Raw genomic sequence first — 72,089 nt, forward strand, 5'->3', positions numbered from 1 at the left:
TATACTCCTGCATATAGATCTGCTGATTGTAGGCTCCTTGGGACAGAGACTATATTTTTATGATGTGTTTATACAATGTCTAGCACAATGAGCCTGGGGCTTCTAGGTGCTACTATAATACAAATAAAATATACAGTATTGTAAGAAATCTGTTGCCACCTCTGCTGCTCCATTTGTCATTATGTTGCAAACCATAGCCACTCAGAACTTTAAGCAAAGGGTAGGGATCCTACTCTTCAAGAGCACACATTGCCACCAGTTGAGTCCACAGCAAAATTTTTGGGGAAGAAAACAAATATAGGCCAGACCATGAAATGAGAGCAGGATTAGAATGGGAAAGGAACTCAGGGAGGAAAAGCTGGTTGCTTTTGCCATTTGGCATTGGGGCCACACAAAAAACCAGGTGCGGCTGTAAAGACAGAGTTGGCTTGAATGTTATAACTATGCCATATGAGAAAGGGATATCTGCTTTATGAGCTGTGCAAAATCTTTCATCAAGACTTGGTTGTGAAACTAGAATTTGGGGTTAATTGTTTTTACCAATTTATTTGAGCTTGGATTTCTCACAAACAGTTCAGAGCAATTATTGAGTCAGTGATTCAGTAACTGGAATTCATACATCCCAATGTCATATAGTCTTGTTTCTGTTCCGTGATTGGATGACCTATACCTTATAATAAACATCTGCCTCAAACATTATTTATTCATTCATTCAACTAATCTTGACTGTGAAATTGAAATTAACTTTTTGAAAATGTTAGTATAAAAAAGTTTGGTTGCTAGGGAACAGCAAATAATAAAGAGGTAAGAGTAGATGGAATCAAAATCCAGTGAACTGTTTGCACTACGTTTTTTTGTTTTGCTTTACCCTCTTTATTCAGATGTATCCATAAGAAATGTGGTGCATGGGCTGTAGTGAACCTACCTTGACTCTCTATATGATTCATAGATCAGCATACTCTTTAATAGATATAAAAGTATTTTGCATTAAAATATGTGTGGTGCTTTAGATATTCCAGCAATCTGACTTCTGAATCCTAAAAAACCCTTCAGAAATGGGAAATTGAGCTTCTGGATTTTTTTGTTTTGCATTTTAACAAGTGCTGATTTTACATATTTTGAAAGATTCTTTTCTGAACTTCCTGGTTCATATGTAAGTATACTCTGTTGTATGGTATATAACTACATGATCACATTTAATATTCTGATGGTTTTATTAACAAGTATAATACATATTGTATACTGTATATAGTATGAGGACTGTACAGTACAAATTTATGTTCACAGTTTGACATGACAAAATGTCATTACTGAATTCCCATTGGACTACCAAAGTAGAAACAGTGAAAGTACATTAAACATTCACATCTTTAGTAAGAAAGATTACCAAAATGTTTCAGTATTTGCAAGTTATAGTAATGCATGCTAGAAACCTTTAATTACCCAGTCTTATTAGCTTATAAAATATATTACATTTTATTAAAAAAATTTCTGTATAGTTTATACAAGTATTAAAGTAAATGTAATATCCCTGCTACATTTGCAGGTAATGTTTTAAGAAATGCTAAGCAGAAAGATTATTTTGACCCTCTAACATTTAAAGTACATAAATAGCAGAAAAGTGCTAATATCTGTAAGACAATGAACATTTTTGTAACCCTCTTAATACATGTAAAATGTTTTTTGTTTTGTTTAAGAAACGATTTGCATTCATTTACAGTTTGCTAACCTTGACAGAGACAAAACACAGACAACATATTCAGACGCTTGTGGCGTTAGATCACTACAGAACTACAGTGTATATTTAAATAAAACCATATTACTGTCATACCTGTTTAACTCCGAAGGATTGTCTCGGAAATATGTAATCCATTTTAATGTTGAATGGTACATACAGGTACAATATCAGTATAATGGTATTCCAAGTTACATACTATACAGTGCAATACTGCTAGTGCACAGGTTTTTCTTTTAAATACACAAAGCAAATCCTGCAGCAGAGTTGTGTGTGTGTCTTTAGACCCAGTCCTGCTTCCATTCAGGTCAACAAGAGGAGGAGTGAGCTCTCTAGACTGGAGCTGATACTTGTTTAGTATTTCCTTAGTTATATTTTTTTTTTGGGATGCACTCCCCAAACTAAAGTTAGAGTTAATGCCCCATTTAAAATGCAGATTCACATTTTAAACTAAAAAGATAAAATTTACTTTGTAATCACTTTTCTGACTTCCCAGAAGATATGACGCCACATATATAAAGTGAAAAATCCTATAACAAAACATTTACATGAAACTATCTTTTTTAGTTACCAGTAATTAAGATTCTATTTAATGTTTAAATTTAAACCTGCTGTCAATGTCCTATATCATAAAGCATATGGCCAAGGGCATTTTATAATTATATTGCATCTTAACAGTATTTCTCCCTACAACTCATTATAAATATCTTTAACAGAGGCAAACAGGTTAACAGCTGATTTAATAGCCTGCATGTCAGGGATTTAATGCTCTGCTGGAGTAACTTCATTAACTTCAGTGGAGTTATGCCAGAAGACCACGCAGCCCCAGATTATAGTGAGCAAAAGATGCAAACACTTAAAACTGTTTTATGGAAGACCAAAAAAAAAAAAAATAAAAATTAGCAGCACAGGAAATTTAGTCACAAAAAATACCAAATTTGATGCGAATAAATTAGTTAGAAATAGAAATGGAATTAGAATGTCTGACACTGCCTTTCTTTATAGGATCCTATCTGCTTGTTTCCAGGTTTTAATTGAGTTGTTTTCATCCACAGCATGCCAAACACCTATCCTCCTGTGATATGTTTAAAAGTTCAAATTCAGGAATTGAGCCTGTGGCAGCTCATTGTGTGAAGCCCCTATTAAAGTCAATAGAGTTCTTCAGGTATGGAACAGCTAGCTGTAAATAACTAGAGCTTAATTTTGATATCAATTTTGATTCTGTGATGTTACAGGCACTTGGAAAAAAAAATTGGTCTAGTCTACGCTAGTTCTCTTTCCAGGAAGTTTTTTTCGTACGTGACAGAGCCACGTATCAACAGAAGGCTGAGAGAATTTACCTGGTAATTACATTTCTATCCAGTTACACAACTATAAATCTGGCATAGCTTCAATTCCAGGATTCCATAGATTCCAGGAAAGTTACTCCAGACTTACAGTGGTGCAGGAGAGCAGAATGTGGCTCAGATCCCTTACACCAGCATTCACACAAAACTTCCAAGTGCTGGGAGATATGGTATGAAAATTCTCATTCCTCACTGTATGTTTTGACTGTGTAACACCACAGCACTGCAAAAGGGTAAGAGATTCCTTAGATCAGAGGCTCTCAACCTCTTTCTTTCTGAGGCCCCACCAAGATGCTATAAAAACTCCACAGCCCACCTGTGGCAGAACAACTAGTTTTCTGCATATAAAAGCCAGGGCCTGCATTAGGGGGTAGCAAGCAGGGCAATTGCCTGGGACCTTTGGCTTCAGCCCTGGGTGGTGGGTCTCAAGGCCTCTGCCTTCAGCCCCATGTGGTGGGGCTTCAGCTTTCTGACTTGGGCCCCAGCGAGTCTAATGCCCTGCTTGGTGGAACCCCTGAAACCTGCTCACGGCCCCCCAGGGGGCCCCAGGCCCCTGGTTGAGAACTGCTGCCTTAGATAAATGGATGTCCAGTTCCATACTTTAGTATACGTTAATTTTAGAGCCGGGGAAATATTTCATATTTTACGTCAGAAGCACCCTTTGCACTTTTCTGTACAATAAGTGAAAATATCCCTAATTACTCTGACACTCAGCATTAAAGTTCAGATAGCTGTAAGGGATCATTTTATTCTTTACCCTCCCAAACATCTATACATTGGCCTATATTTATACTATTGGAGACAAGCACCTTCCTGCCAGTTTTGCTGACAGAGGGGAGCAGCTGTCGATGTCGGGTAAATGTGAACCACACTGCCAAGAGAGTAAACTGGCACAACTCTTGGATCTGCAGGATTTTCCAGGTGTCCACAGTGTTTAGGGTCATGAACACTTCCTGCGCCACCGGGTCTCAAATTCTTTCGCATAGAGGGCAGCATGCAGATATTTTCTTTTCCAGTGGGTTTTTCCATGAAGTGAAAATTTGACTGACATTCTCATATTGCAGGAACTATGCCTGATTTGCATAATGAACTGAACAAAAAACTTTGTGGTGCATAACAGTCTAGACAAATACATCTTGTTTCCATGCAGTGCCACAAAAGCAGCCAACTAATAAATGCAGGAACCTCCCTTTTAATGCAGTTAACACCTCCAAAGTTCTGGAACATATTTAGCACCAAACTTTAGGTTATTTATTTTATTTTGTTAACTGAAACTGGGAGTTGAACCTTTCTGACTCAATTTGTTAATACAACAAGCACATCCATGGGATCTCTTGGTCCACCTAGCATCAAGAAACCAACAGAGCCACAAATCAAATCACAGAGTCATTAAATGGCTTATCAAGCCTACTCTCGTCATTTGAGACATTTACACAACTCAATTTCTCACAGGAAGTGCTTCCTATTGGATGCCATTTAGCTTTTTGCCATCAAAAAAATCTTGTGAACTAAAATTTAAATACTGTAGTGTATCAAATTGGCACTCACTTCCACCAATGGTACAGTTTGGAGCATTCTGATATAACAATTGCTGCTTTTGAGGTACGATGAAGTTTTTAAAAGAACAGGAAACACAGGGGAGTGATTATCAAGGGATACATCTTTACCCCTGAAATGAGGTATGGTAGGTCTCTATGAATGTCATTTCATGTCATGTCATAGGAGTACCGTGTGTGTTCCATCTATACGGCTGCACACAAAACAGAGATAGTGTCACACAGGAATCACACACTTAAGGAATCTACCAAAGCATCATGCAATAAACACAAGCTCACGTACTGCAGTATAATACAAAAGATAGGTGACGTTGGTTTAGAGGCACAATCATGTGTACACATCAATTTCTGCTGATGATTCTTCAAATAATATTATTAATTTAGCCCAAATCAGTTATCACTTAATTTTTCATGATGTAAAGAGAGTACTTTGCTTAGGTTAGCTATTACAGTGTCATTCACTGTCTTGGCAGAGGGGATTTCTACAGTGAGAAGTGTCTTTCTAAAAGTGTTGCTTTAAACACGTTGCTGTAACCAGCAATGTTGGAAAGTCCATTCATTGCACTGTTGAGCATAAAAGGAGAGCGTATCCTTTGCAGGGCTCATAAATAAAGTCTCTGGCAAGGACTGGATATTCAATAACATTTACTAGTTGATCAATATATGCTGGCTATATTATATGGCAAAACCAACAAAGTTGCTAGTTTACAAATTCCCTTATTCACAAAGGAATACATAACATATACTGTCTGCAGGAAGGGTTTGCTTAGCATCCCTCGGAAAAAAAAAATGTTCACATTCTTTAGGTCTGACCCGTGGCAAGGACATAGCAGGGTTAGATAACATCTATTACTGACCATATGGAAGCTTTTAATTGTGTAAGATCAGAGATTCAGACCAGCTGAATTCAAATTAAAATGCACATGTAAAAAAGAAAGTGTGATGGGAGTTGAGGGACAAGAGACATTCAGACTAGCATATGGCGTTTCCTGTGGAGAGCAAGATGGTCCGAGCGTGAGAAACTACGGTCACAGTCCGGGCACTGGAAGGGTTTGATTCCGGTATGTTTACGGAAATGTCGTGTTAGTTCATCAGAACGAGCAAACTTCCACGTGCATCCCTCCCAGGTGCACTTGTATGGCTTTTCACCTGGGAAAGGGAACAGAAAATGAGGGATTTAAAGTGGGGAAAAAAGGGTGGGGCTTCTCCAGGGTGTTTCTGAATGTTAACACACAAACATGTGAACTGCTTTATACCATATGATTCATCCTCTCTCTCCCAGCTAATTCTCTTCTACTCACCCAAACTGACCTATCTAGCTAGCATAGTTTGTGAAGTTCTTGGTTTGCTTATGAATTTCTAAATGTGCATGAAGGGTTGTGTGTTACATCTTGTTTGTATTGCTCTGTCAACACATCCCTCCCTTTCTTACCCCTACATGTTTGTACAGCATCTAACACTACAGGGTCCCAATTTGGTTGCAGTCGCTATGAGTTACTGTAATGTAAATAATGATGTTGTCATAAGAGGTATAGTCAAAGGTGGATCCGCTTAACTAATTTCCTTTCTATGAGCCTGATTCTCATTTCCACTAAGCTCCATTACATTGCTAGGGAGTAAATGGCCATAGTGTAACTAGGAATCAGGCCTTGTATCTTCTCTGAACAGGTCTTACTGTCACAAACTTCCAGCGTATGTCCAAACAATGTGTCAAGGCATGCCTGGAACATGGTGATTGAGAATAGGTATGGGGACATCTTTATTTGAAAGGAGCTCTTAGAAAAGAGCATTCAGAAGGAACCTGACCAGTATTTAAGAGTGGCTGGATGCAATGCCGAAACCTTAACAGACACTTTACATTTGGCACCCAGTTCAGGCCTGTGTAAATGAGTGCTACTCCTATGGAATTCTCAAAGCCAAATGTAGCAGTGATGTAAGCTGTGAGGTAGTGCAGTGATTGGCATTTGGTGGGTGTGCAAATGAGTACCTTGCATGCCATGTGGGCAGAAGTGGGTATAGCAGAAAGAAAAGAAAAAAGCAACTGATATGAGCATATAAGAGATACTAGGAGGAGCTTACTTTGACTTACAACCTCCTGCTAGCTGCTTTTCCTGCTCCATCCCCCTTCTACTCCATTGCCTGTAAGGGCATATTTAAGCTTGGAGTGAGGGGGGTTATTCCCAGCTCCAGGAGATATACACTAGCTCTGACTGACCTAGAGTGCTAAGAACAGATTGTTGCCGGAGCAGCACAGCAGGCAGGAGGTACCCAACTGAGTAGAGTACGTACCCAACTGAGACCACAGGCAGGCACGCAGGGTGGCTACACTGCTCATGTCATTGTGGCTACACTCTGTTTGCAGTGTGCTAGTTCAATCAGAGCTAGTGTGAATATTTCTCCTTGAGCTTTCACACCCCTAGCTCCAATTGTAGACATACCCCATGTTACACACACTTTAACATAAGAACGGCCATGCCGGGTCAGACCAAAGGTCCAGCTAGCCCAGTATCCTGTCTTCCGACAGTGGCCAATGCCAGGTGCCCCAGAGGGAATGAACAGATAATCATCAAGTGATCCATTCCCTGTCGCTCATTTTGCAAACCCAAATGAATGTCAAACCTGTCTAGCCTGCCTGACTTCACCATTTATACCTGACATGTAACCTACCATTACCACTGAATTTTAATCTTGGGTTTCCATAGCCAACCCGGACTAAAGGGAAGATTTTACCACTACACAATGGGACTTCCTGGGACATGTGACTAGGACTCAGTGAGCTGGCAGAAGGAGATACGGTTAGATTGCTTTACCCCTTCTTTCTTTAAAATGTTGTCTTGGTGGTCTGTACATTAAACAGAACTCAGATAAATTTATGTTAGCCCATATATTTCCTTTAGTTTGAAAAAGCCTGAAGCACCTGTTAGATATCTAGAGCTGGAACTTCTGCAGAAACCAGAAGTCTGGCCTGGACTGATCCAGACCAATATGGATGAAAGGAAAGTGTACCAAGACTCATACCTGTATGCGTTCTTCTGTGAGCTTTTAGGTGGGAGCTTTTAGTATAGACCTTATTGCAACCTTCATAATCACATCTGTGTATTCTGCGTTTCCTTTGTGTGTCTGGAGATTCCACAGGTAAAGGTCTCTTTCCTGGCTGAACTATAACTGAAGGGTGATTCCTATGAAAGTGAAGATATAGGTTATGACTGATGAAAAGTATTTGACAAAGTAAACCTCATTCAGTGATCCACAATAAAGCCCCTTTATTCACTACCACTCTGTCTCTTGGCAGTGTGAACTACATTACATGTATGTAAAAGAATTTAAGACGACTTAGCAAATTTCATAGATTTTAGCAATAATATTTTGATTCTTTCCTCTTTTGAGTTTATTCACTTTGTGGCATGAGCAAACCCAAAGATATTCTTCTCAGCATGCTTGGATTTTAATTTATTTTTACTTATAAAGAAATGAAAGTCAGACTCTTGTTTCTCAGGCAAGTATGCTCAGGATTTCCAAACTCTCTCACTGAGTTTCCAGTTAACTTTCATTGCTTTTGTTTACATTTTTTATTCTTCCTTAGAAGACAGCTAATTTGTTTTTAATTTAAAACAGCTTTTCCATATTATTAAAGACATCATATCTTTAGTCTTAAAGCAGAACTCAGAGTTTTTATTGTTCCAGCCACTCCTTTAGAGAGTAATTAAGAATTTCCTGTTTGGTGCTGGCAGAAGGGTGCGGCCTCCCTTTACGACTGACGTCAATTCCTAAAAGTAGAGTTTAGACTGCATGTCACACCCACAGGATGTCTGAAATTGGCACTCCACCTTCATAAACATGATTTTCTTGCCTTTAACCCCACAGGTACTATTCAGGTAAGACATATACATATTTTTATATATACACACACACAATTATGTGTATATTGAATAAACACACCTTTCTAAGGATATTATCAGCTGCATATATAAAATCACTGGGACAGTCATGAACCTGCCTTCTATGCCAATGTTAGAGGAAGGAAAAGAGCAAAATATATATTTTTAAACAGATAGGCCTTTTAAATCACACAGCTTCACCGGACGCATTTTTCAACTGATTAATGAATACATATTACAGAGTCTTATATATTTTCTAGCTTTTAAGTGAAACTTAATATGCCACTTTCCACAGCTCACATTGGCCAGGAACAGCAAACCGCAGCCACTGGAAGCTGGGGGCGGCCGTGCCTGCGGACAGTCAGCGTAAACAAACTGTCTCGCGGCCCGCCAGCAGATTACCCTGATGGGCCACATGCGGCCCGCAGGTTGCTCACCACAGCTATGAGTCCTGAGTCACTTGGTGACTTCTTTGTGAGCCTAAGGTGCCATGAGTAACTCAAAAAAGCATATCTAGCGATGGAAAGATTTGTTGTTCAACATCATATTAATTGTAGTTAAAATATTATGATGGGCTCACCAGATAATGCTGTTATACAGTCCTACATGTTCCTAGAATGTGAGCAAGATTTTAATCTTAGAAGAAATGTTCTATTATTGTTAGTTTTGTTATGCAGTAGTCCTTTGACAGATGTTGTGGCAGACAGAAGAGAGTAAATTCTCTGCTTTATTCTCTGTATTTGGAGGCAATTCTTGAGACACCAGCTTCTTGAGAAGTAGGCATTGGTGTGCAAGCTGACATTGGTGGAAGAGGAGGTTGCCTGCATGCAGTTTGTGATGGCCTTTGTTCCAGACTGGTATAGGTGTGTAAATAAAGCAAGTTACACTTAGAGTACACGCAGACTCTCTCTTTCTTATTTCTCTTCCATTGGGAAGCCAACCTGCAATACTACAAAATTCTGCAAGTGATTTCCAGAGTGGGACACTGGTTTAAGAAATGAGACAATGGTATCAGAAGAAGGGCCAACATTATTAAATAACTGCTGAAATAAAAGATCATCTGTAATTCCATAAGGTCTTGTCTCTGCTTACACAAGCATATCTGAATTCATTTGAGCCTTGCGCATGTGGGTGTTTTTCTCAAACAGCTAACAATGTCTTCCAAAAATCATGTTATCACAGTTTATTTAAGCACGGCCTTGTCCCCACACCCACAGCCCACGTGATGAGGGTAGCATGAGTCAAACTTTGATTTCACACAAACAAGAAAACACAAAATTAAGGCTTCATATTACGTTTCATCCATGTCTGTGTATGGCAATAGTCTGAGAACAATACATGAACTTTGATTTAAAGGGAGAACTCGGATATTTCTTTAATTCCTACACAACAGATATTGACTTTGGGTTAAGATAGCTAGATTGTACAACCCACCAATGCTCATTGTAAGACGTCAATGGCTTTTATATATTTTACATACAGCCCCCCTCCCCTTTCAATATTTAGATAGCAAATTCAAGCACTCAAGAGTTAGAAAATGCCAGATTTATGGTTGCTTGTGCCAACTTCATTCAGTCCCCTTATATGTACATCCCATGCACTGAAAAGGCAAGGGTCCTGTAGAAAAATAGCATGTTATTATATAAATATAATAATGCACGTTCAGAAGCGGACCAAATTAAGGTTGCATGCGAAACTCAAAATCTGACTCTAACTTTCAAGTGCTTGATCTTGCGACTAAAATAATGTTAGTTTAGTGCAATATTTTGTATATGATGTCCTAGGGTTTTTTGAAAGGACAAAGTTAAAAACTATTATGTACAAATGGCCTCCCTATCATGCATCAACAGTAGGATCTGAACCATGAGCCTTCAGCACTACAGCTCAGATTGCAGCCATTACAGGACTAACAACACTACATGGCAGTAGGAGAAGGCTGACATGCCAGAGTGGAGGAAGGGCTGCTGGTGCCCTATCCTGGGTCCAGGGGGTGATCCAGGGGAGTCCAGCCCAGCTCATTCTCTCTGCTGCACCCTAGGCTACTAGATCCAGGGGTTTATTGCTTGGCTTTCTCTCCCTGCACCCCTGGGAGGTAGGGGACTCCTGTCCCATATGATGCTTCTGGTAGGGATGAGACTTTGGGGCCATGTGCCAGGCTGTCGAGGATGGAGGGATTATTGGGGGAAGCCCAGCCCAGCTCTCCCCAACTACTGCTATAACTGATCTGGCATTCCCAGGCATTCCCAGCATAGTGTCGTCTGCTTTGGCAGAAGCATGGGCCAGGCTCTCTAGAACGTTCAGTGATTGTGGCGGCTGCCAGAATTTCCCTGAGGAAATGGTGATTTTTAACACTACAACTGAGGTAGATCTGAATTGAGTTACATGGGACAAAAACGGTATTTCTGTAGCCTGAGGAGTTTCTCCCTGGAAATATCAAAGGCCTGCTACCACCAGGACGTGTTGCTGCTTCTCTAAGAAAAGGTCACAAAAATTCACCCCATCCCCAATGTAACATTTTTCCAGGTTACCACAATTTAATAGCTGTTTAAATATGGGCCTGATTCTGCGAGACTATTACAGGAAGAACTACTATTGACTGTACTGGAAGCTCCTTTTGTAGTGGTTTGCAGGACTGGGCCCTATATCACTTTAGGAACACATTATACAATTATAGAAGATCTATGCAGTTCACATGTACATAGCATGCATACTAACCATTACACTGCTGAAAACAAAGTTGAGGCTGAAGGGAAGAGGAGGAAAAAACTAAGCACAAACTCCAATTCATTTACAGTCTGCAACCCTTATTTATGATATTTTACTACATGCTTCAAAGCACAGTAGCTTTCCCCTCAAAGAACTTTTGTTGCCCCCGTATATGGAACCCAATGTATAGCAGGCAGTATGCTTCATTGTTCAACTGAAGATAGATACTTTAGGACTAATTACTTACTCTTGCAACATTACTTGCTGAGGAGACAAGGAGGTCATCATTGGAGGAGACATTTGTTCAGGATAGAACTCGGTTCTTGGTGGTTCGATTCCTGGTTCTACTTTGATCGTTTTCTTTAATGTGGGCTTCTCATAAGATTCAATTACAGGCACTAGAGGAAAAAAAAATCAAATATATATATATAAAAGAATCAAATATATAAAGAGTTATAAAGAGTTATGTGAGTTATTGATATCAATAGATTTATATGGGTATCAATAGAGCAGAATTTGATCGAGTAAAACTAGGGGAAAATATTCACACAGTAAAGTCTGGGTATTGTATGTTTTAGAAGAAAACAAAAGAATATTTGTCTCTCTTTTTCATTTCCCTTCAAAATATTCTGACTTACCCTAAAAAACTCAGGGATACACAGTTATTTTTCCAGATCTGACTAGCAAAAAAGGAGTAGTGGCACTAATTGTTTTGCTGGCCAGGGAAGAAAATGTGTCATGCCCCTTTTCCACAGCAACAGAGCAAAACAAAAAAACCAAACCACACCAAAGCAAACTAAAAAAAACAAAACTCCTCCTCCCCTTATAGCCAGCTGAATGGAGTGGAGGAACACCTCCTCTCCTCCCCAAAACAAAAACAACCCCAAACCATTGAATGGCACAGCAGTACAGCAAGCCCCTGGAAGTTGGTGCCCAGGGCAACTTGCTGCATAAAAGAGCACTGGTCCCGCATAAAAGAGAAACGTAGCACAACAGCACCCACCTGGCATGCTACTTGGATTTTCCAACTCTTCTGCAAGAACAGTGGACACCATTATAGGTTGATGGAGATGTGGAGCATACATAAAAGGAACAGGCTGGACCACAAGTGGCTGTATAACTGGAAGTATTCCAGGGCTCCTAAGTCCAGGGCGTGAAAGAGCAGCCATTACTGGAGGGATTGTTAATGGCATGGAAAAAGGCTGAACTCCTGGGGGAGGTGGTGGGGTGAATTTTTTCATAGGCGGGCTGGGAGAGGACAAAGTTAATCCAGGTGAGGCTCTTCTATGTACAGTCTGAAATTTCAGAGGAGAAGGAGAACTTCCAGCTGAACATGGTGAGCTTCGTTTATTCACTGTAAGGTCAACTGGCTCCATTTGGATTCCATTAGCTAGTCCTTCTGGGGTTGGATAGAATTTATTGTGCAACATATTTGGGGTAGGATAAATGACACTGTATTTGTTTGGCTTCATTTGGTCCATGTAATTGGACTGGTATGACTGTGAGAGGGAAAAAAAAAAAAGAAGATGAGAATTGATACAGAAGCCATAACAGGGGAAAAAATAAAAATCTAGTGCTAAGTTACTAATGACTGATCAAGTGAAGGAAAACAAAAAAGATGCAGACATGACATTTTCATGTACTCCTTTCTCTGAGAGAATGTACAAGATTTCTCACAGGGGAAATTATTTAATTCCTGATTCACTAATCATTTGGAAGCAATACACAATACATGATGAAACAGAGAAAATAACCAGACAACTCAAGACGTATTCAAAGTGCTTTACAAACATTTATTAAGCTTCATGTCCATCCTTCATGGTCGGCACATTAGGTACTATCCCCATTTAGAGATGGATAAACTCAGGCACTATGGAGACTAAGCAAGACAGTGGTGAAGCTGGAAATAGAACCCAGGCATCCTAAATCCCCCGACTGTTCTAATAACTGGAAAACACTGTGCCTCAATCTTCATTAAAGCAGAAATCTAAACACAAACCCCCCCTCCCAAACCAAAACGTATGCAACTGAGCTCTGCAAACAGTATCACAGACAGTAAATATGAAAAAGCAAATTGGGAAGGGAGTACATTCTAAACCATTTTTTCAGTGTTTTTTCTTGGAAGGGGGTTGGGGAGAATGCAGCTAACTTAGCTGTTTTAAACTTGGAAAACAGCTATCCGGAAGGGGGGGCCAAGTCTGATTATCTGAGGTGCTGAGTCAGAATTTCCTGTAAGTCAAGGAGAGCAAGTTGATGATGCTTATGCCCATTCAAGATTAGGCCCATAACTGACCCTTTCATACCTAAGCAATAACATTTTCCAGTAAAACACTGAGAATCACCATAGCATTGCATAATATGTATCACCACTGAGATACTCTACTGAACAGTTTCTCGTATTAAAAGTGTTTAAAACAATGTTATTTTTAATGAAGATAACTAGTTATATGAACTGATGAGATGTGCCAAAATATGAACTATACAAAGTGTAGACTATCCATTCTACTAATTTTTGATATCAGCAGTTTTATTAACTGAATTTCCACTTGTGGTTCTTGGATAAGTCAATCCTTTCTCTGTAGCTATGCTGTTTCCTGACAGGAATAAAACACAGTTTAGATTTTTGGAAGCACATTGGACCAGAAAGGGTGTGTGGGGTAAATTTTTAAAAATGGTAAGGATAGAGATAATTTATGAGCATAAAGCTAATGGACTCTAGTATACAATCACTCCCACAGTATTTTTAAATGCATTTTGTTAGGGCTAAAAATTCTAGCTAGGTCTTGCCTTGCTCTTACATCTGTATTCTCCTCCTCCTCCCAGGTATATTTTAACTGTTATTCATTTGAAGCTTAGCCAAAAACATTACTGTAAAATGTTTTGGAGTTATTGCCTTTGTTTTGATTATTGCAAGAAACAATTCTATGACACTTTAGAAAATGGGAAGTTCTTCTGCAGCACTCCTAAGATTGTAGGTAGATACAGCAACAAAGCTGAGTAGCTTATTCTGTACTCTATGCATACACATAACTAGCATTAACTTTTTTAAAAAAGTTACATACACATAGGGAAATTAGAAGAGAACTGCCACCTATGTGGTTGATAATAACATTTTTCATTTCTAGAACTTACTTAAAATTATATAATGGATTAAATGTAAGAATCTTTGTAGCAATTATATTCAATTGATCTTAAAGGATTATTTTTCATATAAAATAGAACTTATGCTTATACCTATAGTAAATTAATAATTTAGCTAACATATTAGTATCTGTTTTTGATAATAAAGTTCACAGAAATTAATGTTTTAAATCTTAACTATTTTAGCATGTGTGCATCTCAGAGCAAGATATATACAGAACTCACAGAGCACTGTTAGATAAGGAAATAATTATATTTATTAGAATTCTGAGTGATCAAGGCCACAGACTACTGATGGAGTTTAATATTTAACAGTATTTAGCATCTGCTGAATCTGATTAAGGCGTGGATGTAGATAGAAATTCAAACACTTAATACGTAAGCTGTATTAAGTGCTTGTGTTAAAACTTATGTTATTGGCCTACAGTACAAAGTCCACTTGACTTCACTATGCTGTAGAAACATTTAGTGGTACAGCTAGACATCAGTGGAACCCTGGAAGAATTATCACATCATCACTATGTGTACATTAATTTTTTGAACTGCGTTCCAACATCAGTGAACAATAGTAGAATTCCTAGAATATTTTTCATTCAAGTAAAGTAATCTTATATTCAGCCAATATAAGGTCTTGAACCTACAGACATTTGTGTATGTGACTGCCTTCATACACAAGAGTAGGCCCATTGTGTCACAGTCTGCAAAAGTTTCTGCAGAACTGGGGCCTAACAAGTCTTTCTGTTTTTAAAACCATGCTGTATTGAGACGGCCTAGGAGGATTGTAACAGAGTACTGGAAAGGCAAAATGAAGAAAGACTATCCAATTAAAATCTTAGTTTAGAGGAGAGAATTTTTTCAGTAAAGTAGGAATCTGCAGAAGAATGAAACACCTTTGGGCTATAACCTAGTTCATTAAAACATTTTTCTTTCTTTCAAGACTCCAGGTCAAATGAAACACATTGGAAAAATGCCAATCTATTAAAACAGTAGTGCAGAAAAATACTGCAATGATTCTGAGCTGTTTGGGGAACTTCTTAGTATTAGTTTGGAAAAGTTAGAGCTTAAATTCAAAGTAATAAAGACTTCAAAAATTATGATGATGACAATTATATTTTTAAAACACTTGATTTGTTGGGGATTCAAACCTGCTCTTGAATTGCTTTGAATGAAAGGTTTTCATTGTTGTAACTAAACTGGCACAGATTTGACTTAAGTCAGCTATTCTTTTGTGCCAGACTGGAGAGGTTGTCTCATTTTTTAAGCTTTCCTTCACTCTGAGATTTTACTTGCCATGTTCCTATTTGAACTGCAGAAAACGTTAGTGATAAAAAAAAGTAGGAGACAATGTTTTTCCTTACAGAATTTTTTCCTACTTAGTTTTGTAATCTCACAAAATAAAAGAAGAAATGCTAGGTATAGAAAACCTTAGAAGTCAATGCAGGTATAAAGAAAACAGAAAAAAGTTTAACAAACTTCTCAGTTCAGATTATACATATAAAAATCATCCAAAACGTAGTCAACCATTTTCTACATTATATTAAGCACATAAAAAACTGAAACAAAAGGGCAGGCTATGACATTACAGATCAATGTAAAGTAAGAGTATTCTGGCAATCAAACAGACTCAAATAGCATATCTGAGCAGTAAAGAAGAATCTCTTACTACAAGAACTCCCAACAGTAATCAAGAGAAGTGGTCTGTGATCTTGCTCCCCACTAGGAGTGACTACCTGGCCTTCCAGAACCTCCAGTCACAGCAGCCAGTGTCCCTGAAGCCTGCAGTTTCAGGGGGTGAAGAAAGGTCTCCCATAAGAGATCTTTTCCTACTGGTAGATCCCGTTCTTCTACGTAGGAACTCAGTTAACAGTGATGGTTTGTGTGAAAGATGTACCTAAAGATGGCTCCAAATCAGCAAACAACTTAATAACGTGGTGAGCCTTCCACTGAAGCCAATAGCACTACTCACATGCTCAGAGTTAAGCATGGGGTTAAGATCTGTACTGCAGTGAGGGTTGTTAAAGAATCCCACCATTGTCCTGTGACTGCAGAGGTGGTAATGGGCCACTATACCCTGATTGGTCCCTTACACTATCTGCTAACTATTTATGCTAAAAAATGCGTTCCACCTTGCATTTAGCTGTGATACTGGGAGTACCTTTCTTAGACCTGAAGAAGAGCTCTGTGTGGCTGAAATCCTGTCTCTCTCACCAACAGAAGTTGGTCCAACAAAATATATTACCTCACCCACCTTGTCTCTCTAATGTCCTTGGACTGACACGGCTACAACAATACTGCATACCCATCAAACACACACCTCTTAACTTTACAGTGACAATATAAAAATGTTTTCTGTTTTGTAATGCTAAAAATAGAGGATCTCCTGCCAATATACAAGGAACATTTTACAAGTAAGAGAATAACGCAAAATACCTCAGAATATAATTAACTCCAATTTAGAGTCAATTGTAGATTGCTGAAATACTACAGGATACTATATCACCACAGAAGATTAAATATTAATTGCTACATTTCATAAAAAAAGTTTGTGGTGAAACAACTCGACTACTTGACAGGCTTAGTTGTCCAGTTGAAGTCACATGAGAAGGGTGACCAGGATTTAACCTGAAATACTATATAATTTCCCCCAAAACATTTTTATTATTCATGCTTACAAGATGAGATTTATTTACAAGTGCACTAATTACAAAATACCTCAAGGTATCATGCAGCTAGGGCACTTTATCTTAAAAAGTTGCAAACCAAATAGTTTTGGAGACTGCTTTGGGACACAAAGGTTGTTCACTTCAATTCCAGAAGAAAGTAGGCACCGCAGAAAAAAAAGCAACTTGGCAAGTAAATTGTCACTGTCTTTGCCCAAGCATTTAACAAATGCTTGTAACAAATATTCACTTTATTTTAGGTGGAACTGAGATAACACTGTAACTAGATCTATTATATACCATCATTTAAATGTTTTCTTCATATAATAAAATGTTCACAATAATTCAATGCCTCTGAGCGTATGGGCCAATAGTAGGATGACAAAATACTTTGGGTGCGTGCTTTAACCATCTGAGAGGTGTAGCTAATTCTTTAAACCACATACCTTGAAACAAGCTTTGGTGTTAAAACTTTGTAATTTGTTTCCTTCCCCCACCCCAAACTTGTCATAATGTCATAAGCTAGCGGTGTTTTTGACATAATTTTGCATATACAATACATGGTGCATTCTGACATATTTTAATCTGGTTTTGCTATTAAAATAACTAATGATTTTTAATAGTTTCATTTTGTTTGATTTCTTACAATGCTATCAAAGCAGCAGATACAACACATATAAGGCCTGATTTTAAAGGCTCTGAGCACTATTGGCTCCCAGTGAAATTAATGGAATGCTCATCTCCTCTGAGAATATGGACAATAGCTCTTCCGCTACCAATCCCATGGGAGATGGTTAAGAAAGATAGCTTGCTTAGGCCTGGTCTACACTTAAAAATTAGATCAACCTAGCTACAGGGCTAGGCCCTGAGTGCAGTAGTTAAACTTGACCTAACCCCTGTTGTAGATATAGCTAGGTCAATGAAAGAATTCTTCCATCAATCTAGCTACTGTCTCTTGGAGAGGTGGATGAACTACATAGATGGAAAACCCTCTTCTGTTGATGTAGGAAGCACCTATGCTACAGCAACACAGCTGGAGGATAGACAGTCCCTTAGCCACTATGCTACTTTTCTTGCCATGCTCTCTTCACATTGAGATCCCCACACTCTTTAAAGGGGGCTACAAGCCAGCTGTCTGTTAAGGCCATGTCTACACTTCAGCATAGTTATGGAACTGTAGCTATGCTGCTGTAATCCTGCAGTGTAGATGCAGACTACAGAGATGGAAAGGGTTTTTCCATCACTGAGCAATCGTTGCATTATTCCATCAACCTAGCTATGTCGACTCTGGAGGCTAGGTTAGCATAGTGATGGTACTCAGGGATATGGATTTTTAACATCCCCAAGCACTGCAGCTATGTTGACCTATATTTTAAGTGTAGGCCAGGCCTAAGTAGTTCCTGATGGCCTAGCTCCATGGGAGCTGCACTACCAGGGACAGCTGGGAAGACCAGGCTCTCAAGGGTTTGGGGGACTAAATTGCCAGTTTGCCCATAGAGGTAGACTCAAAAATTTCTACTCTCCTGAGGAGGAACTGAGGAATCTCTGAGAGGGGAACTTCACTGAATTTTCATTCCTCCTTTGTACCTTCTTATGAGAGAACCTACAATCAGGCCCAACATTATTTCCTTTTCCTAGCTACACTCATTTAATGCAGTAAGTAAAAGGACAACATGCATATTTAATAAAATAGCTCTGTGATGGGTGGCCAGAATGGTGGCAGAAAGTAATCTGCAGGACAGTTTGAAGTCCCAGCACAGGGAAAGTACAATTTATCTTCAAATGGCACATGGAAGAGCAACATCCCACTCTTGGGCTGGATTACTTAACTAAAGAAACACTCAAAGGGTATGTCTACACTAGAAATGTATGTGGACCTATTAGATTGACTTACAGCCACTGTGGTGGTGCATGTCCACACCACCCTCATTGGGTCAGTGGTACACGCCCTCACCAGGAGTGCTTCCACCAACCTAAGAAAGGCAGTTTGGGGAGCTGAGAACCCAGTCTCCCCTCTTCCCCCACCACCATCCCCACACCGGGAGCCAGGCAGCCATGTCAATTTCAGGCTCACGCCACCAGGGCTCCTCCCCCTGGCTCCCAGCCAGGAGTGGGGTCCATTCTCCACCCCAACCCAGAAGCGGGTGGCAGATGGGCTCTATCTGCCTGGCAGGAACGCAGTGTCTACATAGACACTGCGTTGCCCTAATGACACCAACATAAGCCTTACATCTCTTGTGGAGGTGAAGTTATTATGTTGGTGTAGTAGGGTACTTGCATCGGCGGGAGGAAGGCTGTAGTGTTGACATGGACATAATCAGGGCAACATAAGCTTCCTTGACCTAACTGTGTAGTGTAGACCAGCCCATAGTACTTGTCCGTTGACTAACTCCCTATTCCTCGCTGTTCGAACAGGCATTTCCCTGCCTCTGCTCAGAAGACTGCAATGTAAACAACACAGCAAAAAAGTAAATTGTGTTTCTAAAATTCAAGTAGTTTAAATAATCTAAAGGTATTTTAGGAACCAACATAAATAAATGTATTTAAAATTGGATTTAAATTGATAGTGTCCCTTTTACATTTTTTAATTGGTAAAGGCTGCAAACTTTTCGCTGAAAGCTGCTTTTCAAAGGCTTTCTACCAAATATTACAAACAACAATATCCATGACAACTTTGTTTCTAGGGCCTCAAACTGACCCTTAAGTCTTGTATAACCACTGTTGGCAGGAACAGCAACAGCCAAAACAGAGATGATCTAATTTTATAAGCTTCTCATTACCAGCTTTCACATAAAATACACAGTCCAAATTTTTCCCTTTGCAACTATTTTCCAAGTACACGGAAGCAGAGGCCTATGGCACCAGACTCACCCAAAACAGCCTAGCCGAACCTTAGTTCCTTGCCTAGGGCCCAGATGTCCCTGCAAGGTGTTTATTCTTTTCCCCTCCCTCCCTCTGCATAGCTCTCATGATAAGTCTCAAATATCACCATGAAAAGTAAACATGGCATTGGCATCCTGACCAATGTAAGCAACACTAATGGCACTGTCTCCAGAAAGAGAAAATAATGCTACTAATGTGCAAATTTAGCTATTGCTGTTACTCAGGTATTCCATTTCACAGCAGTTCTCCGAGGAGGCCATGGCTCTGAGAAGTTCACAGGAGTTTTGCTACTGATTTCATTGGCAGCAGAAGCAATCCCTACATGGCAATCAGGGTGATAACATGTTTGAAGACTTACCACTGAAATAGGTTCCATGGCTTCTTGCTTGATAGGGACTGGGTCAAACATTAGCATCTTTTCAGTGAAATCTTCTGATGTCTGTGTAGTCCTGCGTTACAGGGAGGGGAAAAAAACCCACCAAGTTAAGTTGTAGGAATGGCTAGAATCAAGTCTCTGAAATTTTTTTTGAACTCATTAGTCCATAAGATTAGATGTATTTGATTTAGTTCTTCCAAATCTAGAGATAAGCTTTATGTTTTCAAATATTCTATTACAATAAAACTGTTTTGTGGTAGCATATAAAAGTTACTTTGTAATTTCAGTAAAACCCTGTGATCAGAATATATTTAGACATAGTCCAGTGGATGATCGATCAAAAAGTATCAAACAGGGGTTGGGCTGAGGACTACGGCTGGGGGTGCAGGACTACGGCTGGGGTTGCAGGCTCTGGGGTGGGGCTAGAGATGAGGGGGCTCGAGGATGGGGCAAGGGGGTTCAGGTGTTGAGGGTGGTGTGGGCTCTGGGAGGGGACTCTAGGCTGGAGCAGGGGGTTGGGGTGCAGGGGGGGTATGGGGTCCCAGTGATGCTTACCACAGCTCCCGGGAAGCAGCCACCGGGTCCCTACAGCCCCTAGTCACATGGGTGGCCAGGGAGGCTCTGTGCACTGCGCTTACACCCACAGAGACTTCCCCAGCAGCTCCCATTAGTCGCGGTTCCCAGCCAATTGGAGCTGCGGAGCCGCCCCACGGGGCAGGGGCAGTGCGTGAAACCTCCATGGCCACCCATGCGTCTAAGGGCTGCAGGAACCTGGTGACCACTTCTGGGAGCCACGCCGAGCTAGGGCAGACAGGGAGCCTACCTTAGCCATGGGCCCCTGTTGCACTGCCAACTGGACTTTTAACAGCCCGGTCGGCAGTGCCAACTGGAGCCGCCAGAGTCCCTTTTCAGCTGGGCGTTCCAGTCAAAAACCGGACACCTGGCAAACCTAGATTAATTTTTTGTTTAGCCGAAGAGACAGTGAACACAAACGGATCTGAATCGGATTCAGGAAGGATGGCAGCCCAATACTTGCTAGTCTCCAGTCAGTAAGCCTGATGACAATATTGGTAACACTCTGGTGCTTTGACACCTACTTCCACACAAGGAAGAAATTAAAAACAAAGCTAATTTGGAGAGGTACAATAGACAGACTCCCAATCAGACATCACAACTGATAATTCAACTATTTCACCAAAAGGAACTATGACAACTCAACCACTATTTTGAAACAACTGTACATTTCCAAGAGTTTCCTTATTAAAAACAAGATTTCAGAATTTAGATTGTGTTCTGTGTATCCCAGATTGCTTTAAAAAGGGAGCCATCTACTTTGTTAGCTTGTTCAAGCCTATTTTCAAGTCTCATTTATAGTAACTTAACTATCGCAGGTAATAACCATATTTACACATTTACCAAGGATGACAATTGTGGAGGAAGGATGGGAAGATTTCAGGGAGGACCAGGAGCCTTTGGAGAGGGACAGAGAAATACTAGAGAGGATACACGGTAAAGCCAAATATTTTAGACACGTGAAGGAAGTTAATACTCAAAGATATTAAAAAGTTCCAGTTGACAAGTTTTTATAAAAAACATTTAATATCATTTTTGAGAATGCACATATCCTATATGAGAAGGCAGAGCCACTTCCAGAGTACAGCCTGGAGGACTGACAGAGTATTCCAGTTAACAAGGAGAGTATGGGATACAATTGGTCTGGGATGGTGAAGTTGTATGTCCTGTACAGTATATGCAGTTTTCAGAGTAGCAGCCGTGTTAGTCTGTATCCGCAAAAAGAACAGGAGTACTTGTGGCACCTTAGAAACTAACAAATTTATTTGAGCATAAGCTTTAGTGAGCTACAGCTCACTTCATCGGATACATGCAGTGGAAAATACAGTGGGGCGATTTTATATACACAGAGAACATGAAACAATGGGTGTTACCATACACACTGTAACAAGAGTGATCAAGTAAGCTGAGCTATTACCAGCAGGAGAGAAACAAACAAATAAACAAAAAAACAACCCTTTTGTAGTGATAATAGTATATGCAGTGTTGTAGCTGTATTGGTCCCACAATAAAAAAAAAAGAGAAGCAAGGTGGGTGAGGTAATATCTTTTATTGGACCAACTTCTGTTGGTGAGAGAGACAAGCTTTCAAGCTCTTCAAGAGCTCTGTGTAAGCTCAAAAGTGTCTCTCTCACCAACAGAAGGTGGTCCAATAAAAGATATTACCTCACTCACCTTGTCTCTGCACCGTATATATAAAGACTGATGTTAAGTACTAAATAAATTCAACTGCATCCAGTAGGTGGCACTAGAAATCTGTAACAAATAAAATGTTACTCTCCTCCATCAAGACAATTCCACTGGGTATAAGCTTGCTAATATATTAAAAGGTTTAATTGTGTCTGGAATTTTTTTCTTATGAATCAAACAGTTTAAATGGGACACAAGAATATATATGCCCCAAATTAGACCAATTCCAACAGTTCTACATTAATGAGCAATCATGCAATAGTCAGCGTGTATGCATTGGAGAAAACAATCTGAGATACGTGAGAGAAAGAAAGAGAATGAATTGTTTCAAGCCTACCAGGGATTTATTTTATACATCAAGGGCAAAGCTTAGCCATTTATGGAAAATACTACAACAGTATACTTTCTAAGTACTTGAAATGAACAAAGCTTGATTTCTAAAGAACAAACTAAAGCATCACTGAATATAAACATGAATATAATCATCCTGATAAATGGGAAGGGCCTGATTAAACCAAGTTGAGAAAAAGAGAAACAGATACAGTAGTTCAAAGAAACTGCCAATTGTGTCTAAATTAGAAGTAATAGCTTTGAAAGATAGGAAATTTTATAATTTGGATGTGTCTATGTACATTTGTCAATAATGCCTGTGAGAAAGTTGAAAAAACAATTATGCAATGTTTCCTGCAACTTCAGGGAATTACTTAAATTAGATATTTTTCTGATTTTAAGCATTTCATATAATTTTCTGACAATTTACATTTTTCTAGTCACTTTCATGTGAAGAAACATTGTCTATACATGACTTCCCAAAGACACAGATATATGCATTTAACAATACATGAATGGATAAAGGATATCCCACAATGCAAAAACAACCGAAGCCTACACTGCATCCCAGTCTTTATATGTAAGAGAATTAGTAAATATTGACTTTCAGGTTTCCATTTTTTAATTTAAATGTGTTTTGATGAAGTGACACCATCAATTTGTAATCTAGTCACTTGAACGGGAAAAAAAGTTTAGTAGTCTCAGATAAATACACCTTTCCTTGCCCCCCAACCTGTTCCTTCTGCCATTTTTTGTAGTTTTGAAAATCACATTTTTCTATTTTTAAGGTTTGTTTTATTCTCTACTGCTGCTATATGAGAGACCCACACAGAAAATCACAGGAAGTGACTAAGACCCATATCCTGTAAACACTTAGCATATGCCTAAATTTACATATGTAAAAGTTACATACATGTATTTGCAGAATTAGGGGCTAACTGACTGTACAAAGGTTACAATGAAAGTGACAATAGAAAGTGTCTTGCAGAGAGTAAAAGTGAAAAATTCTTTGTCTTTCATAGTCATCTAAAGTAGTAGTTAAAATTTTTACTTTTATTGCTGTATCATAGTATGTAAGTTGAGTGTCCCTTTAATGTGTTATACTGTTCTTTTACTGTACTATTTCTACCTAAATAGTAAGAGAGGCTGATTTTGGACAGAGGGCACATGATCTTTTGGTCCTGCAAGGCTGCGTTATATGTCTGTATTTTCAGCTGGTGTAATATGGTGTAGCTCCACTGGAATCAGTTTACTCCAGCTGAAGGTCTGACACTTATGAAATTGTCATTCTGGGATAAACTCTAAGGGTGAAAATAAACGCATGGAACAATGGTCTTTGTATTTAAAAGAACAATGCTTGAATGGAAGAAAGACACACTGGTTACGAAGCCTGAATTTATTTCAAGTAAACAAAAAAATTGGATTTTGTTATTTATGATAATATTTTATAGTAAAGTTTTTGTAGTATACTTGTAAAAATCATACATATGTAGGTATATGAGATCTCACTATACTCCCCTGCTATTAAATGTTTGAGAAGCAGTGGGAGACTGCCTTATTTGTTTCAAACATAAGGTGTGAAGAATAGTAGGGATCTGCCTACACACTGATTTCATAACATACTTGTTTCACAGCCCACAGCTTGTTTAGTAAATAAGAATAATTTATAGAAAACTAAAGTATCCTCTCAAGTACCTGCAGCACCCTCCAGACAGCAAAGCAAGGAGAAAGCATAAAATTCACACAAACCATATTAAAAATAAATAAATAAATAAAAATCAGAAGAGTAGTCTTTATCTTTCTCAAATTAGATGAGCTATTTTGCATTGAAGTGCTTTTATGTGGGTAAAAGAATTTATGCTGTATGTAATCTGAAACTAAATAATTAACTGCAATGCAGTAGGCAAACATTCCACCCTCTCTCTCTCTCTTTGCTAACAAGCCACCCAGTTTTACTTTCCTGCCTCCTCCCATTCACTCCACCCTATGGATCTTTGCCAAGGCAGTCCAACTTGTCCAAACAGGACACGGCTTTTGATAAGATTCTGCTCACACCCTGTATTTCTAAAAGACAAGCCAAGCAATTCATTTTTGTATGTAAATAAGGACAGGTGCAAAGATAAAGTCCAAGCAAAGTCCCTCAACAATTTCACAGCTAAAGCCAAGCGAAAAGACAGCAGGTAAGAAAAAGACAACCCCCTGCCCTTTGCTAAAGGAAAACACTATGTTTAAATCCTATCCAATATTCAGTGCTCCATCTCTTCTGAAAGAAATTTTTATGATCAAAATAGTTAATTTTCTTGTCAACATCAGAGACTTCTCCGTTTTAACTTCTTGACATGTATGGTTTAATGCGAATAAGAGTACTTAACATGTGTTCCAGCAATAAGGATTTGTACAGTCTGTTTACTCTGGATGAGATTCGCCCATGGGCATAGCAGCCACAGCATTATACCACTTGAACACAAGTGGAGGTGGAGGGCAGCCACAAAACACAGAGGGGCTCTGCATACCCACACATTGGTCCACAAGCACCATATAGCTTTCTGTGAGGGGAGGTGGTTTTGGGTTGGGGGCTGGTCTTAGCCACACAGATCCAGCAGTTACAAACCCCCAAGAGAGATGCACAAGGGCTTTGGCCCATGTTCTAGTTAAATATCTGGAATAGTGGTGATCAATGATCTGATCCGCACAATGACTAGGGGTGGTGAGAACAGATTCCGCCCCTCCCATCCTCTGCACAGTACCCCGCACAAAGCTTGTTTTTTCAGTTTTTGTGTCAGGGGGCAACAGTAGATGCCATCCTATTGCTGTGTGAGGATCAATAATTGTTTAGAAACTGCTAAGTATTATTGGTATAATTACAAAGTAACTTAATGATTGCCACGAAATCAACACTGCATTAGTGCCCACCACTGCAGCTTTTGCAGTAATGTATCTACAAGGCAACTTGAATCAAGTGCCCACGGTTTTGCAGTCATGGCTCTTTAGAACCAATTCTCATGATCTGAAACTACCTCTTCTTTCACGAATCTCACGCTAAACTTCCCCTCCAATATTAAGGAGAAGTGATAATATTGAAAGAACTATACTGATGATATCCAAAGGCCAGGGAAGCTTTCTGAGACCGAACGAGAAATAATCTTCAATGGAGCCTTAAAAGATAGCAGAAACTGGTTCTCCTCTGTTGAACTTACAGGATTTCTTGGAAGGGGTAAAGGAAATCCCCTCCACAGCTGGCACCAAGATTTCTTTGTACTCATAGTAGTAGTAGTTGCTCCTCAAGGCCTTGGATCAGCAAAATACACAAGAACGTACTCGGACATCCATGGGAAGTAAGCATGTGCTTTAAATGCTTTCCCTCATCAAGCTCCAAAATAGCACCAGCCACAGAAAATCTCAAATTTAGATTAGCCAGTAGATTCAGTCAGAGAGAATAAGAGTGAGAAGAGTGAAAATCCAGGGTGTGTCTGCACTACAGAGGCTATACTGGCGTAGCTACATGTCCATAGCTATGCCTGTGTAAACCCGTAGCATAGATACAGCCTACACGGATGGAAGGGGTTTTTCAGCCAGTGTGGGAACATCATCCCCACCCCCAACGATGGTGGCTACATCAATGGAAGCATTCTTCCAGCAACACAGCTGTGTCTACAGTGGGGTTTAAGTCAGCATACCTATGTCGGTCATGGGTGTGGTTTTTTCACATCCCTGACTTATGTAGCTATGTCGACCAAACTTTTAAGTGGCGACTGAGATCCAGAGACAGCACTGCTGGGGAAAGGATTAAAGGAGTTTGGCCCACAAAGAGCCATGCTGGGGAAAGTTATAAGGAATTGGCTGTGCAACAAGAGAATTTCTGCTAATGGGTAGCCTTTTTTTAAAAAAAAATAAAAAACCCAGTGGATTTCTAATGGGAATTGGAATAACTCCTGAAACATGCTAGTACAGTACTGAGATACAGAAAATGCACAACACAACCTTCCCATTATTAGAAATCACTTTGTTTGATCTAGAACTACTTTAACATATTAATTTGTCAGAAGCTATGTAGCTAGGGTGACCAGACAGCAAGTGTGAAAAATCGGGACAGGAGGTGGAGGGTAATAGGAGCCGATTTAAGAAAAAGACCCAAAAATCAGGACTGTCCCTATAAAATTGGGACATCTGGTCACTCCACATGTAGCAGACTAGTCCGTATTTCACTGAAATATACAGCTATGCTGTTATGCACACTCCACAGCACTATGGGTGAAAAACGCATTTTCCCCATATTAAAAAAAAAATCTTAGAAAACAGTTTCTAAGGGTATTCATAAAAGGTATTTGTTTTTTGAGTTTGAAGTTTCCACTGAGGAAAACAAACTTTGCATCCATACAACCTTATGCAATTCCTATTTTATATCTATTGGCCCTAAAGAAGAAAGATACAGAAAAGATCTTTAGCCACCTCCTTAGACAATACTGCATACAATACTCTCCCTTATCAGGGCAGACTGCTGTCTGGTTTCCTGTCTCAAGCTACTGCTTACAAGGAGAAATAGTTTAGTAAAGAGAACAGATCAGGCCTCTGAAAACAAGTGAAGTATGCAGAATGGTATGACAATCTTTCCCTTCCAAACTGAACCTTTTTTAAAAAATAAAAATAAAAAGTTAATTTTAAAGAGAATTTGAAAGGAAGACTAAAAGTAGCCTTTGTTCTATTCGGGAAGACTGGATGGGAAAGAGAGAGACAGAAAGAGCGTGACAGACCTCAAAGCTAATTTTACATGCATAGAAATCAGGACCTGAAAATCAGGCTGAGTGTCTAAAAAAAAAATAAAGTCAACATCAGGATACAAAATATCATCCTCTAATATTAAGGTACAAGTCTGCTCTGTTACTTTCTCAAACATATTCCAGACAGATTTTTACACCTTTGACCACATGGGGCAGAGCTAAAAATCTCTAACTATTAAGTGATGAAAAGTACATTAACAAATAATAGTTTATACTCTTAATTTCAATGAAGATTTGAAAATAGGAAAGAAATGTCCATGAGCGTGTGTGTGTGTGTATCTAGGGAAATGAAAAGAGAGAAAGTGGATGGTGGCAATGGAAGAATGATTAAATAAACTTGCAAAGAGAAAAGGAGTACTTGTGGCACCTTAGAGACTAACAAATTTATTTGAGCATAAGCTTTCGTGAGCTACAGCTCACTTCATCGGACGCATGTGTTAATCTCTAAGGTGCCACAAGTACTCCTTTTCTTTTTGCGAATACAGACTAACACAGCTGCTACTCTGAAACCTAAATAAACTTGGACTCTAAGTGCGGAGGTTTTGTCAGTCTTTCGTGTACCAAAGTTTGTTAGCAACCTCTCCACCCCCGCCCCCCATCTCTTTCCATGATGGCTTACTTTAGTATTTTAAATCTGTTAGAGCTTTATCTTTCTATTTAGCTAATACACACTTATACTAGTTTCCCTTGGGACAGATCAACAATGGCTATTAAATCCCTAAAAGGAAACCTTGGCATTAGATAAAACGTTAAAAGTGAAGGGTTAAATCTGTTCCTAAACTAGCTCTGCCAAACTTCACATTGTGGATTGGAAGCAACTAGCCTTGGAATGAAAACACAAAGCTTCAATACTGGCTGCACAGAAGAGTTTTATTTTTGAAAGGACCTCCTGCTAGCTATGTTAGTTAATTTAAAAAACTTGTTCTACAAAATGCAGAATTTTGTTGTAATATGAAGCTCAGTTTCAGATTTTATAGAAACTTGACTACAGAAAGTTGTGACTAGCAAAATTTACTATACTTACACACTGGTTCCCAGTACTAAACTACTAGTTCAACACCTTTTGCTGATCCAGGGAGAAAAGATGAAATATGACAGAGGCTCAAATCCTGTACAGTTTAACTAGTAGCTAAATTACAATATTTATTCACTGTGCAATGATAACATACTGTACATAATTTTCTAATAGCAGTAAAAGAACAAAAGTAAAAATCCCTGAAATAGAGGAAATAAAATTAAAAATACAACTTACCAAAATTATTAGCTTATGTGTTCACCTGAAATACTTTTCCTACAATTTGTATTTCTGAAGAGACAAAAAGCAAAATAATGTAAGTATCCATATATAGTATACGTGCATTTCAGCGTGTTGCTACTTATAATTTAGATATAGTTAAAATTTAGTTATCCGTGTTCACTGCAAGTGTCTCTAAGTCCTATTATGCTTTTTGAAAAAAATATTGCAAGTGTGTTCAATATAAACTTCCCCCCTTTTAAAGTTTAACATCTAAAAGCCAGCAGCAGCAGAAGAAAAATTTGAAAAACAAATTGAATAAAAAGGACATATTTAAAGATGGAAACATTTCTGTGTGCGTGCAAGAAAACGTGTATTTTTTCAAACATAAGTGAGAGAGAAAGACAGTCCATCTCCTATTTTCATGTAATTTCTCATTCATTTAGGGCCTGATCCAAAGCCCTTTGAAGTCAATGGGAATCTTTCTATCAATTTCAATGAGCTTTGGCTCAGGTCCTTAGTTCTTCTACAGTCAGATGGAGAGTAACAGAAAGATTTCTTATGTCCTCTTTTTGAATTTCCTCTTGATTTTTCTCTCTGTCGGTCCACAGCAGACAAAAGAAAAAAAAAATCTGATATCAAAGTAGAAAAAAAAACATGTACTTTACTCCTTCAAAAAGTGCTCAGAGTTTAGCAAAATATAGGACTGCCATACCCATTTAATCCAAAGAAAGTTGTTAGTGTCTCATTTTCCTGCATTAAATCTGGAAGAGTATGGATCCTTGAATTCAGGTAATAGTACGATATTTCCTCCCTTCAGGAAAATGGTACAATTCTAATCTTGATCAAAACTGGAACAGAAAATGATCACGGTGGTATCTTCAGAACAGATATGGAAAGAAGCCAATAGTTTTTCACAGAAATTAATATATAGGGCTGGATTCTCTTCTTACTTGCAGTGCTATTATACCACTGCAACTCCATTGAGTTTAATGGAATTATTCCAGACTTACATTGGCACAGGTGAGAGGAGAAATCAGACTCAATTTTTTGAGAGTCAAACATAGGTTTTTAGAAAAGGGAATGAAACTCATTCACCCATGTAAATATACTGGAGTAGAGGGTGTGTGTTAAAAGGTTAACTCAGACTTCTCATGCTGACATAACACAGGCATCTTAAGCAATCACGAGTGTGTAGAGACATGATAACTCACTGGGTGGGGACTGGGAGTTGCAGGGCAGTGACAAGGGGCCTGGACCGGGCTACTGGTCTACTAAAAAAACAGCCTGCAACAGGAAAGAGCACACATATGCCACTTGGAATGTATGACGCAAACCCCAGCCTTGAAACAAAGAACAGGAAACAGCTCTGCTGGCTGTGCTGGAGAGAAAGCACAGAGAAACATTTAGACGGCCCTCTCTGACCCTATATTCATGAGCAGCTGGAGTTTTTTAAACAACAACAGTGGGTGGAGGTGTTTGTTCATTGGGTGTGAATACAAACACTGTCTTTATACAGGAGACCTGCCCTACAAACAAGCAAATATCTACACTTAACGGAGGAAGACATGTGATTTTAGACACCACAGGTCATGATAATTAACCTCAGCCTTCCCTTGGATTTCTTTTTGCCTCTAAACTGCTAATATTTAACTACAGGCTGAATTTTATATAACACCATACAGCTAACTCTTAGCCTAAAATTATCTTCTTCAAAGAGAAAAACTGAGTGATCGAGTCGTTACAAGAATTAATTTTTGAAGTACAGCCTATTTTAAAAATTAGCTATTTTCCAACTGCAAAAATTCAGGATGGTTTGACAGCTGAAGACTGACATAATTTAATGCATGCAGTGTTGCTGTATCTGTTGGTCCCAGGATATTAGAGACACAAGATGTGTGAGGTACTATCTTTTATTGGACCAACTTCTGTTGGTGAGATAGACAAGCTTTCAAGTGTACACAGAGCTCTTCTTAGTGCACTGATGACAGAACTTAAATTTCAAGAGTTATTAAAGACTCACTCTACTAAAACACATACTAATAACAAACCACACTAATTTTCACTTTTCTGTACTTTGGCTTTGGTTACACTTATAGAATGAGATTTTAACTGTAGAACCAGTTAACCACAATTTTTTTTTTATTTTTGACAAATCACTAATACACATCACACTAAAACCATCAAGCTGTTTAAAGAAGAAAACATACTGAGAATGAGCTATGCAGGTGAGAAAGCATACCTCATCTACATGAAATGTATCAGAATAAGTTTATACTTGGTTTCATTCAAAACAACTACTTCGCTATTCTTCCTTTTACAACATGCTTTGAACTAGTTCCGGACGGTGGGTCGGACAGCTGCTGTACCAGATATTATCAGACATGGGAATGTGTTACTGCAAGTTATGTGGATTAGCATCCTAGTAATGACAGCAACCACTGCACATTTCATTTTAGTAACTGCAGTTTCAGAAGTACATGAGATTACAACTAGTTACAGAAGAATCTACACAACAGTGTATGGTTGTACATTCTATAGTTATATTACCAGTTTCTTACTTTTTATACTTACTTTTCCAAATGTTAAGTATGAAGAAAATATCTAGGTACTTGCTTAGCCCCTCATCACTGTAGTATCTGAGCACTTTCAACTGACTTAATTCACTTTTACAACTTTACTTACCTGAACACTTTTGTTTTGTAGTGCTGTAGTCATGTTGGTCCCAGGATATTAGAGAGGCAAGGTGGGTAATATGGTTCTCACCCACCTTGTCTCACTTGTGGTTTTGGCTGATACTATAGCTGTTGTGTAGGTGTAGTGTATTTTCATAATATTGTAGGGCACTCTCATAACTGTTATATCCTGACAACATTTCAGTTTCCTCATAAAAGGAAAGGACCATTTTATATCTTCTTTCTCCACCCACCTCCCAACTCCAGGCTTTACCTACTATTATACATTAACCACTGTAGGCAAAACATATTTACCTGCTTGGATAAAAGGAAAGTATGCCACTCAACTAAACTCTGCTGCAGACTCTTGTATTTGAAAATATTAGTGCTATCAAACTAAATCATACATTTTAAAGCACAAGGGATAAAGTTAGTTTGAAGTAAGTGTCCCCAGGGTCAGACAGGATTATCAAATCCAGATGTGGTTCCTCTCATAAAAGAAGTTCCTTATACAACAACCAAGAGAGCACATCTTAAAACTATTCTATGGAAAAAATACATGCGTGAGCAGCAACTGTATTCTTTGTTTTCAATACAGATTAAAGAACATTTATGGACATAAATTTCAATAAAACCAAAACCACAAAGTCCCTCATTCAAAGATGAGCCCTGTGAATTGTGACACTTCCTGAGTTTTCAAAGGGCCACTATAGAGGCAGAGCACAAGCAAACAATGCAGGTACAGTAAAACTGAATCAGGATGGATAAAGAAATTGATTTCATCAAAGAATTTCTGAATTAAAAAGAATGACAACTTGAACAATTCTAAACTGGTTATTCCAGTACTCCTGATTTTGTGCTACTTTTGTAGGATTTCAACATGGGGTCTTAAAGAACTTCTTTCTCTAGTCCATCCCCTCGCCTTCCCCTCCTCTTCACTCTCCCACCCGCTATAACACTTCTGTTTGAAATCTTTCATCTGACAAAGATTGAAGATAAATATTCCTATTCCCATTTAAGTGTAGTAAAAACAACATTCATATAGGCAGGGAGTCAATTATGGATGTCAATTCCAATTCCCTATAAAAGTTACTTTATATTTTAAGTGTCAGAGCTATCATAAATATTAGAGATTTTAACTCTTTCCTAGAAAAGTGTTAAATAAGACTAGATATGTTAATTTTTTTAAAAAACATTTGAGGACTAATTTTATCCCTGGTGTAACTCCACCACAATCAGTCGAGTTATACCAGGGTTAAATTTGGCCATTAAACTATTCCACAGTGCTATGACCCTAACCATAATGTACTAGTGATAGCGTACTATTTAAAAAACCCAAACAAAAAACCCCAAACCTCTTCACTGTTTTTACTCCCCACAGAAGACAAACGTTTATAATCCAACAGAAGTGAATGAACCCATTACACTGTCCAACTCAATTTTGTACTTTAATAGCATTAGCAAGCTTTGCTGACATTTTAAATTGTAGACTTGTCTATTGTACTGCAATCCCCCATCTGCCAAAAGATGCTCTGCGGGTGAAACAACTGCTACTGAGTAGTAGGAGCCCAAGAGAACTTCTCATATTGCCCAAGTCAAGAGTCGGAAAGAAAGGGACTCCCTTTCCTATTGAGACAATGGAGCAAACATACACGCCTTGGGATCAGCACCAGAGAGCCGAGCCAAGGCCACACCAGGTGTGTGATTTTTCTTACCCAATCTCTGTAAAAGCCAGTAAGACAGAGGAAAGCACACACACCAGAGCAGACCCCTCTATTTTGTCCCACCCTCTCTTGCAAGCTTTGCAGCAATCACAGAAGCTGGGGATGGAAACATCTGCAGAAAACAACCCTACTCGCCCCCCTGCACACACACACGTGACCTTCTGTCCCCTCTTCCCAGAAAGAGACAAAGTATCATCGGAGTTGGTAACCCCTCCTTCCGCCCTGTGCAGAAACGCATAATAAAGCGCCACAGGAGCTGGAGATAGAAACATACGTTCTCCCCCGAACAACTTTCGCAGAAGTTAGGGCGCATCAGGCCGCCGGGACAGTCCGCGGGCGCAGCCCTGGCCCCCAGAGCAGCCCGCTCCCTCCGGAGCCTCAGCGCGCTCGCAGCTTTGCATGCCCCCAGGTCACCCCAACGCTGAATCCCCCCCCCGGACTTCTTCCAGCAGCTGGAAACTTTGGCACGTTGCAGTCAGACGCGAGGAATAACCCCACTCCGCTCCCCGCGCTCACCCTCAGCAAGCAGGGGGCCTCCGCCGCCGCCCGAAGCCCTGCGATGGGGGCTGTGAAACAGAGCAAAGCACCCGGCCCGCCTCCCGGCTCCCTGCGGCTGAGGCTGTGCGCTCCGCGGTGGCCGTGCGTCTCTGGGCGAGGGGAGGGCGCTCGCTCGGCTCGCCCGGGCTCCTGGCACTAGTCTCCGCTGTCACATGACGCCGGCGCCGCTCGCTCTGCCAGGCTCCCTTGGCCGGCGGGGTAAGGGGAGGGTCAGGGAGGGGAGCGCGGCCAGGGCGGCTCCCAGCCCGCTGGGTGGAGGCTGCGCTGGAGGGGCCGGGACGAGTCACCGGCTCGCACACACCCAGCCAGGCACGCACTGCCTCCCCCGCCCTGCCCCCCGGAGGCAGACAGACTCACAGACACTAATTATCCCCAGCACCACCGCGGAGCCGCCGCCCGACCGGCCCTTCCAGCTGCTCCTCCGCCTCTCCCTCGCTGCGTGTCAGGCAGAGGCGTGCGCCTGGCACCCGGCGCCAACTACACCCCCTGGCCGCCCGAGCAGCAAAGCTGCGGCAGCAGCCAAACAACCGCGCGGCGCAGCGCCCCCGGGGCAGCAGGAAGGGAGGCGCTCAGGGGCGGGCTGCCGCGGAGCTGGCTTCACAAACACGGGCTGGGCAAAGGGACCGGCACCCAGCCGCCCACGGACCCCGACTCTGCCGCCCTTTGCAAGGCGCCTGGCGCTGCGGCGGGGGACGGGACCGCTCGGCTGGGGCACGGGTGGCGGAGCTGCAGCCGGCGTGGGGCAGGGCGGGCAGGGCTCCTCTGGCCGGGCTGCTTGTGCTGCTGCCTGGGGGCGGACCCTTCCCTTAGCTGCCATTGGCTTGGGGACTCATATTCCATGTAACGTGGGTGCACCCACAGGCCCTGTGTGGGGCTGTTTTTAGGACTGCTCCTCTGTGGCTCCGAGTTAGAGGACAGGGGCATCGCATGCATGAAACAGACACGAAGTGTAGACTCATTGCTATTAAATAAAAAGGGGAAACAAAGAAAACAGTTCCTTCAAATACCATTAGGGCTGAGTTCTGCTCTCTGATACACCAGTGTTATGTGCTCAACAACTGAGCCAACTTCTTATAAGTGTCTAACTTTAGGTACTTAATGGGTTTGGTCAAAGTGACCAGGTCAAGGCAACACAAGAAGTCCTGAATTATGCTCTTGGGCACACCAATGTAAATCTTAAAGTCAAAGGAGTGACTCTGGATTTAGACTGCTGTCAGCATATACTCTGACCCTTAAATGGGAAACAGTGTGAGAAATAAAACTCACATCTCCTGACTTCTAGTACCGTCCTTTAACAACAAGACTGTTATTGTTATTTATTTAGGGCCAAGTTCTGAAACTCTTAGGCCACAAACAGTCCCATTAAGGTCAGTGGAACAATGTGTGGCCTCACATGCTACCCAGCCTTAATAAGGGTGTCAGAATCTGGCCCTTAGTAACACTGGTGGGCTCAGCACAGTTCAGACTATAGAAGAGGATACTGTCCTTGCCCCAAGGAGATTACAATCAAATACAGTACAATCCAAAAGTGATATACAAGTTGAAGGTCCAAGGATATTCAAATTTTAGAGTAACATAAATAATGGGACAAATTTTGCTCTCTCACACACGCAACCACAGCGTGAAAGTGGTATTTGCCCCATGTCTTCAATTTATCTGCATTTACTTAGGACAGAAGTTTCAGTGGAATCTGCTGAGTGCTCAGGACTTTTGAAAATCAGGTCACTTGTTTAGATGCCCAAATATGGATTTTAGAGCCTAACTTTAGGAGCCCCTTTTCGAAAATATTGGACTAAAGTTCCCAGCTTCATGGTTTAGATTATGATTCTGCCATTGAGGTGACACATTATGGCTAGGAATTGTAACTCTTTCAGTATGGTGTGTGAAATCATGCATTCCCCTGAGACACCTATAATACCTAAAAATAAGACCAGGCAAGAGACAAATCCTGCCTTTACAAAGGCTCTGATGCTGCAGAAAGAGCTGTGTGGACAGATGAGCATTGGAGCATTCTGTGAATACAGTGGTTCTACGTGTAGTTTTCTTATTGCAAGATCAGGGCCTTATTTTGTAAGTCAATGAGAGTTGCTGGGTACTCAGTACTTTTGAAAATCAGACCATGTTTTTCAGTACCTAAATAAGGACTTTAGGCATCTGTTTTTCAGAAGGTTGATTGTAAGGTATTCCATTCCCTTTGATTTTTTATAATAATATTATAAAAGCAACACAAAGACCTAAAGGCAAAAAAGCCTAGTTGTTTAAGCAATCTACTGTTTGCTTTGTTTACAGACACATTACAATCTATGCTTTTTAAGTTCAAGGATATTTTAATGTATTCTTTGGCTCATCTTAGCACATTCTCTAGGCAAATATGATATTTTAAAAACTGAACTAGGCACCAGTCTGAAACCCTGAAGAATATTACACTGACACAACAATAAATTGAAATCTCTCCTGCTGAGTGATTATGATACATCATGTCACTATGCAGTATTGTTGAAATATTATCATGCAACTCTTAAAATGTGGAATTTTATGTTGTATAAAATATATCAAAAATAAACACACACTTATTGTGTCAGTACACACCAAATGGTCACAGTGCATCTCAGTGTAATGAAGAGGAGCTGCTGCAATGCTCCTACATGCTCAAGTATAAGGTAAGAGAAAAGTAATACTACTAATTATGTCCCAATTCTACCTTAATTTATTCAGCAAAATAGAACAGGAGTACTTGTTGCACCTTAGAGACTAACAAATTTATTTGAGCATAAGCTTTTGTAGGCTGCAGCCCACTTCATCAGATGCATAGAATGGAACATATAGTAAGAAGATATATATATATACAAACAGAGAACATGAAAAGATGGAAGTTGCCATACCAACTCTAAGAGGTTAATTAATTAAGATGAGCTATTATCAGCAGGAGAAAAAAAACTTTTGTAGTGATAATCAAGATGGCCCATTTCAGACAGTTGACAAGAAGGTATGAGGATACTTAACATGGGGAAATTTATTCGTCCCTAAGGTGCCACAAGTACTCCTGTTCTTTTTGCGAATACAGACTAACATGGCTGCTACTCTGAAACCTGTAATTTATTCAGGTGGAGTTACATTGGCTGCATCAGTAATTAAATGTGTGAAATCTAGAATAGAATTGACTCAATCACAGTGTAAATTGTTGGAAGTATCAAAACATCTAACATATATCCACTGGGTCCCTCTGCTGTCCCCCACCCTGATTCAAAGGGAGTTTTGCCTGTTATAGTCTGATTCTATTCCACCAGTGTAACTCTGTTGACTTCAGTGGAGCTACTCTGGATGTACAGCAACGCAAGTGAGAGGCAAATCAGAACTGTGAGTCATTTTTGGCTGAGTGAAGGATGGCCCTACACTCGACTCGATGACATTTATCTGTTTGTAATGCAGTAACTTTTGAATGCTGCAACCTATCAATTTTTAAATTTCACAGCGTGTTCTAGGCATCAATGGGCACAACCTTATGGATTTGGGTGAAAATGGAAAAACTGGAAAGGGGAAATGAAAGACATGCAAAGCCCTTGGCACCTGGTTAGCACACACATTAGCTTCAACCAGATCTGAATCTGTCTCTAGATCAAATAACTGGTCGATAGCAGTCATTAATACTCTCTATCTCTGTCCATCCTTCTAACAGAGTTTAAAATGTAGGGGAGAATGGAGGACCATACTGTGGGGGAGGGGAAATAGGTTCACACAAAGGAGGAAATGGGTGACACACAGAACCTCTGGCATAGGAGAGGAGAACATATGGGACTCTGACATAGGGGGAGGTGGAATGAGGTGCATCACTGGGTGGGAAGGTGAGAGAGTTGCAAGAAGTCACTGAAATAGAGAGGTGTGGAAGGGAGCTAGTGACAGAAGGGGTGCATAGAAGGATTCAAGGTGCTCCTGTGGTGCGCAATGAGCTCAGACTACAGCAGCAATGAAGTGGACCCCTAGTTAAAATGCTTAATGGGCCAGTCCAAATTCATGGTAGAGGACCTAATTCTCCCTGGTGAAACTTATCCCTGCGGAAGTCAGTTGAATTACCAGGATGAATTTGGCCCAAAGTACCTATAAAATTATGTGTATTAAAAGTAAGCTACTTTTTTAATTTTGCTTCTAAGACAAAATTAATTTAAATGAAAAGTCATAGAATCCAGAGCTGAGAACTCTGCTGCCACAAGCTGTAGAGGCTGCTATAATATTTTTAATCATTTCACTAATCTTTTAGTGCCCTGCTGCCTACTGGAATTCACAGCCCCAAGTTAGGTTACCAGGCTGCCTATATGAGGAATGGGGAGAGTTAGACTCTAAAAAAGGAATTCACAAAATGCTGAGGCAAGGGGTGAGGCCTCAGCCCTGTCCCTTAAAAGGATTTGGCTGTCTAACTTGGGGCTGGAAGGAAGCATCTGTCTCTACTGAGGATTCACAGCCATTGGAGATAAGCTCTCAAGCCAGGTTAGTTGTCTTTCACAAAAACCCAAGGAGAAGCCTGTGATAGCCTGGTGGTCAGAGCACTCAAGCAGGAAGTAGGAGACCCAGGTTCAAAATTCCGCTTCTACCTCATATAAAGCAGAGCCTGGCGTGTAGGTCTTGCACCTCCCAGGTGACTGCCCTGTTTGACTCAGCCCTATTGTTCCACAATCATTTCTCACTCAGTTCTGGATGCTGGCTGGGGCTGGAATCAATTTGCTGCTTGCAGTGAAAGCCTCTTGTATGGCCTGTTGTAGAAGCTCTACAGTCAGGAAACACTTTATTAATAACAAATGGAAACTTCCCCTATTAAAAAGTCAAGCCCTGATCCTGCAAACGCACACGAGTAACTTTATGCATATGAGTGGTCCTTTTTAAGTCAACCTGCATAATTGTTTGCATAATTGGGCCCCTATTGTTTAGGTGGAGGAAGGGTGGGGGTGAGAAGTAGCAAGGTAGAGCTCCAGACTGTCTGTGTCTGTAGTGCAGGTGCAAGGGGGAGGAACAATTAGAGACATTTAGGTAGGAGCAGATTTCAACCAACACAACGTGGGGTTGTCACCATTGCAATTAGTCAGTATGGTGCTGGCTGGCTGCTCTTTGTCAGCCCAAGCCTTAAACCTGCTACCACCATCATTACTTTCCTAGCACTTTATTAATTTATTTATTATTATTTGTTATTTATCATTATTTTTATTATTATTATTATTTATTATTATAAGAAATCTAACTCACAGCAGCAGCAGCAGCAATCAAAAATATATTGAAAAGGCTCAGGCCAGAGCTTAGCGTCTGTGTATGCCTGTGTCTGTGCGCTTTTGGGAGCCAACATGTTTCTGCTGCACTTGTAATTGGTACTGCCTGCTGGGCTTGAATTTCATTACTGAAGGTCCACAGGGACCATTGTTATTATTTATAACATAGATTTGATCCAGGGACACCTAAAATTTTCATATTCTAAAGTGCAGCACCAATCTCAATAGCAAATAGTAGAGATTCATGTGTAACTACTCTAGACACCAGAGACCTGATTCTGATCTCAGTTACAGTGGTGTAAATCCAGAGTAATTCCATCTATATTGACATAACTAAGATCTCCATCCGGCCATGTGTTCTTTTGAGAGCCAGTGTGCAGCTGCTTGATTTCTTACTTCTGCTGGCTGGGCTTGAATTTCATTACTTGAGGTCCACAGCAACTACTTTAGATTTTGGTACACAGTGGTGCTGAAATTCCTACCCATTGGGCAAAATGAGGCACAGAAAGATGATGTGAGTTATATAAATAGGCATATGGACTCAGAGTTGGGAAATAGAGTCCTGTTGACTACAGATCCCTGATCTCTATCTACTATACCACTCCCAGAGAAGCTGACTGGAAGCAAAGTGGATAAGCAGTTCAGAAGAGGTGGAACACTCCTTTGAGCTCAGATTTTTTGTAGCATAGTTATGTAAACCAGTCTTCTGAAATCTTCTTTATGTTGCTGATGACTCCTACTGAATAAATGCTGGGTCCTTCTTTGTCCTGCTCCCTGAAATGAGCTACAAAAGTCCTGAATGAATGATACTGTGCTTATTGATGTGACATATGCTGCATTCAAAGAAACCTCACTATCTCTGCTGCTACCCTCACAAATTCTTTCTTCAAGATCCAGTTCTACCAACTATGGTCTAAATATCTTTCTGTGTTATGGTCCATTTAGACATAAAGGACTAGAATCTCAGAAGTTGTAATTTGGCATAGCTACATTGACTTCAATGAAGCTATGCCAATTTACAACTGCTGAGGATCTGCTCCATCCCATAGAGGCTGCTTTGATTTTGCTCAGTCAAGCAGTTCAATGCTTGCAATGCTGAGTTCCTTCTTACAGGCAATGATATCCTGGATCTAGCTTCTGGTAATTAGCCTAAACTACTGTATTTGCAGTGCTAGCTGGTAGTTATTTGTCTTGACTTAGTGCTAAAATACTTAGGTTAGGCTCAAATCAAGATCTTTTTGTTTCTTTTTAAGATCTGCTTTGGGTTGATTTTTTTCCCATTTCCAGAGCTTTAGGCATTTTTATTGGCACATGGCTTCTGTTTATCATAATTTTCTTTTGAACTATATAGATGTGAGCACCACAGAAACCTTGGGCGTGGGGCATCCAAAAATTACAATCTGTTATATTTAGTATGTATCCTAGTACCAGGAGGGCATAGTGTGTCGGGGGCAGGGAAGGGATTTGGGTTTTCTGTTCTTGGGGGAGCATTTTTGGGTATAGTTTGGGTGACTTTTTTTTCTGTTCCTAGTCTGTATTTTTATTGGAGGAAATTACTTTTTGCACATAATTAACATTTTTATATATAGGGTGAGTTTACTTCTATGTATAGATTAGAAGGGGCCATCAGAAACTCAGTCAAATTCAGGTCTGACATAACTCTGTTGATTTTAGTGGAATTTCCACATTGATGAATGACTCATAATGCCCAATATTCAAAAAGAGCATCTAAAGGCATTCAATTTGAAGTGACAACGTTGTGTGTATCCCAAAATCTGGATTTTCATGAAAATCTGTAAATACAATGTGAAAAGCTGCAGCTGTTGTAAGACCATAAGTTTGATTCTATTTCATTTTAATATCATTGAATATTTATTAAAAGTGAGCAAATTGCTCAGCTACTTTGTGAAGTCCTAAATAACAAATTTCATTTCAGACAGAATCAATTCTTCCATATCAGCAGGTGTTATGAACTCAGCATGATACAGGTCAATGTCTTCTTTCTGTTTGAAATAACCATGCAGAATCTGTTTAACTTCTGACTGGAGTTAACCGTTGGTACATTCAAACCACCATCTCATTCCAGTTCCTCCTGTGTTTCGGTAACTAATTTGCAGCAGAGACTATGACATCTGAAAGCACATTGGCAAAATAATCTGATCCATAGCAGTACATTAAGAGCCCGTTTAAAGAGGGCGATAAATGTATCCGGTTCAAAACAGGCCTGGCCTTGGAAGGCTCCATTTCTAATTTTAAATTAGTATAGTTATCCAAGATGGAACATAAATAAAAACAAATCTGAACACGAAACTCATATTTACAGTCACTTTAACTTCACATAATAATCGAAACAGTAAAGTAATAACCACCGGTTCCTTTTATCTCTCCTACCATTATGTAGTATTGTATGCATTACCAAGAGTTATTCAGTTCTACATTTTCACCAGCAGGTATTGCCAGCAATTTTTATATCACTACAATGCTGAACTATAAATGGAGTAGTCAGGGTCTATTTTAAGAGACGTGTTTTAGCTAGATTCAAACACATCTGATTTTTTAAATTCTTACCAGAAAAGTTTTCTGAATAGGACTTATTGCCTTTAATTTTGTGAGGGTCTTACATGAAAGATTTTTATAAGTGATATAAAATCACAATTCAAATACCCATCTATTCCTAAACCCCTACCAGCCCTCTCCCCTGCAACTTACCCTGAACACAGTTTTGACCCTGAAAAGGAAGATCCAGAGACTCCGTGAAGTCTGCTAGGGACTTTGCTATAACTAGTGCTTTTATCAAAAACAACGAGGAGTCCTTGTGGCACCTTAGAGACTAACACATTTATTTGGGCATAAGCTTTCATGGGCTAAAACCCACTTCATCAGATGCATGCAGTGAAAAATACAGTAAGCAGTATATATATCACAGCACATGAAAAGATGGGAGTTGCCTTACCAAGTCGGGGATCAGTGCTAACGAGGCCAATTCAATTAAGATGGAAGTGGCCTATTCTCAACAGTTGACAAGGTGTGAGTATCAGCAGAGGGAAAATTACTTTTTGTAGTGACCCATCCACTCCCAGTCTTTATTCAGGCCGAATTTGATGGTGTCTAGTTTGAAAATTAATTCCAGTTCTGCAGTTTCTCGTTGAAGTCTGTTTTTGAAGCTTTTTTTGTTGAAGAATTGCCACTTTGAAGTCTGTTACTGAGTGAAGTTCAGGGAGATTGAAGTGCTCTCCTACTGGTTTTTGAATGTTACAATTCTTGATGTCTGGTTTATGTCCATTAATTCTTTTGAGTAGAGACTGTCCAGTTTGGCCAATGTACATGGCAGAGGGGCATTGCTGGTACATGATGGCATATATCATATTGGTAGATGTGCAGGTGCACCATCAGAGCCCCTGATGGTGTGACTGATGTGGTTAGGTCCTTTGATGGTGTCCCTTGAATAGATATGTGGACAGAGTTGGCAACGGGGTTTGTTGCAGGGATTGGTTCCTGGGTTAGTGATTTTGTTGTGTGGTGTGTAGTTGCTGGTGAGTATTTGCTTCAGGTTGGGAGGCTGTCTGTAAGCAAGGACTGGCCTGTCTCCCAAGGTCTGTGGGAGTGTGGGATCGTCCTTCAGGATAGATTGTAGATCCTTGACGATGCGCCGGAGAGGTTTTAGTTGGGGGTGGTAGGTGACGGCTAGTGGCGTTCTGTTACTTTCTTTTTTGGGCCTGTCCTGTAGTAGGTGACTTCTGGGTACCCTTCTGGCTCTGTCAATCTGTTCCTTCACTTCACCAGGTGGGTACTGTAGTTTTAAGAATGCTTGATAGAGATCCTGTAGGTGTTTGTCTCTGTCTGAGGGATTGGAACAAATGCAGTTGTATCTTAGAGCTTGGTTGTAGACAATGGATTGTGTGATGTGGTCTGGATGAAAGCTGGAGGCATGTAGGTAGGAACAGTGGTCAGTAGGTTTCTGGTGCTTTTATGTGGACAGTTTTATGTGGACGGTTCTCAGATATTATAGTGATGGGCAGCAGTATAAAGCCCTAAGATAGATTAATATGTTATAAACATGCCTTTATAAGTATCTAGCTGTGCTGGGTACTTATAAGCCCTCCCTCCCCACCATTGCCATAATACTGTATATGAGAATCTCACAATCTTTATTGTATTTACCCTCACAATACCCCTGTGTGGTAGAGCTATTAGTTGCATTATATAGATGGGGAACTGAGGCACAGCGAGACTACCTGACTTGCCCAAGGTCACAGAAAGATCTGTGGCACAGCAGGGAACTGAATGAGCATCTGCCCAGTTCTATACTTGTCTACATCAGCAGCAGTGTCTGTGTAGGATACAAACACTACACATGAAGCTGCAAGCTGCAGTGAAAAGCAGGCTGCATCCACACTGTATAGCTCCTCGCAGCAGTGAAAGGATGTGGCGGTGGGTCTGACTCCCCCTGCCAGAGCCTTTCCCTGCTGCCAAAGTCTTTTGGGGACGCAAGGAAAGGCTCCACCAGTGGGGAGGCAGTGGGACATTACACTGCTAAAAATAGCAGTGTAGATGGGAGAGGCATTGCTTGGGCTTGTAAAGAGCTGTGTAAGAGAGCTCTAAAAGTTTGGCATGTCTTTACTTGCCTAAGCAGTGCCTCACCATAACACTGCTATTACCTGTGCTAGGGGAGTGTGCATTCTATGTACCCTACACACCACAATAAGGAGTATGCAGTGTAGACATACCCTTGGTTAGCACCCTACCCACTGGACAGTCCTTCCCCTCTACGTAGAGTAGCCCTATTTATTTTTTTAAATACTTTTTTTTCTCATCTGGTGGAGTTCCTTATTGAAAATTCAAAATTGTATGATGTAAAAATACATTGGGGAAATAGTTATAGCTGCACATTGTTTCATAAATATTTTTCTTATAAAAGATCAATGTCTCATTTCTCATTTTTTGTTTCCATTTTCATGTTTCCAGATAGTTTTTAAAAATACTGTCTCTTCTTTTATTTTGAACCGTGCAAGGTGTGAATACACAGGCTTGTTCCACTTGTGATATTAATCATCATGGAAAATGCAGTCTGCTTAGTTGATGTTTCGCTCTCCTATTTGTGCACACACACAGTGACAGCAATATTGATGTTCTCTCATATGTGCATGAAAACCTTACTAATGAAATAAACGGTAGGATGAAATAATCATCAATAAAATCTGTTCAGAGGAGTACACATCTTTATGTCTGCAGGTCTGGGTCCCAGAATCACAGAATTCAGAGAGGGAATATACCTATTAGATTATCATTAGCTTGAGTACCTCACCCTCACATTTGCAGCTGTAGTACAAAGCATATATATAATTTCATTATTAGAATATGAGCAAATACTTAAAGACTCTACAGCCAGCGGAAACATGAGATGAGGATTATCTTGTAGGTCTGGTTTTTCATCCTAGCAGGGTGTGGTGTTACTTTAATAAATCAGCTGAATAATTATCTATGTACAGATTCAGCAAGCAGTAAGATCGCACTAGCATTTCTTTATATAGGTTATCTTGGTTCGGAACCGTATTGAAGACGTAAGATTAGTTAAACTGTCTTGACATTCTCCTGTGGGGTTGTTTCTAACAGACAGGGGACACTGACCTGTATCATACCAAGGGTATGTCTACACTGCGGAATGTACCTGAGTCTGGGCTTCTGTTCATACTAATTCATGCTTGCCTAGCCTGCCTGCAAGTGTCCACACAGCAGAATCACATATACCCCCTATCTGGCACTGCATTGGCACATGTTTGGGACTAGGATTTCTGGGGTTGAATTCATAGATTCCAAAGCCAGAAGGGACCATTGTGATCCTGTAATTTAACTTCTTGTATAACACAGGCCATAGAACTTTCCACAAATAATTCCAAGAGCATATCCAATCGATTTATAAATTGCAAGTGATGGACTATCCACCATGACCCTGGGTAAATTGTTCCAATGATTAATTACCCTCACTGTTAAAAATGTATGTTGTATTTCCAGCTGAATATATCTTTGGAGCCATCCAGGTCCTGTATCCCAGGGTTCTTAGTATCTTGCTACCTGAAGCTACTCTAGGATTTGGTTCATGCTGTATAGAGGGAGAACTTGTCTGTCATTCCCAAGCCCCTCTGTGGAAGTTTTCTTGGCCCACCAACACATCTAGCCATGGCATGTGCAGCTCTGCACATTGCTTGCTTTTGTCCATTCCAGCCAGAGCTAAGCCCTGGATCCAGAACTGATGGAAGAGCTTTTCCTGCTCACAGCTGCACTGTTATTGCCGGACACAGATGGAGAGTCTGTGAGACAGTGGTGAACATTTCAGCAGCAGTTTTTGCCCATTTGAAATCAGTGGCAGAGGCTCTCAAGGAAAGGGGGTGGTTTACAGCCAAGGCTGCCACCTGTGGCCTGCTCAGAAGCTCCTGCTATCAATGATGCCTGTCCACAGACACAATGTATAAGGATTACATATTAAATTCATTAAAAAACAAAATTGGGGCCTGGTTTGGGAGGATTGGAAGGACATCTCAATAAGGTTCACGGTACCCATGTTGGTTTTAACATTATTTCAGGTCAGGAAAATCTTGGAAGATGTTAATCTCTTAGAAATACCAGAGTGGAAAGGAGAACTATGTTTCCAGGTCTGTAGAGGTATTCCATCTATCTGTGTGAAGGAGATTTTTTGGCATCTGATGCATGAATGGAGAGTAGAGTTTCTCCTGCATGAAAAATTTTCAAGCATCACCAGCCAGAAGTGAGGGAAAATTCAGGCACACATTCGCAAAATGTTGAGCTAGGATGCAGAGGCTTGCTAGTAGCAAAACTACCCTCCCGCCCCACCTCTGATCCCTCTCTCCAGTCCAGACAACATGCTATGAATGAACAGGGGGGCCACCATCCCCAAATACCTGTCCCCAGTGAGCCTTTGCTGCTTGCTACAGCCACTGGGACTTATACTCCAGACAGTCTTGGACACTGCTGCCATGCTAGCAGTGGTCTAACTCTCTAACAGTTTATCAATGGAACAGAATTACAAAGAGAGGCATATATGCCCAAATATCCCACCGCTCCCACCATGTCAGGGTTCCTTCCCCACTCTGAACTCTAGGGTACAGACGTGGGGACCTGCATGAAAGACCCCCTAAGCTAATTTCTACCAGCTTAGGTTAAAACTTCCCCAAGGCACAAAGTCTTTGCCCTTGGATTAAGTAAACACTGCCACCACCAAGTGATTTAATAAACAATCAGGGAAAGGACCACTTGGAGTTCCTATTTCCCCAAAATATCCCCCCAAGCGCTTACACCCCCTTTCCTGGGGAGGCTTGAGAATAAACAAGATGAGCACAAACCAGCCTTGGATTTTTAAGACCCCAAAAAATCCCAATGAGATTCTTAAAAAACAGAACTTTATTAGAAGAGCAAAAAAAAAAAAAAAAAAAAAAAGAGAACAACTCTGTAAGATCAGAATGGAAGATAACCTTACAGGCAGTCAGATTCAAAACACAGAGAATCCCTCTAGGCAAAACCTTAAGTTACAAAAAGACACAAAAACAGGAATACACATTTCCTCCAGCACAGCAAATTTCACAAGCCAAAACAAAGAAAATTTAACGCATTTTCTAGCTAGATTATTTAATAACTTTATAGGAGTTGGAGGGTTTGCATCCTTGATCTGTTCCCGGCAAAGGTATCACACAGAAAGACAAAAGCCTTTTCCGCCGCTCTAGATTTAAAAGTATCTTGTCCCCTCATTGGTCATTTTGGGTCAGGTGCTAGCCAGGTTACTTGAGCTTCTTAACCCTTTACAGGTAAAAGGACTTTGCCTCTGGCCAGGAGGTATTTTATAGCACTGTATACAGAAAGGTGGTTACCCTTCCCTTTATATTTATAACATGCATGCTAAGCCTATAACCCAGATTCTTTTTTCTGAGCATATAAATTACTAAAAAAATAACTGCTTGATCCTTGTTAGAATAGCTAGTGGGGATTGAGGGGGAGTGAAGGGGGTGCCAGGGAAATGGGATGGCTTTCACAGAAATGTAGGGCTGGAAGGGACCTAGAGAAGTCATAAGTCAAGTTCCCTGTGCTGAGGTAGGACCAAGTAAACCTAGACCATCCCTGACAGATATTTGTCTGTTCTTAAAAACTTCCAGTGATGTGATTCCACAACTTTCCTTGGAAGCCTATTCCAGAACTTAACCACCCTTATAATTAGAAATTTTTTCCTACTATCTAACCTAAATCTTCCTTGCTGCAGATTAAGCTCATTACTTTTTGTCCTGCCTTCAGAGGACATGGAGAACAGTTGATGACATTCTCTTTATAACAGCCCATAACATACAGTATTTAAAGACTGTTATCAGCTCCCTATTAGGTCTTCTTTTCTCAAGACTAAACTTGCTCAATTATTTTGTTAACCTTTTCTCATAGATCAGGTTTTCTAAACCTTTTATGATTTTTGTTGCTCTCCACTTTATCCACGTCTATGCTAAAGTGTGGTGCTCAGAACTGGACACAGTACTCCAGCTGAGGCCTCATGCATGGGTGGCGGGTATCATAAGCTGGGGGTAGGGTTGCCAATTTTGGTTGGACATATTCCTGGAGGTTTCATCACATGACATAGTCTTTACTTAAAGATTCATCTTTAATTTCTGGAGATTTCAGGACACTCTGGCTGGCAATCCTAACTGGGGGAGGTTGTGCCCCCCCAAACAGTCAAGTGTGGCCCCACCTACACTCTGCCCCAAGTTCTGCTTCCCGCTCAGCATAGTTCCACTAGTCTCTGTGGCCGCCACTTGTGCCGTGCCTGTGCCACCCACCCTCCCGGTGCTCCAGGGATGGGGAGGCTAGGGCCACACCACCCACGCTCCCTTCGCTCCAGAGCTGGCGGGGGGCTGCGGCCATGCTGCCCGCCCTCCCGGTGCTCCAGGGATGGGGAGGCTAGGGCCACACCACCCACGCTCCCATCGCTCCAGAGCTGGCGGGGAGCTGCGGCCATGCTGCCCGCCCTCCCGGTGCTCCAGGGATGGGGAGGCTAGGGCCACACCACCCACGCTCCCATCGCTCCAGAGCTGGCGGGGAGCTGCGGCCATGCTGCCCGCCCTCCCGTTGCTCTGGGGGGAAGGGGTGTTGGTCACCTTCCTGGCGGTCTGGGGGGTGTACTTTGGGGGGTGGTGAGGCTGGGGTGCTCCGGGGCTGGGGGTACTAGCCTGGGGCAGGGGCCAGAGGCTGCGGTGTGGGGGCTTTTGGCCTCCAGGAAGGGGTGTGAATGGGGCGGGGCCTTAGGCAAAAGGGGCGGGGTTGGGGGCTAGCCTCCCCCAGCTGGCAGTTCACACACCACCCATGGCCTTATGGGTGCTTAACAGAACAGGACAATTAGCTCCTTTGTCTTACATATGACACTCCTATTAATACACCCTAGAATGATATTATCCTTTTCACAACTGCATGACACAGTGGACTCAGATTCAACTGGTGATTCATTCTAACCCTCAGATCCTTTTCAGCAGTACTACCACCTAGACAGTTATTCCCCATTTTGTAGTTGTGCATTTGATTTTTTTCTCCCTAAGTGAAGTACCTGGCACTTGTCTTTCTGGAATTTTGTTGTGTTGATTTCAGATCAATTTACCTATTTGTCAAGGCTGTTTTGAATTCCGCCCTCAACAGAAGCTAAATCTAACCCCCTGCATGTAATTCCTCCATATCAACTCTGCCTACTTATGCAGCAATTCTCAATGTAATAAAGGTGGCTGACACTAATTACCAGTCTCTGGCTTCAGGTCCTGCCCTGGTGCTACTTCTTCTTCAGACTCCTCCCCAGGCCCATCCCCAAAACAGATCTTTGGAATATGGCACCAAGATGTTCCTTAGCCCATCCTGCTGTGTAGCCTGATCCAAGGCCACTTCCAGCACTGTGGTTTGTTCCAGGGTCTGCTCCTCTGACTCTTCCACCAGGCTCACCTGTAGTGCTGTCCCTGACCCCTCTGCCTCTACTCTGAAAAGCATACCTTCCCCACTCGGGAGATAGTCATAGAGGACTGTGAGTTCTGTGCCAGGGGTGGTGGCGAACACCTGGTTGAAGAAGTCTTCATAGCGGTGGCAGGTAGCCAGAGAGATGCTGGACTTGCCATTTTCATTCTTTGCCTTGCAGTAAGCAGACTGGAGGTCTTTAATATGCTCCCTGCAGTGGACAGCAGTCCAGTTGATCCCCACTGCTCCCAGGCTCTTGGAGAGCTTTTCATGTAAATTCACATTTCTGATGCTTCTTCCAAAATCATAGTCCCTACAGTTCTTACACCAGAGATTAACCAGAACCTTGGGGCACTGCTCTGGCCAGCTAGCAGCATGCTGAAGGGGCATCTTCTGTCTGTCTGAACTGATGAGATGAGGTGTTGTTTCTGTGCCCTGTCTGAAATGCAAGTTGTTAATTTACGACTCCTCAGATTATCTGAGAAATGTGCTAACTTTTAACAAATATTCAGTGCTCTTAAAATGAAATAGAAACAAAGACGTTTTATGGTCTCACAATATCTGCATCTTTTCTAATTGTATTACCATTTTTTTTCAATACAATATGAAATGTGTTTGTACAGTACACGTCATACAAATATCACAGGGCATTTACATAATAAAACAAAATTAAAAGCAACATCAAATGAAATAGTTTTCTAGCTAAACTTAAAAACATAAACATGATTCAGCATTTTAGTCCTTCTTGGTCTTGCCCATCCATCCTACAACAGCTAGCTCTGGCCTAAATTTTCATAAAGAACTAGTGATTTATGATCCCTCAAATTTTGGGTGCTTAGCTTGAGACATCTTAAAGAGGTCTCATTTTCAGCAAGTGGGTGTTCAGTATGTTCTAGAAATTAGGCCCCTTCAATGTATCTCAAGTTGGGCACCCAAAAATTCACTAGTCACTTTTCAAATCCTCATTCCTGGTGACTGAAGAAAGAGGAGTGGGAGGAAAAGAGAAGATGTGTGTATGTGTAAATATCTATGCACTGCCAGCACTCCAGCCACCTCTCCACATAGTTGGACAATCAGTTTGGGTCATTTCTTCTTTTATTTTAATTTTTAGTATGTAAGTTTAATTGGCTTGCTTCTGATCAGACTACACTGGTATAAATCAGGAGTAAATCCATTAACTTAAATGAAGTTATTGTACACTGAGATAAAATCTGTTCAGTCAGATCAAAATTGGGCCCCTTTTCAATCCTGCATTTCAAAGACAGTACAATAAATGTTGATTACCAGTATGTGACTATTGAAAAATGTTCAAATATTCCACTGTTTGATGGATGAAACTGCACAGAGATGGATTAACCTCCCCTTGCAAATATCTCAGTATAATTGATGTTTGAAGAGCTGTGATCAAATAAAATTGTCAGAGGAGGCACATAGTTTGGAAAAAACTGAGGTCAACCATCAGGCAGCCTCTGGTTTGCGGAAAGGCTGTTCTGCTTGACTGCCAGCAGTCACAAGATAAGGAGTATTAGTCTGGGTTGGAATCTGGATGGGATACCTCCATGAATTTCCTGGTACTACAGGAGGTAGTATTGGTGAATCAGTCTGTGGCACTCTTTGTTGTGTCTGCACAGAATACCATGCCCAGCATGGTCCTAAGGTACATAATCCTGTCTTTCAGATAAAATTGTCAGTAAATATCCAATGGTGCTTTTCAAATGAATGTTAGCTCCAGTGTCCTAACCAAATTCCATTTGATGTAATTAATTGTGCTCTGCCTATGTACGTTCCCTTGAAATTTTAATTGAGTGTTATTCACTTCCTGTTCTAAGTGGCTTCATGCTTTCCTATGCCCTGTTAAACACTTGCCTTGTTTTACTGAAGAAGGGGAAGTATTTTTAGTGGTGGGTTGCAGTCTGAAGTCTGTAATGGCACTATGGATCTGATCCACCAGTCATTACAGAGACAAAACTCCCACGGACCCTAGTTTAATCAGCATAGCATCTGGCTCTTTATATATTTGGCCTGTGGCAAAATTACAATTTGTACATCTCTCTATATGACCTCTATCTGTACACCTCACAGTCAGCAGGGGATTTTGTCCTCATAATACCCCTATGAGGTAGGAAAGTATTTTCACCATTTTAAACATGGAAAACTGAGGCAGAGTGTAGAGATTATGGGTAAAACTTTCAAAAGCATCTAAATGACCTATCAGTCTAAATCCCATTTTCAAAATGAACTTTATGCACTTAGGAGCCCAAGTTTCATATAAAGTCATTGGGACACTGTGACACTTCCTCAGGGGTACCCAGGGTTGTGAGGGACCTTGCTACCACCTGCCCTTTGCGTGAAGAAGCCTAGTCTGTGCCTGCCAGAGGTCAGTTTCCTGATTTCAAGAGACACAGGCAACCCAAGTACTCTCCTCTCAGCCTACTCAGGCTCTGCCATCCCTTTGCAGGTTACTGATAGTTACGTTCCAACCCCCAAGTCCTTTGAGCATCCCCCTGGAGTGTCCAGCCCCTGTTCCCAAAGGAATAGTGCACACCAGCTTATTAGTTTTACCTCAGGATTACTGCTCTGTTTAACACACAGCACTGAGATATGTTTATAGTGAGAACAAGAATAAGTTTATTCAACAGAGTAGAGATTTGCAAATAAGCAGGTACGATTAACGGAAACAAAAGGTTTCATATAAAATAAAATCATAACACGCATTCCAGAGCCTAAACATAACTAACATGATGCCCTTTTGTCTAATAAGGTACTGTTTACCCAAAGTCCTTCTCATAACATTTTTCGGCCTGGATAGCTGATACCCTCCTTTATTAAGTCCAAGCCCACTGACTTGTCTACCCAGATGAAGGATGTCAGGGCGTCTCTCTGCACCCCTAGATATATTAGACAAGACCTTTGTTTTTACCTGTAAGCAGGGTCCTTCTGCAGTTCATCTCTTCCTGTTAATTTCTTCTCCTGAAGTCCCTGCAATCTCTTCATTAGCATTTGATTCAGAATGCCAATAGACTTCCATTGTAAGATACACAATACACAATGGTCAGCCAGGGAGATAAGTATATTCTACTGCCTGTTTTGTGGAACCTGTCTTAAGGCATTTTACCTCTGGGTGACCTGTCTTTAACTTCAAGACTTTAAGAACATAGTTTTCAATATATATACATACCTCCTTACATACTATCTGCACACACATTTCACAAAGGTTATGATGATCAGCGTGACACAAGGTTTCAGCTGAGTCCTCACATGACACTCTTTGGTGAACTAGTATGTAAATACCAGACCCAGGGAATCCCTGTTACACCTATGCACCCCTGTGTCCTCTGCTAATTGGCACCAAGAGCTCCTTGGGTCACAGACATAGAGTCCTAAGTCACGTATGTGCTTCTGAAAGTTTTACTCCATATCTGCTGCACCAGTGCCAATAAACCTGTGTTCACCATCAGCCTTCTCTGAGAATGCCCGAAGTCTGTTTGTGCCGTTTGCCATCTCACAATACCTCCTACTCTTAAAGGTTTTACTAAATGTCCTATGACAAGTTTACAGAAGCTTTTCGCACAGTCATTCTCAGATGCTTCAGACATGTTGAATCCTCTTATCCCTTATGGGGTTGAGGGAAGCAATGTAGAATACCCCAGCCTGGAGAGGGGCTGAGGTACATCTCTTTCTGCACATGCCATCATGAATCTGCTGGGTGCATGTGTCATTTTAGCAGTAGTGTCACTATCCTTGCCTCCATCTATGCAAGTTTCGGTTATATAACTTCATGCAGGTGAATTCCACAATCTGTGATAGTTACATTTAGACAGAAATAAAACAGAATTCCAAAACCAGGAAAAAGTAACTGAAAACTGTTCAGAAATCAGTTTACCTCTCCTCTGCCAGAGAGACGAAAGTCATGTCTTGTAGGACACTTTTGGACCATGGGTGAAGTCCTCACCCCTGTTCCATCCCCTTTACAATACGTAAAAGGGCTAGAACAGCACAGAGGGGATACAGAAGTTCAGTTCTGGCTAGGGGAGGATTCTCCTGCACAGATACTGTGGAAGACAGCTATAAAGCTGCCTTCTAAGGATCTCCTTGCAAGCCCTGGCAAAGGGGTTTGGTGCGGGTGGGGCTTGGAGAAAGAGGGGGCATGTTAGGGGCATGGCTGCAATATGCAGTGCTTTGGTGATTCTGAGACGTGCTGCCAGCAATAAGGCAGCCCAGGTAGGTTGTCAGGGGTGTCTAAATTAAGTTGGAGACCCTCCAGATATCAAGGCAGCCCAGGATCAAGAGGGTGCAAAGGTGGCTTTAAGCCAGCATAGTCCCCTTAGCGTTCTGTGCTGAATCTCAGAGGCGCAGAACAGAATCTCACCCACAAATCACTCTGCAAACCCAGACAGCCCCAACTCAACCCCTGAAAATAACATCTCCTGCTACAAGGAATTCTCATCTTATTTCACAGAGATGATCATCTCTGCATCTGTGGTAACCTCATAGGACACCAAGAATAGGAAGTTGTCATAAATATAAAGGGAAGGGTAAACCCCTTTAAAATCCCTCCTGGCCAGAGGAAAAATCCTCTCACCTGTAAAGGGTTAAGAAGCTAGGATAACCTCGTTGGCACCTGACCAAAATGACCAATGAGGAGACAAGATACTTTCAAAAGCTGGGGGGAGGAAAAAACAAAGGGTCTGTCTGTGTGATGCTTTTGCCGGGGACAGAACAGGAATGGAGTCTTAGAATTTAGTAAGTAATCTAGGTAGATATGCGTTAGATTATGATTTCTTTAAATGGCTGAGAAATTAAGTTGTGCTGAACAGAATGAATATTCCTCTGTGTGTCTTTTTGTAATTTAAAGTTTTGCCTAGAGGGCTTCTCTATGTTTTGAATCTAATTACCCTGTAAGGTATTTACCATCCTGATTTTACAGAGGTGATTCTTTTTACTGTTTCTTCTATTAAAATGTTTCTTTTCAAGAACTGAATGCTTTTTTTCATTGTTCTAAGATCCAAGGGTTTGGGTCTGTGGTCACCTATGCAAATTGGTGAGGATTTTTACCAAACCTTCCCCAGGAAGTGGGGTGCAAGGGTTGGGAGGATTTTGGGGGGGAAAGACGTTTCCAAACAACGTTTTCCCAATAAACCCAGATAAACGTTTGGTGGTGGCAGTGGAAGTCCAAGGGCAAAGGGTAAAATAGTTTGTACCTTGGGGAAGTTTTAACCTAAGCTGGTAAAAGGAGGTTTTCATGCAGGTCCCCACATCTGTACCCTTTCAGAGGTGGTTCAGAGTGGGGAAGGAACCTTGACAGAAGTCTAGAGCAGAGCTAGAAGCACACCACCATCCTCCCAAGTATTTGCCCTGTTCACTCATGAAGATGTTATAGAACTATTGATGGCAACCAGGGCCACTATTTGCAATTCTCACCTCTGTCCTTTCAGGGTGGTGAAAGAGAGCAGAGGATTCCTTGGACCCGTACTACCAGAGATCATCAATTCTTCCTTTGATGAAGGCAGTCTTCCACTCTCCCTAAAGCACCATCTGGTCACTACAAAATAAACAATTGCTTGAAGTTAGAGACCTCATAAACTACAGCTCAGTCTGTAAACTCCCCTTTCTAAACAAACTAATTGAGAAGTTAGGGAAAGAAATCTCCAGTACTACCTGTTGCTCACTAATACAGTGAATTCTTCTAGGTCACACTTGAGGCCAGGATTTAATGCAGACAGTACCTGTTGATCTTGTTGGTGACTTCTCTCTGTCTATAGAAAAAGGAAATGTATCCACACTCATTCTGCTGGACTTCTCTGTGGCATTTGATACTACAGATCCCCAAATTGTTCCTGTCCCATCTCGAAGAAGCTTCATGGGTGACCAGAAATACCTAGAAATGGCCTGTGTTCCTTCCTCTTGTATTGGATGGGCAACTGATCCACCACTTCCAAAGTCCTCCTCTGCAGAGTCCCACAGGCTCTATCTTCACCACTATATTATTTAACTTCTACATGAAGCCATGGGGAGAACTGATGTGACAACACAGGCTGACATCCCAGCAGTACACAAATGACACCCAGCACTATATCTTCTCTACAGCATTACTCCTAGCTCTCTCAGGGTGAAACTCACCCCTCTGCAGAAGATAAGCACATGGCCGACACACCAGCTGAATACTGCTTATGTCTTCCTTGTTCATATTAAACCTGCTGCCTGTTCATTTCATTGCATGACCCCTGATTTTTGTATTGTGTGAAAGGGTAAATAACACTGCTCTATTCACTTTTTCCATACCGTTCATGATTTTATGGACTGCTATCATATCCTCCCTTAGCTGACCTTTTTCTAATCTGAACAGCCCTAATCTTTTTAGTCTTTCCTCATATGGAAGCCATTCCATAACCTTGATCATCTTTGTTGTCCCCTTCTCTGAACCTTTTCCAGTCAACTATATCTTTTTGAGGTAGGGAGACTTAACTGGACACAGTATTCAAGGTATTGGTGCACCATAGATTTATATTATGGCATTATGATATTTTCTGCCTTATTTTCTATCCCTTTTCCTAACAGTTCCTAACATGCTGTTAGCCATTTTGACCTGTGTTGCACATTGAGCAGAAGTTTTCATAGAACTATCCATGATGACTCCAAGACCCCTTTCTTGGGTGGTAACAGCTGATTTATAACTCATTATTGTATATGTATCATTGGGATTATTTTTTCCAATGTGCATTCCTTTGGATTTATCAACAGTGAATTTCTTCTGCCATTTTGTTGCTCAATCACCTGGTTTTGTGAGATCCCTTTGTAACTCATTGCAATCTGCTTTGGACTTAACTATCTTGAGTAAATTTGTATAGTTTGCAAACTTTGCCACTTTGCTGTTCACCCCCTTTTCCAGATCATTAATGAATCTCTTGTACCACAGGTCCCAATACCGATCCTTGGGGCACCTCTCTCCATTGTGAAAAATGACCATTTATTCCTACTCTTTCAAGCAGGTACTGATCCATGAAGGCCCTTCTCTCTTATCCTATGGTTACTTAGTTTCCTTAAGAGCCTTTGATGAGGGACCTTGTCAAAGGCTTTCTGAAAATTCGAGTGCACTATATTGACTGAATCACCCTTATCAACATGCTTGTTGTCTCCCTCAAAGAATTCTAATAGATTGGTGAGGCATGAATTCCTTTTACAAAAGCCATGTTGACTCTTCCTGAACAAATTGTGTTTGTGTCTGATAATTCTGTTCTTTCCTATAGTTTCTACCAGTTTGCCCATTTCTGAAGTTAGGCTTTACCGGCCTGAAATTACCAGGCTCTCCTCTGGAGCCCTTTCAAAAGTCAGCATTATATTAGCCACCTCCCAGTCATCTGGTATAAAGGTTGATTTCAGTCTATTCAACTATTGTGGAATTTGTATTGCTCCAGTGGTTTAATGGTGCTGCTATTCTGTAATAGTCATTCTTGGAGGACCCTTAATGTGCTGTCTCTCTGGGGCTGATAGTTATAGATTTAATTTCTTTTCCAGTGTCAAACCATCTGTTTAGGTAATCATGTGACCTGAATTACTGTAGTATCTATGCACTTCACAAACATTAATGGTTTTATCCTCAGCACAGCCATATGAATTAGATTTTACACATGAATAACTGAGGAAAACTGTGGACCAGCCAAGGTCTGAGCCAAGAGCAGCCAAGTCTTAGTCCAGAGTTTTAACCAAAAGACCGTTCTTTTCCGATGCTATACCTTACTCACAAAGCAGGTGGCATATCAAATACTGCAGCTCATGAGGCTGTCGTCCAGCATCTAACATTTGATCGACTGCTCCTGTGGAAATCAACCCATACTAATAAAGACAATGAGTGCATTGACCTTTGCATACTGGTTCAAGAGGTCTTTTAAATGGCTGACAAACTCCCTCCCCACTCCTTGTGAGTGTATAAAGCAAGCCCTTGCTACAAAATAATTGTTGGCTGGAATTTACAGTTCTTTACCTTTTTTGACCAACTGCTTGCCTCTTTTCTCTTTGAATATTATAATCCAGCACGAGTGCAGGGAAGTGTGGCTGTTATGCACTCACTTTCCCCATTGCTTCCCTTTTTGGCCCCCACCACCTCCAGTTTCTTGCCCAGTATCACAAATCAACCCCTATCCATTTTATTGTGCAGCTTTTGTTTTCCATTCAGTGCCTCCTTTCAAACACTATTGGTGATAAATGCATATGTAATCTATGCATTTGCTGACGTGTTCAACAATAAATACTTTATCTCAATACTCATAAATACCTGTCAATATGCATATGAAATACATGTTCCTTATATTGTACTATTTTATACATGCCTTTATCAATGGCAAAGCTGTCCCCATTCTGCTCACCTACTGGAGGAACTCCCTTTTCAGAATCTCTGGGTGGGTGGGAATTTCAGTAGTGCTCAGCATTGGCCTAATTCTGCTACTACTGAAATCGGAGCAGAGTTGGGCCAGCAATGAGCATATTTGAAAATCCCATCCTTTGTAAACAGTTTAGATACTCACATTGAAAATCCACTATAGCAATAGCAAGATCCACTTTAGCATATTTGCAAATGTGCCATTATTCACTCCTGAGGATCAAGATGGGTCTTTTTTGCATTTCTTCATACTACACCTCATGCATGTACTTTAAAGGGGCATTTGTGCTACTTTTCCATCTGTACGCTTCCCATCTGCACTGTCATCTCATCAGTATATTGATATTGAAAATGTTCCAATATCCTTCACAATGTCAGAATTGCTGCCTGCCTCAAAGATCTATAAGGTAATGGACAACACTCAGATCCCCACTCCAAACACATCGTCAAACTCATCCATTTCATCCTCACCCATAAGAATTTTACATTCAACAACAAACACTTTGTCTAAACCATGGGAACAGCCATGGGTACTAGGATGGCTCCCCAATATGCCAACTTCTTCACAGGCAAACTTGAGGAAGTATTTCTAGACAAATACACTATGAAACCAGTGATATACCTGAGATAAATTGATGATATTGTCATCCTCTGGACAGATGACTTAAACTCCTTCATAAATTTCCACCACAACTTCAACAACCACCACCCAGCCATCAAACTCTCTCTAGAAAACTCTTGCACCAACATCAACTTTGTGGACACCATGATCAGCTTCAGCAATCGAACGCTACTGACAACTATCTACAAGAAACCCACAGTTCACCACACGTACCTTCACAGATCCCGAGACATACCAAGAAATCTGTTATCTATAGCCATGCACTCAGATACCACGGAATATACTCTGAGGAGAAAGTCCAGAATGTACACCATAGCACACTTAAAAGTCACCTTCGCCAAACAAGGACACTCCATCAGAGAAATAGATCACATTATGGAACAGGTCACCCGAATATCCTGAGAGAACTACTTCAATATGGAAAAAAACCCCAGCTTTCTGATCACACACCCCTAGTTATCACTTACCACCCCACACTGGAACCCATACAGGGTATCATTAAGCAATTACAGCAATTACATACTCAGTGGGGACCACATTCTGAAAGAAATCTTTCCCAAATCCCCTCTTTTGGCCTTCAAAACAAACCCACCGTCCCACCACACCAAGCTCATCATCAGAAGCAAGCTGTCCACAGACCAGGACCCACCAACTCAAAGCGGCACCAAATCCTGCCATAACAAGAGACAAAACCTGCAGCAATGATCTGCTGCAATTATCAATACCCCTCACAACACACCTTTCAAGACTTATGGGTCCTACACATGCCTATCACAACATGTGATATAGCTCATCCAGTGCATTAACTGCCTCAGTAACAACTATGTGGGTGAAACCAGACAAATACTATGCTCTCAAATGAACTCACACAGAAAAATGATGAGACAAAAATACCAGATCACTTGTAGGTGGACACTTTTCACAAAACGATCACTCTGTATCTGACCTCTCATCCCTGGTCCTCCAACAGAAACCTGCAAAACGTCTTCAAAAGACCAGCCAGTGAGCTTAAATTCATAGCTTTGTTACACACTAAAAATCATGGTTTTAATAAAGACATTGGATGTATGGTTTATTACAACAATCTGTAATCTACTAACCAGGGCCGGCTACAGGCACGAGCGTTCCAAGCAGGTACTTGGGACGGCAATCTGCAAGGGGCGGCAGCCCGTGTGCCATTAGGGTGTTTCCGCGGCGGCAGCAATTCAGCGGCAGCCTCTATCTTCAGTCGCCCATGGCGGCAAATCAGAGGCAGCGTCTATCTTCAGCCACCCGTGGCGGCGGCAATTTGGCGACAGCTCCCATCTCTCCAGCTGCTTGCGGAGGCGGCAATTCAGCGGCAGCTTCTATCTCTTCAGCCGCTCGCGGTGGTGGCAATTTGGCATGCTGCTTGGGGCGGCAAAGACGGTAACCACTGCCACTAAAACCCCCCACCCCCTTTTTGTCCTATTACTGCAGAGATGTTAACAGGCCACTTCACCTTACAATATGAATATGTGTTAACTACTTATGCTAAACAATCTGTTCCACCTTGTATTTAGCTGTGACACTCTGAGTACGTTACCCAGTGCTGAAGAAGAGCTCTGTGTAGTTCAAAAGCTTGTCTCTTTTACTAACAGAGGTTGGTCCAATAAATGATATTAACCTGTCCACCCTGTTCCTCTGGCCATGGTCCATCTTGTGCCCATTACAATCTTTCCCTGTTATCAACAGCTCAACAAAGAAAATCAAGGAGGGACACAAATATTAGGTATACTTCTAACTAAATGACTATACCAGTAGAAGACATACGGTTCAAATAATAAAAAGAAAAGGAGTACTTGTGGCACCTTAGCGACTAACAAATTTATTTGAGCATAAGCTTTCGTGAGCTACAGCAATATACCGCATGGCAGTGAAAATGCAGAGTACTTGGGCTTTGAGCATGTCCAATCATTTTGTGGCATTATTTTCTTTGATGATGCCTAACATGGAATATCTGCGGTAGCAAAGTTCACACCTTTGGTGAAAATTAATGATTAAAAATAAAAGAAGAGAGACAGTAGTTCATATTGGGATTTATCTCATTATGTTTTGCTCTATTTGGGTATATTGTTTTGGAAATCATGATTCAGTTGGAAGGTTAGGGTCAAAATTAGTTGTCTCTTTTAAAATTTGATGGGCCTACAATATTCCAGGAAAGTAAATTCAAAGAAGGGCCAACCAATAATCAGATTTACTAATGGGATTTTACTGATTTATAATAAAAATGTATTTCAGCTATTTTTATTTAAGCTGTAAAATGCACAATAAAAGCTGGCTCAATGTAAGCAGAAAGTTTTAAGGAAATATTCATTTTAAAAAAACTAATGAGATTCAGGTTAGATAGTTTATGTATTTAAAAACTATATGATTTTATCGCTTTGGGGAAAATAGTGAAATAATTTAAAAATGAAGAAGATTTTTCCTTACTACAGGCTGGGCATTTCCTATAGAATTTACTGTTGAGCATAAAGTCTTTAAACACTGCAAATCTTCCCAAAGAATATCACACACTGACCTTTGATACACAACCCTTGTAAGCTGGAAGTTCTCAGAAGGAAGCACTTTTGGTTTGGAAAGAGGTTGGTGTTATTGTACTCACAGGAAGACCAAATATTTATAACATTCAAGGAGGCTAGAGTTACTTATATTTATACAGACACCCTCAACTTAGACATTTTCTCAGAGAAACATTTTATTTCCAGAACACTCCATGAAACAGGATTTAGTCAGTTAACAAATCAGCTCTTAGAAGTAGAAGCAGTTAATAAAAACATCACCAATCTGTATTCATTTCTTCTTAGCAAGCATGGAGGGTTGAATTGAAGAAAGTAAAGGCTAATTGGAAAAAGGATTTTAATGTAGAATATTCTGAGCACAAATGCAGCAAATTATGGTGACAAGTGCACAAAAGGCAAAATAAAGATTAGTGCTTTTGCCATGTACTAATGGACTGCTGGGAAGTTCAAAACTTGCAATAAGTGGAAAATCAACATACACGTGGAAACCCATTGGTTGAAATTCATCCCCATGCAAAGGGCGCACAAAAGGCCTGTGCTCCACTTAATTCCCACTAATTCCCAATAGTCATTATGCTGTTTCTCTTCAGAAGGCTGCATTTCACCTTTTGTGAATTAACAAGTATGGCTTCGATCCTGCAAAGACTAACCTATGTGTGAGATTTCCATCAGAAGTACCCCAAGACACCTTGTCTGTGTACGACTTGGCAACTGAAGGTATACAAAAAAAAACCCAAGAAGAGTGCATCACAAAACCTCCTTCCCCCCACCCGCCCGCCATGTATGCAACATCACTGCAGTACTTAGCACTTATATAGTCAAAGAAAGTCAAGGTAAAAACAATGAGCCTGATCCAACAAACCTTAGTAATGCAAATACTTTCAATGAAGTTAGGGGGGGCCATGTGGAAGATTAAGGCCTTGTCTACACTACAACGTTTTGTCCGCAAAAGTTATGCCACTTTAATTAAAGTGCTTTAATTAAAACCACTGTTGCATGCTAGCTCCTTGTTTCTGCAAAGTGCATCCACACTAACAGCTCTTGCATGAACACTGAAAGCAGTGCACTGTGGTGGCTATCCCACTGTGCAATTGGCTGCACGGTGCTTTGGAAAGGGTTTGCAATGCCTCATGGGGCAGGCAGAGCGTCACATGATACAGGTTTCTCAATCCCATCCTTTCAGAGGTATCCTAGTAGACTGTCAGTCATTTTTCAACTGAAGTGTGTAGTGAAGGGAGAGGAGAGTAGTGTGTCTGGGGCGGGGGAGACAGGAGGCTGACGGACCTATCCTGAAACGGGGGGGGGGGGACATCCCCCCTCCACATGTAACCCCATAGAATAGCACAGCAGTCTCTCCTGCAGCAGCCAGCTCTGCCTGCCTGCGAATGGTTCTGTGATTCCCTCTGACTGAGGGTTGCCAACTTTCTTCTCACACAAAATTGAACACCCTTGCCCTGCCTCCTGCCCCACCCCTCCTCTGAGGCCCCGCCCATGCCCCACCCACACTCACTCTATCCCCCCCTCCCTCTGTCACTCGCTCTCCCCACCATCACTCACTTGCTCATTTTCACCGGACGGCTCAGGGGGCTGGGGTGCGGGAGGGGATGAGGGCTCCAGCTGAGGATACAGGCTCTGGAGTGGGGCCAGGGATGAGGGGTTTGGGGTGCAGGACGGGGCTCTGGGTTGGGGGGTGTAATTGAGGGTTCGGAGTATGGGAAGGGGCTCCAGGCTGAGTCAGGGGGTTGGGGTGTGGGAGGAGGTACGGGCTCTGGGCTGGGGGTATGGGTTCCAGGGTGGGGCCAGAAATGAGGGGCTCAGGGTGTGGGAGGGGGTTCCAGACTGGGGTAGGGGTTTGGGGTCCCGGGGGGTTGTGGGCTCCAGCTGGGGGTGCAGGCTCTGATGTGGGGTTGGGGATGAGGAATTTGGGGTGCAGGAGGGTCCTCTGGGCTGGGATTGAGGGGTTCAGAGGGTGGGAGAGGGATCAGGGCTGGGGCTGGGGCAGGGGGTTGAGGCCCAGGAGGAGGTCAGGGGTGCAGGCTCTGGGTGGCGCTTACCTCAAGCAGCTCCCAGAAGCAGTGGCATGTCACCTCTCCAGCTCCTATGCGGAGGCTCGGCTAGGTGGTTCTGTGCGCTGTCCCATCCACAAGCACAGCCCCTGCAGCTCCCATTGGCTGGGAGGAGCCGGAGGGGAGACATGCTGGCTGCTTCCCAGGAGCTGCATGGCGCGGAGGCTAGCAGGGAGCCTGCCAGCCCTGCTGCATGGCGCCGCCAACTAGACAGTCAATGGCCCCATCAGCGTTGCTTATCGGAGCCACCAGGACACCTGCTCACCCTACCTCCAAGTTCTCCCACAGCCTCCTCTGCTGCCAGGAGCAGCATCCTGAACAGCTCTGTGAGCTCTCCGTGCTGAGGAATGTCAAAGGAGCACGTCAGTTCCCACCTCCCCCCCTTCTCCTGCAACAGCAGTCTGCCTGCCGCTGTGTTCCTAATGCAGGGCAGAACAAGAGCATTCCATGCTAATGATTTGTTCTTTGTTCCCCAAAAGGAGCAGCAAGCTCAGCTGTCAGATACTTCCTGGAGCTTTGAAAGGGGAGAAGCGCATGCCTTCAGGGCAGCAGAGATCAAAACAGTGAGCAGAGTGGTCACGGCAGGCATTGTGGGATATGGTGGAAGCCAGTTATGTCGACAAAAGAAACAGCAGTGTTTACACTGACGCTTTGTCGCTTTCACTTTGCCACAAAAAGCTTTATGCCTCTCATGCAGGTGATTATGTTATATCAGCAAAACAGCACAGTTTTGCCACCAAAAGTAGCTTTGTAGTTTGTACACCTCCCCTGTTTTGCTGGCAAAAGGCAGCTTTTGCCAACAAAACTTTGTAGTGTAGACAAGGCCTGAGTGTTGCAGAATGAAGCCCATTTGTTAACTGTTCCACATGACAGACTTGTTGTCAGAGATTGGGATGTGAGCGGTCACGCCCAGTGATTGGAGCAGAAGCCAGGCCTAGTGGTTAGAGCAGGATTTGGTAGCCAGAATAGGAGCCCAGAGTTGGAGGCCAGATGCCAGAGCCAGGGGTCAGAGCCGGAGTCAAAAGTCAGGAATCAGAGCCATGGGTCAGAGTTGGGTAAGCTGGAGTGAGGCAAGGCAGCGACCAAAGCAGGAGTGGGGCTGGGTCTGAGGCAAGAGTGGAGCTAGGAACAAGTAGGCACAAGAGCTATTGCAGCCATGGGCAAATGCTTTGAGCAATTGCCAAACTGCAGCTGGCTTAAGCACTGGTCTGCTGACTCTTCCCACCAGTCAGGCAGGGTAGCCAATCAGGCAGCCTACTATAGGCAGCTGCACTTGCTAGGTTGCCTGGAGACTCGCTTTGCTGCAGGCCCTAATTCCTAATACTTGTAAAGCAGGGATATATATATGTATAATTCTCATTTTACAGATGTGAAACTGAATGATGGGGGAAGTAAGCCAAAGATTTTCTGCCTTTTTCTTTATAAAATGTGCATCATATTAGCTAAGTTAGAATACCAATACTACGTTAAAAGAAAAGGAGTACTTGTGGCACCTTAGAGACTAACAAATTTATTTGAGCATAAACTTTCGTGAGCTACAGCTCACTAACATGGCTGCTGGTCTGAAACCAATACTATGTTAGAATGCCAATACCAATACTAAGTTAGAATACCAAAACCAAAGAAACCAGTCAACGGAGAGCATGGCAATATACTAATATGGTTATAAGGCAATGTAGAAGTGCAGCTTTCTCATTTCAAACTCATACTAAACAATGCCATTGAGTGCAACTTGGGGAAACTAACAAAAAGGAAAATGTCTATCAGTTTTTCTTTTGTTCTTTAAAGATCCTGTTCAAGGAAAGAGTGAGCCAGCAGGTTCACCAAAAGGCTATTTACTGGAACATATTATGCAGGGTGGATTTTTTCTGGCCAGTTGCCATTTTTTTTTTTTCCTTTAAATGTTGCTTGTGGTAGGCATTTATTAAACATTGTCATTTAGCCAAGCAAAGGACATTTGTTTTACGGACACGTTACACAGTTTTTGTATTTTCTTCATGACATTTTTTCCCCCTCTAAAACATGAACTATCGTTACTACCTAGTACTGATTGGCAAAAATCAAAATGGAGATGTGAACTCCCTCTTCTCTGAATTTTGGTGAAGTTTGCATGCAGACTACCATGCAGACTTTGCAGTTTGGCCTCATTTCTCCTTTTTTAGGAATATTTGTTCATATTTTTTTGTTTCTTCTGTAATCTGATTGGTTACTTTAAATTCTGTCAATTTTACAGGTTATACAAGCTACAGCTTCTGTTTTTATGTATGAACACATATGAGGATAGATGAAACCTAAAGGTAGGACGCATACCAAAATAGGATTCCTTTTGACCTTAAGAACATTAGGCAAGTCCTGGGTTGGGTGTGGAGATGTGTAGGAATAAAAGGTGGAGGAAACACAGTGGAAAGGATTGAAATAACAGCACTGTGCTCTGTGGTTTGAGTAAAAACTCCAGTTCCTAAGTCTAAAGTAAATTTTAAATGATCATTTTAATGTAAATGTTTTCCTAAAGGTTGAAATTATTAAAGGCTAAAATGAATCGAAGTGGGATATTTAAAATTAAAATTATATTAGTTTTAAAATGTTGGAGGCTGCCTATCTATAGTCTTGAATGTTCGGTGGCTTTTAAATCTAAGAATCCCAATTCTTATCTCCTGTATGATAGGGAGTCTGCCTAAAGTTTCAATATTGATTTGAAAATCTTTATCACTGCTGATACAAGGCAGGATTCTGATCTTGGTTACACTGGTTAACTGAACAATAGAGTTACTCCTGATTTACATCTGTGTAAGTCTAAATCGCGCAGACCTACAAATTCAGTGAACATGGATGTATTGTGAGCTAAACTCTCTGCTGCCTCCAATGGAGTTACATCAACAGAGAATTTAGCTTGTATATTTTAGAGGGAATATACTTTGGCATGAAAAATGATTATCTTTTTTATATAAAAAAGATAATGTGCCTTTATACTGTATCAGTGATTCTTTAGGCAAACTCACACTGAAGAATCTTGAAAACGTCTCCCACAGGGTATCTATGGAATTCCTGTCATTTATATTCAACTAATTCAGACTGTGGTCTTAAAATTGGCTTCCTTCAATTGAGTTTTGTTATGCACTTGGCATGCTCTGACACCCAAACCTCCCATCTGCAGCCTGCACCTGCATTGCACAATATTTAACTCAAATAACTCTCAACTTCCTGGACCATTAAGGTGTCTTTAAGTTCACAGTTTGCAATCTAGGCCATTCGTTACCATATGAAAGAGATTTACGTGCAGTAAATTGTGTAGGTTTCCAGTTTCTGCAATTTTTCTTTTGTTCTTTGTAAAAGAACTCCTCTCTCTGGCACCGCACTGCTTTTCCGAAGCATACAGCATGGGATGTGAAGGGCAGCACATATTATTTACAGTTTGGACTTAAAATATCAGATTTTGGGTTCTTTCCTTTTTGCTGTATAGTGGCAAAATGTCAATGGGTTATATTTATTCCTTCACGCAAAGCACACATCAGTTACAAAGCTGTTGAGACTTTTTCTATTTTTGTTTACAAGATTGTTCACATAAATTAAATCCTACCCTTATTCCTGTGACTCTGGCATAGTTCTGCAGGGGAGAATGGTTCCAGGGGAGCATGGTTCCAGGAAACCATGCACCCCCTGCATGCCGGAGAGTATATCCTCTCCTGCTGATGGGAAGGTTAGGAACACCGTGGGCTAGAGGCAGAGCAGATGGGTGCCCAGAGACTCCAAAATGACATGGAACCAGTAGCCATTCACCCTGGCTCTCCCTCCCTGCCGTCGCTGATCTCGTTGGTGGATTGTCTGCTTACTCAGGCTGTGCACAGGAGACTGGATTTGACTCCATAAAGCAGAAGATTTCTAGGATCATAGGAATTTCCAGTGGACTATGTACAGTATTTCTAACTCCAAGCATTCAAATATCATGAGTCAGATACCAAAAATCATAAGAGTGGCCTTAAAAAGCATGAGATTTAAAAATAATTATATATATATTGGGTTCCTTTGGTTTGCTTTCTGGCTTTGAGCCTTTGGGTACATTCTCATCATATCTTCAATTTCCCCCTGCAGCCATGACGACTTTAATTTAAAAATGAAAGCTGAACTCACTTAATCATTTGACTCCAGAAGATGGGGCTTTGAGAAGAACATCAAATATTGCAAGACTTGGGATAAAATTGAGATAGTTGGGAACAAGGCATGTAGTCTGGTATCCTGCCTTGGATAGTGGTCTACAGCCAATCTTTCAGAGGGAGGTGTACCTGTACTCTAGTCTATAAAGAATAATTACTATAGTATTATACCACTGGAGTGTATTTAAAAACAAGCAAACAAACACCATTTCAAGCCGTCTTTGTGACTTGTAAAGAAACAAAAAAGGGCACAACTCCAATATTCATCCCTTCAGCAAGTAATATTTAAGTGTATAGTAGGTTGAGAATATCATAAGGAACTGAGTGCTATGACATCACCAACTTTATTAATCGGTATAGCTGAGAGACTAATTGATTTTTCAGTTCAGTGGCAAAATAAAAAAAAATCTGAAAAAAAATTTGGTTCATGTTTTATTTTTCTTACCAAAATGTTTGGGTCCCAAAATGTTGTTTGGATCAAACAAAATGTTTCAAATGGCATTTTGAAATTATATTTCAAAACAAAACAAATCATTTTGATTTTTTGGAAAACAAAATCCCTCATTTTTATTCAGCTGAAACTATTCTCTGAATTTGGTCTGAATTCATGAATAGTTTTGGTCACCTCAAAACTACAACTTTCAGCAGATTTACTATTTCACTAAAAAAATTCACTCAGCTCTACTGCTCAGCCTACATGATGGGTCAAATCCTATTCCCAGATCTTCTAGGAGCACAGGAGATCCAATAGGTTTTAGAACTGGAGTAATACTGGAGCAAGTGGCTGGATGTGGGAGTTTACCATGAAGCTGCGCTCTCTGGGGGTTCCATTCATCATGGCATGCAGGAAATTTTGGGGAAAAAGGAAATGTAACCAGTGGAATTGCAGATCCACTGGCCATATCTCATGCAGCAGCTGTGAAAGCTAAGGCTTAGGGTTGTAGTGGCCAGTTGCAGAGTGTCTGTGTAGCTCCATAGACTGGCTGGGAGAGGATTCTGTCTCCTCTCAGATCCACTGCACCCTGCACATAGCCCATCTCTTTGGCTTGTCTACATGGATAAGATTTGGCCTAATGGCATCAGTTTGTTCACAGGTGTGGATGCTCCAGCTCCAACGAACTCTCAAGATGCTGCCACTTTTTGATTGCTAGTAAAGGATAAAGCACTGCCATCAATTAATAACAAGTATAAATGTGCCATTAAGATCTTTGTTGACAACAACAAAAAAAGTCATTTGTTGAAAGAGGTGTGATCTAACAATCTGAGCACAGGTCTGGGAGCTAGGAACTCTTGAGTTCTTGGTATGGCTTTGACCTTGGTTCTCACTTTGTCCTTGGGTAACTCACATAACCTCTCTGTGCTTCCATTTACCTGCCCATAAAATGGGGCTAACAAAATTGATTTACCTACCTTAGAGAAAAGAGGATTAATTACTTATCGATTATAAAAGAGACCTAAAGCACTAAATGCTGAGTATCATTATCATTTGTTAACATTTTAAAATTCAGGATCTTCCATACACTATAAAGGGAAAATAAAATTTAGGATTCGCGTCTCTGACTGAAGCAAAGGGTTTGGGCGAATGAGAGGGAAGAATTTTCACAAAGGAACTTTTAGATCCACACATTCTAATACACTTTAGACATGCTTTCAATAAAATAATAATTCAGCAAATACATATCAACTCAGAGGAATCATAAATTGTGACGAATGAGTTACAGGGCCAACAGGAGATTTAGAAGTGTATTAAGATACAGATGCTCAGTATTTCAACAATTCCAGTGTCTGTCTAGAGACTGAAGACAGTGAGAAAAATATGAAAAGCATAGATATTAGCATAAATCTGTAGAAAAACGAACCCAACAGCATAACGGTAAATCCACTAAAGCATTGGGAAGCTCAATCTAAGGCAAGAATGTAAGGCCCTCACACCAAGCAGACCAAGCAGAGTCAGTGCTCAGAAGCGATCTCAGATGCACGAAGCAAAATGCCAGCCACGTTACTAATACAGCCTCCTTAGCCAGCTGATCTCTTTGTCAGCACTAGTGTCAGCTATGTCAGAGAAAGCTTAATGAGACCGAAGAAGAAGGAATAGGAGGAAATTCCTTTAGGTAAGGCAAGGCTTCCCTTCAGTATGCAATATCCACAACTGTCCAGACCAAGGTTGCAGATGGGTTAGAAAGTCACAGATCCTGGCTCTGTGGGACAGTGTTGCCCACTTTTATGATTTTGTCATGAGTCTCATGATAACTATTGTTTTCCTTACAGCCCCAGCTACTGGAATCAAGAGGATATGTGATGATTTCAGCCTTCATTCTTAAAGAAAAAGTCAGTTTCTAGCCCTCGTTGCTGTGGCAAAAGCTTCAGAATGTGACCCCCAGTGCTCCCTAAAGGCTCAAAAGAGAAGGCAAATACAAAGAACACCAAATCTATTATTTTTAAATAATCTCATGATTTGAAAGCCAATCTGATGATTTTTGGTAAGCCTGACTCGTGATTTTTGAATGTTTGGGGTTGGCAATACTGGACTGCTCTTTTCCTCAGAAAGGATGACCTTCTGTGGAAGCGCAGTGCAGAGCGGAAACAAAGAGCCATGCTCTGGAGAGCTGCAGGGTCCACAATGAAATAAAGAGCTCATGTAGAGACCCACAGCATCCAAATCTTTGAAGTTTAAACCTGCACCACTGGCCACAGAGCACTTCAGAGTTCTGTGGTACAACCAGCAAACAGGGCCAGGGCTCAGCAACACAGTACATTCTCTGCTGGTTCTCCATTTAAAATTATAAAGTGAGTTTGGAGTGCTTGGTAAGCTCCTGTCATCTATGGCAAGACTTTGAACTCTTGGTAACTATTTTTAGCAACTCAGAAGGATTTTAACCCTTGTCTCTGGATGACTGGCCTGCCATTTGGCAGATTACCAGAGAAATCCAAATAGTCTATGTCAGCAATTTGCTTCTACTTCCCCATCAATAATAATAACATGGAGGTAAATGTTTGGGGTATTTCACTCCCCACTCTGACTTCAGTTACCCAATTGTTAGCCAAGGAAAGGGAGGAGGCCAACAACAACTTTGGGATGTGGATCCTTTAACAGTTCTTCCTGGCTGATTCCAGTCTAGTCCCTACATCATATGGGAGAGAAAATCCTACCCTCCAATTAAGAGGCCTGTAGAGTCTCTCAGTACTTAAAAACTCAGACCAAAGAACTGACTCTCATTTACAGGAAGGCCACTTAACACCTCTCTGGAAATTTACTTACACTTTAAGGCTCCTTTGCACTGGCAGAGTGATGTAAAGTGTCCTCAGTAGGGCTTGTTTTCACGTACAGCACTACTGTGGTGCAGCTGTGCTGCTGTAGCACTTTAGTGAAGATGCTACTACACCAACGGGAGAGCTTCCTGTCTACACGGGGGGGTTAGGTTGGGTATAACTACATCACTCAGGGATGTGGATTGTTCACACCCTGAGCAACGTATTTATGCCAATATAGATCTATAGTGTAGACCTGGCCTCAGTGTAAGAAAGAATTAGGCTTAAGGGGTTTAAAGATAGGAAGGCCACTAAAGGATTCACTTGCAGAGCCCTGCCATCAATACAGACATCTCCACAACTACAGTTATAGATTTCTTTATTTTGGTCTTTAAATGTTTACTTTTAAAAACTGAAAATAAAGGGCCAGATTCTTCACTGCACTACGGTCCTTTGTGCTTCTTTGGTGGCATAAAGGAGTTGTAAACCCAATGGACTCAGCCAGCTGAGGATTCCCCCGCACAATAGGAATCCCTTAGTTGCACAGAGCCAACTATCAGCTCCTTTGACCCAGCCATCCCCACGGCAGAGGCACATACTGTTCTTTTGTGCACCCCTTCTCTCAGCTACGCTTAAAGTTTATTGGGTGCAGCTGAGAATTTCATCTAAAGCTTTTAAAAGTTCATATAGAACCGTGGGACATGCACTCCTCAACAAGTCAATCCCCCAGTCATATGAATTTCTACTTGGCTTTGAGTGCAAATGTGAGTATTTGTGGGCCTTGCACTTTTAAAGTGGCTTCACTTGCAAAAAGAGAAGCAGAATAGTCTTCTCTTTTAATCCCAGTTTCCTCTTCTGCAAAGTAGGAATAATATTAGACTTCTGTAACACACAGGAAGCTTGTGAGACATAATACATGAGTGTGTTTGTAAAGCATTTTGTGATACTTTAGTACACAATCCAAAATGTTCATTAATTTATTATTATTGTGAAATACATACATACCTGCGGAGAGAAGCTTGGATGCATTCAGAGTTTCCATGATCTCTCATGAGAGTATAGACATTTTATTGAGGTAAAATATGTGCAGAAATTGTGCAGTATAATTAAAATGGAATTTCAGTTTAGATTCCTAACCCCATCTCAGTTGCTAATAACTTTGTCAATTTAACTCCTTTTGGTGGTCTCATCCCAAAAGACTGGTTTTTTTTTGAAAGTATAAACAAAATTGGTTCAGTTAGATTTGAGTTATAAATGCATTAAAACTCTTTCCCCCATATGTATCACTCTCTCACTTTTGAACATGGATAACTCAGCAATAAGGCAGCCTCAACAAACGTGGCTTGTTTGATAGTGCTTGAATTTCAAAAAGATCTAAGACAAATTTGAAGAAAATTAATTCAGTCGTTTTAAAGTTATGTGGCCAAATTATCTGGAATACCATGCTTTGCTTTTGGCAAAGGACCTGAGGGGAAGTAGGACAATGGTGGCTTAATAATCCTGATGCTGTCAAGGTTCCTCCCCCACTCTGAACTCTAGGGTACAGATGTGGGGACCTGCATGAAAAACCTCCTAAGCTTATCTTTACCAGCTTAGGTCAAAACTTCCCCAAGGTACAAAATATTCCCCCCGTTGTCCTTGGACTGGCTGCTACCACCACCAAACTAATACTGGTTACTGGGGAAGAGCTGTTTGGACGCGTCTTTCCCCCCAAAATACTTCCCAAAACCCTGCACCCCACTTCCTGGACAAGGTTTGGTAAAAAGCCTCACAAATTTGCCTAGGTGACTACAGACCCAGACCCTTGGATCTTAAGAACAATGAACAATCCTCCCAACACTTGCACCCCCCCCTTTCCTGGGAAATGTTGGATAAAAAGCCTCACCAATTTGCATAGGTGACCACAGACCCAAACCCTTGGATCTGAGAACAATGAAAAAGCATTCAGTTTTTTACAAGAAGACTTTTAATAAAAAATAGAAGTAAATAGAAATAAAGAAATTCCCCCTG

The 72,089-nt window shown here is 41.2% G+C and overlaps 1 protein-coding gene across 2 annotated transcripts; it reads right to left on the reverse strand.

Annotated features, from left to right (window-relative positions):
- Positions 1-1,195: 1,195 nt before the first annotated feature.
- KLF3 (KLF transcription factor 3) lies at positions 1,196-34,138 on the reverse strand. Of its 2 annotated transcripts, XM_077815749.1 has the most exons (7): positions 33,800-34,138; positions 28,903-28,956; positions 20,264-20,354; positions 12,225-12,720; positions 11,469-11,619; positions 7,656-7,816; positions 1,196-5,786 (listed from the first exon to the last, which is right to left on the reverse strand). In XM_077815749.1, the coding sequence occupies exons 3-7, from the start codon at positions 20,318-20,320 to the stop codon at positions 5,605-5,607; spliced, it is 1,047 nt and encodes a 348-aa protein (XP_077671875.1). In that variant the 5' UTR covers positions 20,321-20,354; positions 28,903-28,956; positions 33,800-34,138; the 3' UTR covers positions 1,196-5,604. The 2 variants fall into 2 exon arrangements, with proteins under 2 accessions (XP_077671875.1, XP_077671876.1); XM_077815750.1 differs by lacking the exon at positions 28,903-28,956 and having other exon boundaries at positions 33,800-34,137.
- Positions 34,139-72,089: the final 37,951 nt, after the last annotated feature.

The sequence above is a fragment of the Eretmochelys imbricata genome, chromosome 4 (assembly GCF_965152235.1).
Source record: "Eretmochelys imbricata isolate rEreImb1 chromosome 4, rEreImb1.hap1, whole genome shotgun sequence".
In the NCBI taxonomy this organism is placed as follows: domain Eukaryota; kingdom Metazoa; phylum Chordata; order Testudines; family Cheloniidae; genus Eretmochelys; species Eretmochelys imbricata.

Bases quoted from the DNA above. Each gene is read 5' to 3' on its own strand.
- KLF3 (XM_077815749.1), bottom strand. From the start codon at position 20,320: ATGCTAATGTTTGACCCAGTCCCTATCAAGCAAGAAGCCATGGAACCT. The intron at 11,620-12,224 runs GTGGGTGCTGTT...TTTTTCCTCTAG, and splicing joins AAATCCAAGTAGCATGCCAG to TGCCTGTAATTGAATCTTAT. The intron at 7,817-11,468 runs GTAAGTAATTAG...TCACTTTCATAG, and splicing joins CAGCAAGTAATGTTGCAAGA to GAATCACCCTTCAGTTATAG.